Here is a 72,089-nt window from a genome sequence, read left to right as displayed (position 1 = left end):
ATAAAAAATATAAAGCTTTGAGATAAGGATGAAATGCGGGATTTTCTTTTGGAATGAGTGAATCATTCAGAATTCCCAAGTGGACAACTCGAGAGAGAAGGCTACGCGGTCACACGGAAAAAGATCCGGACACCCCGCGCATATGCCAACTCTCCTAAATTTTGGATTTGGAAAGAAATTTGCGGGTGCACAAAACACACCTCGCGTGTACATGTGATAGTGTGAGATTTCCAGAATTGGAGGAATTATGAACGGAATGACATTTTATATAAAGCAATAACAAATAAATAATTTATATAAAGCAGTAACAAATAATCAGTTTATACCACGTAAGCATGATAAGTAAAACATTTAGGCATTTAAAATAAAACAAATAACAAAACGAAACCAGCAAATGTTAAAAATTTAATTATTAACCTAAGACTGTTATGGTTTAGAACCTAAATTCCGCAGTGAAGTCGTCAAGCTGTTATACCCCATTTTAACCAAGGTCAAATTAGTATACAACATATTGGTGATTTCCAAATTAATTAACTTAAGAAGTCGCCACCTAATTATTTTTAAGGTAAATTAGGATACCTAAATTATTAACTAAGTAATACTAAAATGACTTCAATTAAATGGTCTACTAACTTAAGATTCTAGGTAAGGGTTCTAATTATCCTAAAGAAAAGGGGTAAGGCATCCTTTAAGATCCGTTAAAGACAGTTACCGGCCAAACTTAGGTTAATTAGAGAGAAAATAAAATAACCATTAAAAGCTAAGAAAAAACTAGTATTAATTAAATCATGGCAAAGTAACCTAAAAAAGTTAAAAGTATAAAAACCTTAAAATATACTAACTTCATATAGAAAGATCTAAAAAAAATGAAATGAAACAACCATTAGTTTAAACTTGATTTTTTAGCGAGAAAAAGGAGTTTGAATGAAATATGCATAATTTGTTATCTTCAAAATAGCTGGCCAAGTCAAATGCTTTTTGTTTAAGAAAGAATTTTTTTTTTATGAAATTGAATTAACAAGGAAATCTTGAAGCTAAAGATAATGAAATATATTTTGCCTTGATAAAAAAAATAAAAGTTTTTATCCAATTGAAAGCCTTTTATCTTCAAATTCGCCTACTCATAATTCCCAAAAAGAGTTGTGTTTTAAAGCTCTAGACATATCAACATTTTATAAAGTTAACATTTTTAAAATATAAACAAAAGACATACAAATCTCCCCTTTTACATTCTCAAAATAACTCACTTTAGAGTTCAAATATTTACACTTTTGTTTTTAATTTTAACAAAGGTTTGTGGAAAGTGTTAGAAAAGTTGTATTTAAGACCTTAATTTATGAAAAAGTACAGTTTAAGGCAACATACATATTCATTAAAAAAAAAGGGTCCAACTTTTTTGCAAAACAAAACTTTCTCAAACTAACAAGCTAGTTAAGCAACAAAAGAACTTAATTTATAGGTCATTATTCTAAGCCAAAGTAATATATTAAACCCAATATCTAGAGGAGGGGAAGGTGAGCTACTAGGTTTGCTTAAGTTCTTAGTTAATTAGTTTGCATAAGTTCAAATATAAATTGAAACGAAACATAAATATAGGTGCCAAAAGAAAGTATAAAATGTTAGTCAAAGATAACAACATATATGTATGCATAAAAAATATAAAGCTTTGAGATAAGGAGGAAATGCGGGATTTTCTTTTGGAATGAGTGAATCATTCTAGACACGAGCTAAATGCAAGATAGGTCGCTTCTCTAATTTGGATAGAGGTGGAGTCATATTGCAACTCCATACGCGCCCCCGAGTGTACATGTAAATAAAAAAAAAGTAAAGAGGAGATTAGTGAGACGATTCAATTTTAAACGATAGTGAAAATCAAATGTAGAACTAAGCAAAATTATACAATGTATATGTTATTACAAACACAAGATATGCAAGCGTCAAATAAAATACTCATTAGCTATTGAAGACTTCTGAACCAACTAAAAAAAATAGCTAAATCATAAAATATATATATTGAACATAAGCTAAACCTCAAATTCTGCATATTCAACTAGGAAGAAATAATTCATAGCCTTCATGATATCAAACAGGCTTCCATGCATATCTCTAATAGAATATAAAAGAATAAAAACTTATACTCATATAACGTGAACAATGAGGCTACAACCATGACTCTTTTGATATTGATTTCTTTATACATAGCCAACACATAATATTTTTTAAAAATAAAATAAAAGAAGAAACGAAACAAAAAAAGATTATACACTAACAGAGAGTTAAAAGAAGGCTTAATCTCAAGTTTTACATATAGCTACATGAGGGAAATCATATGCAGTGTGAGATAATGACATGCTAACATTTATCACTTAATTTCTAATTATGCCAAAATAGAAGCTATATCCTTTAGATATACTTTTACATAACAATATACGAGCTGTAATTTTATAATATAAAGACACCAAATGAAAAATTAACTAATAACCAAAACTGATTTCATGTGAAACTAAAACGGAACCATTCTTTCATTCACAACATCTAAAACGTATAACATTTGAATGTCGAACAAGAAGGGTCTAGCAACTGACAACTTTGAAACCAACTAGAAATAGATTAAAACAATAACATCTTTCTCAAGCTTAAGATAAACTAAAAAAAAAGCAAAAAAAGAAAAGTTGTAAAACTTGAAACAAAACAAAAATAAACTGATTTCCACATTATAAACTCTACCTAAATTAGAACAAGTCCAAATCTGTACATGTCTCAAAAAAATACAAAATACTCTCCATATAACTTTGATCACAGCCAAATTAAGCAAGAATCACTCTGGGGATATAGATTTCTTAGAATGTATATTTAATCACGATGATAAAACAGAGATAAAAAGGGGAGTATTACCTGGTGCAGGGCAGTGAACAAGGTGCTTCGATCACAGGTCTACACTCGAACAAAGGCGAGCTTGAACACACTCAAAACAAGAATCCCGACAGAGAGCAAAAAGATGAAATGTATTAGAGCAAATATTAATACTTATGAGAGTATGAGCTGCCCCAAAATTCTTCCCAAATGCGAGTATTTATAGGCGATTTAGAGCTAGGGTTGTGTTTTGGGCGGGATTTTTGATTTTCGAATCTTTTCATTACTTTAAATCCGAACGTTGACAAATATTGGACGACTTACTGATCCTTCACGTGATTTGGATGAAGAAAACAACACTTGCTTCAGATGATACTTGAAATGGAAGAGCTTTAACTATGCTTTTGATATGGGTATTCTACAATCATGAAAAAGGGAAGAGGAGATGGAGACGTATCTGATAAAGCATTCTTTGCACGGGAATGGTGCGGCCAACGTCTGTCAAATGGTGAAAGTACTCAAATGTTTGCTGGAAGAGGAAAGAGTGACCAGCTGCGCAGCACCAAAGGAAAACCCTAGCTTCTAATCGTATTGGGTTTATTTGGGAGATGGGGTTTAGGCTGCTGAAATTGGGCGAAAATGGGCCATTCAAAGGCTAGACTTCGAACCAAATTTTAAAAGAAAATGGGCTGATTACTTGGTGTGAATATATTGGGCTTTTTTCTTTTTTCTTTTGAATTGTTTTGGACTTTTAACTTAATAACCAATACTTAAAATGTTATAAGATGACAACTAATAATTTACGTGAATAAAAAACATCAATATTTCGATTTTACGCTAATATAAATTACAAATGCAAAATATTGACGTGAAATATAATGACGACAAACAACTTTTAAAGAAAAGGTGAAAAAGTGATAATGGTAATTTCGATAATAAATATATAATTTTAGTAGATAAATAAATGTAGTAGTAAAAATAGTTGTGAAAAATGATAATTTGATACGTTATTGAATTAGAAGCTCGAAACAATGAAATAGAAGAAAGAAGGGTTAAAATTGGGTGTCAACAGGGTGATCTTAGGCATATAAATATGCCTAAATTGTCAATATGTTCCCATGAATCGATTAGATTGATGAATGATCTCTAGTCAATAGCTTAATTCTTGGTGTGACTTATGATGAATACGCACTTACACACATGATTAGTTGTTTCAGGAACTCTCAAGGGAATTGGAGTCAACTTGAAGAAAAGAGATGCAAACGAGCATGTAAAACGGCTAATGATGAAGGCCCCAGGGTCAGGCGCGACGCGCCAAGACCCAACATTCAGAGGCCTTTCTTAGGGGCCTTGAAAGGCGCAACGGGCCAACACTGATGCAGCTGGATCATGTTCGTGGGGAGATAGGAGGCGTGACACGTCCCTATTTTGCCGACTTTTCCAAGTTTTAAACATTAAATAGGATTCCTAATTTGAGTAGGATTTGTTTCCAACTTTTCCTACTATTATAAATAGATCTTTATGACCCATAATCGTCGTTCGACTTTTGATTTAAGTGTGCAAGAGCAAGAATTCAAGTTTGTAATAGGTTTTTATCCTTTAACTCTTCTATTTTTCGGAAATTGCATGAACTATTGTATTTTCTTGTTTTCTAATAGCGTGAGTGGCTAAACTCCCTAATTCTGGGGTTGTAGCTACGAATGAATTGTTGATTATTAAAGGCTTGTTGAATTAAATCTTGGTTGTCATTATATGTTACTTCTATATTCTTGTTTTAGTATTTTATGCTTGCGCACCATAAGATAAATTTACTGTCTAATCTTAAAATCGAGAGAGGAGAGATTAGATAGACCAGAGAATATAGAGAGCTCGGTCCACCCATTAGATTGAAGTGATTAGTGTTCAGGAGTGACGCCCAGACGAACACCTTGCTTGGTTATTAAATAAGATGAAATATAAATGCTCACCAGTTAGTCTATTTATCCCCGCTCAACGATGTAGTTAGATAGCTAACTAAGGTAGGCGACGAGAGGTGTATAACCCGAATCATACCATCAACCCTATAAACCAGTAACTTGACAACTGAAATTAATTCTAAGCTAATAATATGGTACATGATATTCAGTATATGCTGCAGCCCTAGAATTGCTTTTAACTTGCTTGAAACATTATATCAAAGTTGTTCACAATTAGTTACTTTCAATTAGTGCATAATTATTAGTAGATCAACAATAAATCATCAACTCTTGAAAAGGTTACCTTTCTACTTTTAGTTGTAGAAGTAAGTGAATATAAGTTGATCATAAGTCCTTGGGAACGATAACTCATTTCTTTAAGAATCTATATTACTTGTGCCACCACGTACACTTGCGTGTATATTGGGGAGCAACAAGTTTTTGGCGCCGCTGCCGGGGACTTAGAAATTGATTTATATTCAATCTTCTTAAGTCTACAATTAGAATATTCAGGTATTAATTACTTGATCTTAGCTTGTTTATTGCAGGCACTTGATTTTCAGGTCTGGCCCAGAAGGGAGAACTTGTCGAACCTTACAATGAACCCGAAAGAGTTTTACGTCAGCGCAGAAAAATGAATCAGGGACGACAAGGAGAATTGGGGTTAGGTCTTCCGGGAATCTTCGATGATGATAATCAAGACAACATAAATAACCCAGAAAACGTGAATAATCCAAGAAACCCGAATAACCAAGGAGTACCGCCTGTCGTACCCGCAAGACTAGTCCGTGATGTGGCAGTCCCACTCACAGCCAACTTGGCATCTAGTATTAGGAAACCTCCACTGGGAGGTAGATTTGAACTAAAGTAGAGCATGGTACAGATCCTCTATACTAATGGGCAATTCACTAGTCTCCCCTATGAGGATCCTCAAATCTATCTTAGGACTTTCATAGAAATTACCAACACATACATTTCAATTGGAGTCTCATCAGACTATCTAAGGTTGACTTTGTTCCCATACTCATTGTTAGGAGCTGCAAGACATTGGTTAGACTCTGAGCCACCAAACTCCATCACTACTTGGGATGATCTAGTGTAAAAGTTCCTGAGTCGATTTTTTCCATCCAAGAAAACCGCGAAGCTGAGGGGTGAGATAATAAACTTTGTTCAAAAGCAGGGGGAGGACATGTACCAAGCATGGGCACGTTTCAAACAAATGTTGATTGCTTGCCCACACCACATGCAAACCAATGAGGTACTTGCTCACACTTTCTTTAAATGTTTAGACTATAATGCTCGTTCTCTTCTTAATAGTGCAACAGAAGGACATGCCCTATCCATAATGAATGAAGAGTTCTTCGCGTTACTCGATAAACTTTCTGAAGGGAACCAAGGGTATGAGGGGGAAATGTCTAGAACCCCAACCCGAAAGGCTGCAGGGATCTTAGATGTAGACCAAGCTGCTGTCATAAATGCCAAATTAGATGCAATGCAACATAACATGACCTTACATTTTAAACAAATGGCTCTAAATCAGGCATCGGTAAATGCGGTAAATTAGGCAGCAAATTAGTGTGAGGTATGTGGTAGTGGAACTCATGAAACCGAGCAATGTGAGGCAATCCCGGATTCCGTAAATTATGTGGGTAAGGCGCAAAGGGGTGAAATGCAACAAAATTATGGTAGTACTTACAACCCTAGTTGGAAGAACCACCCTAACTTCTCATGAGGTGGTAACCAAAACCAAAATCAGGCACAAGGGGTTAACCAATACCATTCTCAAGGGGCTGGGCAACAATACTACAATCCTAACCAAGGCTTAAATCCTAGTGCACTAAAAGGGGGGATGACCAATGAAGAGCTACTCCAAAAGCTCATGACTGAAATAGGGACCAAATTAAATGCTAGAGTAGATAAGCAGGATGAGAATATTAGAAACATCCAGATGTCCCAGATGAGTTTAGAGAAACAAGTTGCGCAAGTGGCTAATTCTTTGAACTTGCATCCCCAAGGTGGGTTGCCCGGTGATACTGAGCCCAACCCAAAGCAATTGTATGCGGTAAGTACTAGAAGTGGGCTGCAATTAGAGGAACTAGCTCCAAAAAAGAGAGACACTGAGGTAAGTAACAAAGACAAGAAGGTGGAAGAGGTAGTAAAACGTTTCAATGTTAAGGTACCCGTTCCTCAAAAGAAATTACCACCTCTATTTCCGCAAAGGTTAAAAAATTAGAATGAAGATGAATGCTTCGGTAAGTTTCTCTCTCTCCTTAAACAAGTTTACATTAATCTATCTTTGGTTGACATATCGCAAGGTATCCCAAAGTATGCTAAATATGTGAAGGACGTTGTGGCTAGCAAGAGGAGGCTCACGAAATATGAAATTGTAGCAATTACGGAGGAGTGCAGCTCAAGGATCCAAAACAGACTGCCCAAAAAGTTAAAAGATTCGGGTAGTTTTACTGTGCAGATTACAATTGGGCAAAGTGTTCATGCCCGGGGGTTATGTGATTTGGGGGCAAGTATAAATTTGATGCCCTTATCTTTGTATCAAAAGCTTGGGTTAGGTAGTCCAAAATGAACCACTGTTATTCTCCAACTTGCAGATTGATCCATTTCTAGGCCAGAGGGGGTGGTAGAAGATGTGTTAGTGCAAGTAGGTTCATTGATTTTTTTGGTAGATTTTGTGGTCTTAGACTTTGAACCCGATTCTGAAGTTCCATTCATTTTGGGACGACCTTTCTTGGCCACGGGTAGGGCATTGATTGATGTAGCAGTTGGTCAACTTACCATGAGGGCACATGATAAGGTTGAGGTATTTGATGTTTACCGTGCATTAAAATTACCTTCTATTTATGAAGAGTTGTCTGCTATTACTGTGGTTGATCGCATAGTAGAATCACAAGTAGTTGTGCCTGAAGATCCTTTAGAAAGAGTGTTAGTGGGTCATGAGATAGAGGAAGACACTGAAGCTCAAGAGATTGAATCATGCTTAAATCTAGCACTAGTACACATTCGTAGGAATCAAGTGGAGTCACTAGATCGCGAGTTGGGGACCCCACCAAAGCCATCAATAGAAGAAGCCCCTACGATGGAATTAAAAACTCTGTCGGCTCACCTAAGGTATGCTTATTTGGGTACTAATGAAACCTTGCATGTTATACTTTCTGCAGAATTGTCTGACTTACAGGTTGGTGCGGTATTGAGGATCTTAAAGCGGAGGAGGAAAGCAATTGAATGGAAATGGCTGATATTCATGGGATTAGTTTGGTGTTATGCATGCATAGAATTTACATGGAAGAGGATCACAAACCCAAAGCACAACATCAACGTCGACTAAATCTTGTAATGAAAGAAGTGGTAAGAAAGGAAGTCATAAATTGGCTAGATGTTGGAATTGTGTACCCAATCTCTGATAGTAAGTGGGTAAGTCCAGTAAAATGTGTACCCAAGAAGGGAGGTATGACAGTGGTAAGGAACGAAAAGAATGAGTTGATTCTTACTAGAACAGTGACCGGGTGGAGAATTTGCATGGATTACCAAAAACTAAATGATGCTACCCGAAAAGATCACTACCCCGTTCCCTTCATTGATCAAATGCTTGACCGACTAGCAGGGCAGGAGTACTATTGTTTCTTAGATGGATATTCCGGTTACAACCAGATCTTGATTGCACCCGAGGATCAGGAAAAAACCACGCTCACTTGTCCTTATGGCACATATGCTTTCAAGCGCATGCCATTTGGACTTTGCAATGCACTGACGACTTTTCAAAGGTGTATGATGGCCATTTTTCATGATATGGTGGAAGACTTTGTTGAGGTGTTCATAGATGATTTTTCTTTCTTTGGGAAGTCTTTTGAGGTATGTCTCCGAAATCTTAATAAAATACTTGCTAGATGTGAAGATACTAACTTAGTTCTAAACTGGGAAAAGTGTAATTTTTTGGTAAGAGAGGGAATAGTATTAGGACACAAGGTGTCTAAATCTGGTTTGGAGGTTGATAAGGCTAAAGTAGAAGTCATTGAGAAATTGCCCCCTCCCATTTCTGTAAAAGGTGTGCGTAGTTTTCTTGGTCATGCAGGTTTTTACAAGCTATTCATCAAGGATTTTTCCAAGATTTCCAGACCTATGTGCAGTCTTTTGGAGAAGGAGGTGAAGTTTGACTTTGATGAGATGTGTTTGAAATCTTTTGAGATGTTGAAGAGGAACTTAATTGAGGCTCCTATCTTAATTGCTCCTGATTGGGAATTACCATTTGAACTCATGTGTGATGCAAGCGACGTAGCAGTGGGTGCAGTGTTGGGACAAAGAAAGAATAAAGTGTTCCATTCGATCTATTATGCAAGCAAGACCCTTGACTCTACACAAGATAATTACACAGTGACTGAGAAGGAAATGCTAGCTCTAGTGTTCGCCTTCGACAAGTTCAGATCGTATTTGGTAGATACTAAAGTGATTGTTTTTACTGACCATGTAGCTATTAGGTACCTATTCAACAAGAAAGATGCCAAACCAAGGTTGATTCGATGGATGTTGCTTCTCCAAGAATTTGACCTTGAGATCAAAGATAGGAAAGGTACTGAGAATCAAATAGCAGATCACTTATTTAGGTTGGAGGATTTTTCACATGTAAATGAAGGTGAGCAAATTCGGGAAGAGTTTTCAGATGAACAATTGATGGCATTAGATATCTCTCAAGTGTCATGGTATGCAGACATTTTGAATTTGATAGTAAGTGGGTAGTATCCTCCGGGTGCAACCACCCAACAAAAGAAAAAGCTCAATCATGATGCTAAGCTCTATATCTGGGATGAACCATTTTTGTTCAAGCAAGGTGTAGACCGGGTTGTGAGAAGGTGCATTCCGGAGTCTAAGGTTCACAAAGTGCTCGAGAGTTGTCATGCTAGCCCATATGGAGGTCACCATAAAGGAGAGCGCACTGCTCATAAGGTACTACAATCTGGTTTCTTTTGGCCCTCGTTATTTAAAGATTCTATTGCTTTTGTGAAGGGCTGTGATAAATGCCAAAGGTTGGGTACTGTTTCAAAAAGACATGAGATACCGCTAAGTAACATTTTGGAGGTGGAAATCTTTGATGTGTGGGGTATTGACTTCATGGGTCCATTCCCACCATCTAGTGGAAACCAATACATTCTTGTGGCTGTGGATTATGTTAGTAAATGGGTTGAGGCGGTCGCTCTTCCTTCCAATGATTTAAGGGTGGTGATAAAGTTCATAAAGAAGCACATCTTTACTCGCTTTGGTACTCCAAGGGAAATTATAAGTGATGGAGGTAAGCATTTCATTAACCATCTTGTTAAAAACCTTCTTGCTAAGTATGGTATTCGTCATAAGGTTGCTACATCTTACCATCCTCAAACGAGTGGCCAAGTGGAGGTCTCGAATAGAGGTGTGAAGCAAATTTTGTAGAAAACGGTGAATGCGCAACAGAAAGATTGGTCTGAGAAATTAGATGATGCGTTGTGGGCATATAGTACTGCGTATAAGACATCAATAGGGACTTCTTCCTATCACATAGTGTTTGGTAAAGCATGTCATCTTCCGACAAAATTAGAACATCAAGCTTATTGGGCAATTAAGAGGTTGAACTTGGACCCTGTGCTAAAGAGAGTGAATCAGCTACATGAACTTGAGGAGTTTAGGCTTCACGTGTATGAGAATATCAAGCTTTACAAAGAAAAGACGAAGTGGTGGCATAACAAGCACATAGTAGCTCGTACTTTCAATCTAGGAGATAAGGTACTACTCTTTAACTCTAGACTAAGGTTATTCCCTGGAAAACTAAGGTCGAAGTGGAGTGGTCCTTTCGAAATGTTCAGAATGACATAACATGGGGCTGTTGAACTCAAAGATAAGACTGGCCTTACATTCTTGGTCAATGGGCAAATGGTGAAACACTATTTCGATGAAGATTCAGATCGTGATCGGGAAGCTCTTGAGCTAAATGATGAATGATCCAAGTTGCGTCTTGCCACGACGTTAAATCAAGCGCTACATGGGAGGCAACCCATGAACAATATGTAATAGATATGTAGTTCGTGTTTGAAATTTTGATTTTTATTGTTTTAGCTTAGTGTAAATTTGTAGAATCTAGGAAGTTCTTTTAGTTTTAGTTAAATAGGAATTTTCATTATTTGTAACTTAGTTTGTACAAAAAAAAATCTGGAACCAGGCGCACTGGTTGGCGCGCCACGCCTGGCATCGAACGTCAGAGCGCCCTCTCAGGCGCGCTGAGAGGCGCGTCGCACCATGGGTCGCATGTCAGAGCGCCTTCTCAGGCGCGCTGAGAAGCGCGTCGCCCCTCTCATCGCCCCACTGCCCAGAAAATTTTTTAACCAGGTTTTAACCCGGTTCAAACCGACCCACTCCCCTTAAAACCCCAAATACCAAATTCTTCCCCCATTCTCCTAAATCCTAACCGATCCAACCCCTCAAATCCCTCAAACTTTTCTCCATTCTTCTTCCCTAACTCTTTTCATTCTTCCATTAAACTCCCAATTCCTCCATTAAAACTCCCAAAACTTTTCTTCTTCTCCACCACCAACTATATATCCTCCACTCCCCCACTTCTTTTTCACTTTTACACCATCATTCCCCAAAAAAAAAAATCTTTCTCCTTCTCCTTCACCGACTACCTAATTCGACCCCCTCCCTAATTTTTCTAATTTTTTTTCCTTTTCTCTAGTTTTCTTTTCTTCACAGGTTACAATGGCACCAAAAGCTAAGAAGGTGGCGGGTTCCAAGCGGAGTATACATGGAAAAATGTCTAGGTCCTCTAGTGGTCGGGAATCGGTACAAAAATTTGGCAAAAAGGCTGTCCAAAGGTATGGCTGGGAATGGTTCGCATGTCAACAAGAGGCGAAGTATATGGGTGACGAATTTGTGAATGAGGTAAGATTGCAGTCGCAATTTCCTGTTATATATCAGACTGTGCTTGAGTTAGGGCTAAACTTTATATTTGACAATCCGGGAGATTGCAATTTGACATTAGTGAGGGAATTTTATGCTAACTGGCTTACTAAAATGAAGTATAAAACGGTGTCGGTTAGGGGGAAAGATGTCAAGTTTTCTGCCTGAATTCTGAATGAATTTCTAGGAACCCCAAATTATGACCCTACTAAGTTTAATAGTTTGAAGGATAAACCGCCTTATAGGGATATCCGACATACCTTGTGTGGGGTGGATTCAACCGCTAGGTGGGAGCGCAGTAAGGATACTGGAAGGCATAATACCCTCCATTTTGCTAACTTTAATCAAGTTGCTCGGGTGTGGCTGAAGATAGTGTGTAGTATGTTGTTGCCTACAAAACATTTGACTGAGGTGACAAGGGATATGGTGGTGTTAGTTTATATGTTGATGAAGGGAATGCCCATTAATGTGGGGGTAATCCTGAGAAAAAATATGATGAAATTTAGGAACAATTTGAGGTGGAGATTCTGTTACGGGAGGTTGATCCCCCGTTTTCTGAGGGCTGAGGGTATCAAAGAGGAAACGATCGACATGACTGTTGCTTATCACCCGGATCTTACGGGTAAGCTAGTTGATGTGATGAGGACTAAGACATTTGACTCATCTCATGGATCGGTTCTATCTGCCCTAGAGAGGCAAGCCTGTGACGATAGTGTTATGGCTAGGATGTTTGGGATGGCTGAGTTGCAATTGCGGATTGGTGGACGTCTGGTTACTGATGTTGAGATGGAAACAATGGCAGAACGTTATCCTTTGTCTGAGAGTGCAGCGTTTTTGTGCAAGACTGGTCCTGCCTTTTTGGAGCCTATGGATGATGATGAAGCTATTGCTGATGAGGCTACGGATGATGAGAAGGATGATGATGTGGATGAAGAGACGAATGCCTTGATGGTGTTCGATGGCGGTGATGACGAGGCCTAGAGGCCCCAGGGTGTATTCCTAACCTTATACTTTGTTTAAATTGTGCACTGAGGATAGTGCTTATTTTTAAAGTGTGGGGTGGGGTAATATTCTCTGTTTTATATATTTGTTTACTGCTTTATCGAGTCTAGTGTTAGTTTTTAGTTAAATATTTATTTTTTTATTTTGGGTTCCTCAACGTTTGTTTTCGGTACTTTTACTGAGGATTGTCCCTTTAAACCGTATAGGATTAGTTTATTGCTTTATTGAGTCTTAGAGTCGTCTTAGGAGTGACAATTCCCAATGGTAGATGGATGACGACCGTCTTAAGGGAATATTAGTCACATAAAGGAGTAGGATTGAAGCACCAACCTTGATCTTTTGAAGCTATTTCCGAAAAAGTCAGCCAAACGTCATGGGTATTCACAAGTGAAAAACTGCAATAGAGTGTTAAACTTGTAACAAGCATGTGTCCTTAGTTTTGACTCAAAATAAAAATAAATGGGCATAATTGTGTAATGATACCGTAATGTAAATTGTATGAGCATGTTAGTTGATATATCCTTATATGTGTCATGATGACATGAGTGGTGAGAATTGATTTGTTTTTGCTTAACTTGATGTCTAGAACTTGTCTTGTGTGTGTTGAATTAGTAGCTTGTATGACTTAGGGAATGTGATTGAGGCGTTTCTTTGAAATAGTCAATTCTTAAATCTACTTGTATGCCTACCATTGAAATTATCCCTAGTGAAACCCCATTGAGCCTTTAGCCTTGTTTATTGATAAATCACATGATAAGCCGAAATCCGTTTGTTGATACCAAGTCTTTTGATCCTATGAAAATCATAAATGCACTATGTTTAAGAATAAGGATTGAAAATTGTTGGTTGATATAGCCAAGGGTGAAATGCTACATTGTGTGGAAAAGAAAATTCTATTTTGGCCCTTGTCCTTAGTGACAATGTGCACCTCGACTAAAATTGAGGGTGGCTAATTTAGAACTCTGCTTGAAACATTGGCCCTGATCCTTTCAAGGATAATGTGTATCATATTCGGATGTTAAAATCTAGAGTTTGGATGGCTAGTGCAAAGGCATGAAAAAAAATTATGAAAAAGAAATAAAAGGCAAATATGGAGCAACAAAAGGGGTAAATAGTCATGAAATGTGTACTAGGAGGAAAGAAAAGCTATAATGGAGATTGTTGGCAACATAATGACATGTGCATTAGGGAGGTGTAATCACTAAGATGATTCCTAAATATTTCCTCCCTTACCTTAAGCCGAAATTACAACCAAATGAAAGTCCTCTTGATTCCTTGAGAAATATGTGCGAAAGTAATAATACACTATTGGCAAGCTTATGGTATGTTGAGAAAAGCAAGAACTTCTTTTGTAAGGGTGAGTTGATTTTTTGAAAAATAGGCCTTATTGATATTGCAAATTGCTTGAGTGAAAGGCTTTACTAAACATAAACAAGTGAAGGCATTCATGGCATGTGTAGGATTATCTAATTGGTGTGGTTGTATAAGTTTACATTAGCCCGGAAAAATAATAAAAGGGTCATTCTTTGAGCATGTGTTTTACTTGGTGTAAATGTTGTGAATTGTTGCATCCATTGTGAACTACAAGATCATGATTAAAAATGTTTGGTTGATTTTAAGGTGGGTTGATAAGTCCAAGGGTTGTGAAAAAGAGTTGATAGTCAAGAGATTGTTTGAGGATAAACAAAATTCTAAGTGTGGGGTGGTGATCTTAGGCACGGGGCATGATCTGAACCCTGTCTAATTAGATGATGAACTTCACTGGTTGGAAATTCCTCCGCAAAAGACGCATTCACAAGAATTCTATCCAATCTCCTTCTATTCGTCCATTCCACCAAGTGTATTTACTCCCAAAATATTTTACCTCTGATTATGCACAATTGCTAATACAATGTGCAAAATCAGTAGCCATCTCTCTCTAGACCTCACTTGTGAGATTACACTAGATATTATGTCATAGTTTGAATCTCATGAAATGAAAAGTTACAAATAATTTGAGACGGTTTGGAGCAACAAGATGCTAATTAAAAACTTAAAACATTAATAAGACTTCATAATCAAGATTCTTTCCAACTTGCAAAAAGGAAACTACCTAGCAAGTACACTTTATTAGTTAAATAAACCTACTTCATTCATATATAGCTTGCATAAGGTGAGGGAAAAAAAGTTGGGCTTGTAAGTGAATGTAACTTCTTGATAATTAACTTGCATATGGAAGTGATAGGGCTAAAGAGATGAACCATCAAACCATAATGGCCTGTGCCTTGGAAATTCTGAGGCCCAAATGCTATAATTTGCCTGGTCCATATTAGAATAAAGCCCAGATCCCATGTGATTGAGGCCCAGTCTGCAATCACATTTATGTGCATACATTTGCCCATTGCCCTGATAAGGGGCATACTGAGTACCAACTTGTGACACTTCTGACCTCGAGCTACAACCATTGAACCTTGATCTTGCATTATTGTAATGGTCATGTTGAAGGGGTCCAAAATCGAAATCTAAATTAGGACCAACACGTGGATTTTTCATCGTTGTCTTTGGAATGGCCATTTCACAAGTCAAATTGTGTCCATCAACACACTTGTTAGGTTCATAAATTGCTGTTTTTGCACCTACAGGTGTTTTGTACACGAAAATCACATAGCCTCTTGATTTTCTTGTTTCCTTATCGAAACCAAATGGACCCTTTTCTATGACACCATAAGATGAAAAGTACTCCAACAATTTACTTGGACACATGTCATGTGGCACGTTGGACACGTAAATAGTACGTAGAGACTCGTCATTTACGTCTCTAATTCTCGATCTAGCAACTTTTGTAATCGTCATTTTACCATCAATAGTCTTGTATGGCTCTTTCAATGCCATTAACATGCTCCTTACATTCTTGAAAATCACAAAGCCATACTCTTTGCTCACACCAAATTTATCTCTAACCACCAACGCGTCTTTGATTTCTCCATAGGCAGAGAAAATTTGACGTAGAGTCTGAGACGTAGTACGAATCCCAAGACTTCCAATGAAGAGCTTATGATGCGTAAATCCATCGTGGGACGACGTAGTTTTAGTCCCAAGAAGTACATTTTCTAGTACCCCGGGAAGTAAAATAGTGATGCCTTCAACAATTTTATTGATTTGGTCATGAGAAAGAGTTTGACTAACGTTTTGTAGGCTCATTTCTTGCTTATTATTTTTGTTCAAATGAAAATTTAGCAATAACTCTGTTGCATTATTTAGGAAATGCAAACATTTTAGTAGGAATATTCTTGAAAGTTCTTTGAGTTTTGAAGTGAAAACAAATCCAAGATTTTGACTCATTTTTTTGCAAAGTCAAAAAGGAAGTAGTAATGAAGAGAGAAAGATGATTTACTTCTTGTTTTACGAAGGTTTATATAGAGGGCCGAATGTCAACCTATGTACGATGTTGATTGGATAATTTTTGTAGCTTCCTATTATCTGGTAAAGAATAATATTTTTTTCTATCATTTTGTAGGTACAAACTAATAACTTTTGATATGTTTGGTCGAGTGGGGAAACAATTGATGAAAATATATTATTCTAGAATGTTTGGTAAAATTGAATGTCCTGACCTAACACGATCTATAACAATCACTTAATTGTAAGAATAATAGTTTTTATACGAAATAGAAACTTTTTAATATATAATCATGTGCTATGATTTTGAACAAAATAGAAACTTTTTAATATATAATCATGCATGTGCTATGATTTTGAGTAAAATAGAATTATTTTTAATATATAATCATGCATGTGCTATGATTTTGAGTAAAATAGAAAATTTTAATTATTTTTTTGCCTTTTGAAATTCACAATGCAAACAATATATGAATGCTTACCTTATTAAGATGTAGTAAAATCATATAGGGCATTTTAATTGACATCATTATTTCAATCATTAATTTTTTACATTTTAGAAAGAAGGAAACAAACTTTTTTAAAAAAGAAAACAAGAAAATGAGAGGAAAAGGCAAAAAATGAGAAAAAAAAATATTACTTTTCTCGTAGAGACACACCATAAATAAGTAATATATTTATTTTTGTTTTCTCTTTTTAATACATGTCAATAAAAAAATATTTATCTAAGCCCTATATCTACTAATAATATTCATATTAATGATTTAAAAATTATATATAAAAAAATTCTTTCACATGAAAATTGTCACTTACTCACTTATGCCATCTCCACTAAAGTTAAAGTTACTAATTGTGTGTTAATGATTTGCACATGATTTGCTTCAACATAAACGGCCCAACCCAAACCTCAGTACCCTTAAATATCCTATTTTGAGAGGCATCATAAGTTTCTTTAAGAAATAATATGTTATAAGTATTTATTTAAAAAATATTGAGTATTATTTGTCAAAAAAAATGGAAAAATTGCAGAAATCCCACCTTTTAGTTTACTTATTACCATTATCCCCTATAAGTTTTACAAATCTCCAAAATCCCTCATTTTCGCACATCAGATTAGTGTATCTCGCGCATCAATTTAGTGTATCTCGCGCATCAGATTAGTGTATCTCGATAGTGTGTCATGTATAATGTATCATGTATAGAATGTAATGTATATAACTTAACGATTAATGTATCTCGCGCATCATATTAATGTATCAACGCTTATATTATTGTATCCGTTTTAAGGGATTTCTGTAATTATAAACTTTTAAGGGATAGATTGTAATTTTGCCTTAAAAGTATGTGATTTCTGTAATTTCCCCACTTTTTGTATAAGAGAACAAAATTATTAAAAGTTTTACTAATTTAGAATACTATGTCTTAACTCTTAAGTAGGTGCGGGCGTTTGGTATTTGATTTGAGTTTTCCAAATTTCGGGTTTGGTAATTCGGTAATTGATAATTAAAAGTAGATATAAAATATCAAAATTTTAAATTTCGGTTCGGTAATTCGATAAACAGTAAATTAAACTTCAGTTTGGTATGGTATCGGTAATATCATATTGAAGTTATAGCCAATTGTATTACAAAGTTACTATCATTTCTCTAATCGTTTTTATTTTTTTATATGGAGGCACGATATTATAGAAGATCAACAAGTAAGAAGACATCAGGAAAAACAAATCGATACAACTGAAAGACATGTATTTGGATTGTTTATGCTTATTCATTAACTTTCTCTTAGAACTTGTACTATGAGTGTTTTATTAACTAACAATGATTTTAATTGATAAAGAGAGTCGCCACTTAATTTTTAAAGAAAAATTAAGAAAACTAATTTTTAAAAAATTAAAACAGTAAATCAATTGAAAATATTGAAAAAAGGGGTTAGGGGGTTCATATTAACGTTTTAGTCCTAAACCACTAGACGATGAGGGCCCGCTTGACCAACGGGAAGGGTTTGAAAGCACCTAAAACATCCGCTAACTTGCGGTTATCCGGTAATTAAAGTATTTGGCTAATTAATTAAAAAGACATGCTTAATTAGATTTAGAAAATAAACAAACTCAGAATTTTTTTTTTTTAAAAAAAAACATTAAGGGGAAAGGGAAAAAGAAAATATTACTAAGTAAACTCTCTTTTGCAAATATTCTAAAGTCAAATAGAAAAAGAAACAAACATTTATTTAAATTTAGATAGTTGACTCAAAATAGTTATCCTTTGGGGAATTGATTTTTTTTTTTTGAAACCTTAAAATCAATTTAACAAATAAACACATAATAACAATTAAATAGATAAGAAAAGAAAGATTTGGACCCAAATCTGGTTTTGTCCGCTTGGGCCAACACTTCTTCCGCATATCTTGCTCATCCGACATGACATGAATCACCGAACCTGCACTCAAGAATAGTAATGCTTTGAAATAGGTCTTAGTTTGTAGCTGTCAAAGTGTAGCATTGAGGTGAGGAGCGTGCTAGCTAGGTGGAGTCTCCTTTTGGAACTACTTCTTTTCCTTTCTCTCTCTGCTATCCCCTAAAGTGTCAGTATCGAGACAAGTTTGGAATGGGGCCTAATTTCTACTTTGGGCATTTGGCCCATTAATATCTGTCCTAATAACTAACAAAGTGAACTGATTTCCTTCTTTGGGCTTTTGGCCCAATTTTTGCCCTTTGTACCTCTCCTAATAAAATCAACACAATAATAGATTTTTTCATTGGGCTTTAGGCCCAATCTTGACCTGTCCCAGACTAGCAGAAAAATAACCAAATAAAGTGAAAATTTCTAATATGACATATATTATACTAATATTTTCGAGTTATAGCAGTAGATTTAGACTTTCAAGTCATAACATTAAAAATTTCAGGCTGTAACAGATTATTAAAAAAAAAAGTTATTTTTAATAATTAAAAACATTTGATTTGAAAAGAATAAAAAGATTTTAAAAAAAAAAAAAAACGTTTCTGAAGGAAAAAATGAAAAAAACGAAAATAGGGGTGACAATTAAATTTGAATTAATTTAAGATAATTATTAATTAGCATGAATTAAGGAATTTCAAACTAATTAAGAATATTCAGTTTCCTTAATTCACTCCAATTTGTTAAAATTAATTTTAAAATATGATTTTATCCATTTTTCTTTCACGTTTCTCTCTCTTCGATTTTCTTCCAGAAATTGTCACTAGCGACGAATTGAATTTTTTTTTTGGTTTGAAAAAACCTGTTTTTTTTTTTTGTGATAGACAACTACGTAAATAAAATTTGAATTGATTGATGATAATTATTAATTAGCGTAAATTTAGGAGATTCAAACTAATTAGGAATATTTAGTTTCCTTAATTCACTCTAATCTGTTAAAATTAATTAAAAAGTCTGATTTTATCCATTTTCTTCTACGTTACTCTCTCTTAGTTTTTTTTCCCCAGAATTGTTGTCACTGACGAGTAAATCAAGTTTTTTTTTTGTTTGAAAAATCTTGATTTTGTTGTGATGGACGACTGCTTATCTATATTAATTAAATATGGTGGTAGATGGGATCCTTCAGGTTGAATAAATGTTGGTATGAATAATTGGATGTTAACTATATATAGTTTGGATACCAATTATATGGTGTTCATTTTGATCTCCAATTAAATAGCAAAACTAAACTGTTTATGTATCCAATTGTTATGTAGTTTGTATATAACTGATATCCAAAAATTTGTATCCAATTGATATGCAGTCTGTATATAACTAGTATCCTGAAATTATGAGAGTCAATATGTAATTCATATGTAGTTGGATAACTGACTTGAAGAAAACAATGCATATTCTATATCATACAATACTTAAAACTGTATCAAAAACAAATATATATCGTTCAAAAGTTAAAAAGACATGAAATACTAAAGAGTCTAAGCTGCAATCAACTATCTCAAATTTGATCTTTGTAGTCTTGGTGTAGGATAATTGCTGGTATCTGGAGCATGTTCTTTTGCTATGCGGATCCATCAAATTTGCTAGCAACAGTCCCAGTTACTTCACTCTCACTGATCGCGCCATCATCATTCTTTGTTTTTCCGCATTGCCATCAACCTAGTTGGAGAAATTGAAAAGGAAACCTTCTTATTATAAAAAATAGGCATTATAAGAAAATACCAATTTCATACCAACATTAGTCATAATTTATACAAAAAAAATTTGGATGATTTAACAAACTACAATCAATTCACATAATTGGACCATTGATATCACACCATTTTCTAATAAAAATAATACACAACTTAAGTCAATTTTCATACCAACAATAAATCAATTTCATACCAATGTTAAAACACATTTCATACCATATTCATAAATCGTATATTAAGTCAGCTTTCATACCAATATTATTCATGTTTCATGCCAGTTTAGTAGACAGAATGAGAATAACTTGAAAAAAAAATAGATTTCCTCTAAACTGTGTACCAACTTCATACCAGATTTAAACAAGTTTCACACCAAATATAAGTAATACATCATACCATTTTTATACCAAATTTTATACCAATTCATGCCAACATTAGACAAAATTCATACTATATTCATAAATCGTATATTAAGTCAGCTTTCATACCAATAATATGCATAATATAACAATTTTAACAAAAAAAAATCTACTAAATTGATTTAACCATATCCCATGTAGTAAAAAACCCAATTAACTTTTGGAGGAAACAACACACACTCAACAATACTTTCCAAGAGTACAAACAACATAAGGTTTCAAGAACATCTTTACCTCCTATAATAAACTCCAATCTACACTACACATGGCCATATATCTCCCAAAAACATTAGCAAAATCAATAAAGATTCGATTTTTGACCATTCCCCACGTAGTAAGAACTCAAATCAGCAAAACCCAGAAAGGATCAACCCCAAAACACTTCTGATTCACCTCCATGAAAATGGTAAAATAAACTTTCTTGCAATACAATTATCAAACGAAATTTCTCCAAAATACTAAAATTATTGAAAATTACAACTTAGAGATCTGTCCTTTTGTTTTGATTGTATGGAGAATATATTTCTCCTAATCAGTTTTTAGATGTTGAAAAATCGGCTTCAATGGAGTATGGATGAAAGAGATGAAAGATGAATTTCTATTTTTTTTTTAACATGGAATTGACGTGGGGTGAGAGATTTAGATGGGGTGGGGTGTGACTTGTAGCTGTAAAAAAGGAACTATAATCAATGTAAATCTCTATAATTGTGTAAGAGATAATTATGGGTTATTCTTTATTTAAATAATTTAATAATAATATAAAATTATAAAAAATAACTTATTTAATAAAGTAAAATTTAATTAATTTATAAATAATTAGTGATATGTTATAACCCGTAATTAAACTGTTATAAGCAAGAATTTTTTAAAAGTAGATTTAAAACTTGTAATATTGACTCTTAAATGTGTAGAGCTTAGAAGACTATTTATATATATATTTTTCTCATTTATTATAGCTTTTCTCCTTTATTCATCTATTTATTTTATTTTTAGTAGCCAAAAAGAATAATTAAATTCAATTAATCAACCTCCCATCTTGCAGTATAATTGTTCTTTTTTAATCAACTCCTCATCTCCCACTATAATTACATCTTTTTTTATCCTTCTAATAATTCTGTTCCCTTATACATAATCAAGAATAATAGTATATAATCATGTGCTATGATTTTGAGTAAAATAGAAACTTTTTAATATATAATCATGCATGTGCTATGATTTTGAGTAAAATAGAATTGTTTTTAATATATAATCATGCATGTGCTATGATTTAGAGTAAAAAGGAAAATCTTAATTATTTTTTTGCCTTTTGAAATTCACAATGCAAACAATATATGAATGCTTACCTTATTCAGATGTAGTAAAATTATATAGGGCATTTTAATTGACATCATTATTGCAATCATTAATTTTTTACATTTTAGTAAGAAGGAAACAAACTTTTTAAAAAAAGAAAAACAAGAAAATGAGAAAAAAAAATATTACTTTCTCATAGAGTCACGCCATAAATAAGTAATATATTTATTTTTGTTTTGTCTCTTTTTAATATATGTCAATAGAAAAAAATATTTATCTAAGTTCTATATCTAATAATAATATTCATATTGATGATTTAACAAATTATATATATATAAATTATTTAGCATATGAATGCACATGAAAATTGTCACTTATTCTATCTCCCTTATAGTTAAAGTTAATAATTGTGTGTTAGTGATCATTGATCACACGATGGCCTAATTCATCCGTATGCAAATGATTTGCTTCAACATTAACGGCCCAACCCAAACCTCGGTAGCCTTAAATCTCCTAATTTGAGGCGTTCATATATTTTTTAAGAAATAATATGTAATAAATATTTTTTAAAAAAATACTGAGTATTATTTGTAAGAAAATATAATTTTTTTTTATATAACAACATGTTTAGTGAAATCTCGCAAATGAGGTCTGGAGAAAGTAATCTCACGAATAAGATCTGAAAGAGATAAAATATAGGTAGACTTTATCATCACGAATATCGAGAAGTCGAGCATTTTTCTTCTAAAAGTGATTATGTACAATAAACTTTAAAAAAAATAAAAATTTAAGGCATCAATTTGAATTTGGCTTTAGGACAATGATATGTTTGAGCCATCCTGTGACAACCCCATTCATCTTGGGTCGACTTGATGCTATAAGAAAATGGGGAACTTACATAAATCCCACTGGTTTATGAGCTAATTACTTAGATGTATTTTAGTTTGCAAAATTATGTATCTTACCATATGTTTGTGCGTCTAGATACATTCATATACATCTAAATACATGTATCTCATGATGCATAGGGTCAAATTTGTTCTAGATACATTGTATCCAAACTGATTCGCATGTATTTGGGATTACATAACAACTCTCGCTCGCCACTCTCACATGTATCTGGTATTTCATATACATGCAAATATACATATATCTAGTGTGTATCTAATATGATTTACATGTATCTGAGATACATACGAATCTCGCTCGCCTCCCTCCCCATTCTCGCTCATGTCTCTCCCTATTTTAGTGTATCTGGTAGCAAAAATACATGTATATAAGTGTATCTTCCTCAATATATGGTTGAAAATTCCTAATTAGTGGAAAGATACGTAATATTTTGAAAGTATAGGTAATAATAGTAAATATGGTATTGAAGTATGTGTAATTATGTAGTTTTTCCTAAAATATAAGGCATATGCCTCAAAGTTTTACCAAAAATAAATTATATGTTAATTTTTTATAGAAAAAATTAGTTATTTATAATAAAAAGTATAAAAAAGTTTTTAAAAAATTATATTATTTTATTTTCTTTAACCCCATCCAAACAGAAGAAATCAAGAAAATAATATTTTGCCTTCTTATATTCTTTGAGCTAATATTGATACTTTTTTACTTTTTTGTACTCTTTTTCTTCAATTTTTTTTATAAGTTAAAGTAATATTTTGTCAAAAATATGAATCAATTGTTGAAAAATGATGAACATTGTGAATTATTTTGAAATCATTTTATTCTTTTTAACTCCTTTAGTAATCTCCTTTTTAATTTTTTTGATATGTTAGAATAACACTCTGTCAAAAATATGAATCAATAACCAAAAAGTGTTGAACAAAGTGAATTGCAAATTATTTTCTTAGATCTTCTTAAACTTTCAAGTATTACAACAAGCATATTAAAGTGTGGACCAACTTATCAACTTCTCGAATCATATTTTATGGTTCTAACACTCTTATCTTTATTTAAAATTTGTCAATTAATTACTTATAGAGTCATCTTAACAATTCATATAATGATTGTCTTAGTAAAATGAATGGTTCTAACACTCCTATTTTTACTTAAAATTTGTCAATTAATTACTTATAGAATCATCTTAACAATTCATATAATGATTGTCTTAGTAAAATGATATTTTTCGACATTGAATGGATAAAATCTTACCTAAAACTAATGGTTGGAATAATTTTTTTCCAAGGAAATCATTTATTAATTTTTTTTTATTAATTGCTTACATCTAAAAAGTCTAAGAAAATAAATTTTAAATAAATACATATGAAGTTTATTTAGATTTTAGGTCTTTATTTAAAATCTTGCTGTAGGCCTCCATATATATTGAGCCACCCCTGCATCCATCTGCCCAAAAAAAAATTAAAAATACTCCATATATTTTAATGAGTAAATTTTAGGTTTAGCAAATATAAAAATTATATTAGCGCTCTATAGCTACAATTTTGTATTTGCGCTTCATAGCAATGTTTGCTATGGAACATCAGATTTGTATAAATCGCATGCATGCATCTCGTTTGTATAAAAGTGCAGCGATTGTATATGTATATCGGTTGGATAATTGTATATATGTAACTAATATGCATATGTATCAATGATTGTGTTTGTATATCTGCATAAAATTTGAATTTGTATACAATTGAATCGAAATAAAATATTTGTATATCAAATCTCTCTCTCTCACTTTATACAACACAAATTATAAATTGTAATTTATATAATTTGTGTTTGTATAAAGAGAGAAAGAGAGAAAGGCAAAAGAGATTTGGTAGGGAAAGATCTGTATTTGTATAATTATAAGTGTATAGGACGAAAATATATGTATTTGTATATACCGTTTTCTCTCGCTTTATACAAACACAAACACAATTTATACATTTGTGTTTGTATAGAGTGAGAGAGACGAGGGAGAGTGGCGAGCGAGATTTCTGGAGGGTGGTGAGCGAGATTTCTGGGGAGAGAGGCTAATGACAAAGTGTTTGCTATGGATCAGATTAGAATTAAATGAAACTGTGGTTATAACATTTATTTTGAATTAATAGTTTGTTATTTCATACGATTTTTCCTATTTTAATTTATGTGACACAATTTGAACTCCGAGAGTCAAACAATTTACATTTGATTGTGAATTTGAGTATGAAATCTTCATGTTTTTTTAATATAAAATTTATATATTTAAAACTACGTAAAAATTGTTATAAGTCACAATAATTGACAATTCATAATGATAAAATTGTGGTTATATCATTTTCGTCATGATAAATAATTATAGCTTTAAGCCAACTAGTACCAAGAGTAAAACGATAACTAGTCGCTCGTTTTTTCCTCTGAATATAAGGTGAATTAAAGTGACATGGGGTCAACCAAATGTGAGGCAAAACCAAATGAAACCAAAGATGTGATTTGAGAGTGTATACTTTGTGAAAATTAATTTGAAATATAATCTCTATACTCAAAATTTTAAATGGGATAGAAATCAAGATTTTGAGAAAAGCATGAGTTAAATCTAGTTTGTTTAAGCATACAAACATAAAAAGTGAAATAATTCTTGTTCAATTTATTGAGAGGTACATTATATTTTGACTAGATTGGGCTAAACATGAATGGTAATGTGCTTAGTATCGACACCATGGCCTAGTGAGAAGGTAGAATTAACGATTGTGCGATTGTAAAGGATTGAAACCTTGAATTCGCCTAAGAAACCTCGAAAATTGTAGGAACCAAACTCATTTGTTTTGCCACGTTTAGTCCCCGTTGTCCATTCGTTTAGTAAAAGTTGGTCAATAACATCCCCTGTTGGCAAGTTTTGGAATTTCTCATCTGTAAGGCATGTTTGGTAGCAACCTCCTGGGCTACGAGCTGTCCAAAGCATGATCCCATTCACACTTGGATGTGAGAATGCCTCTCGCAAAATTTGCTCGAGGAATACAGCTTGTTCTTCCAGTCCATACATACTGCTAACGTCCACTTCTGTGAGCCAAATAGGAAGCTTTAGGGTTGCCAATTTATCAAGAACAGCTCTCATGAAAGCGGGGTTTGGTGCAGAAAAATGACTCTCTAGCCCAATACCAGCCACTTTCACTCCGCCCTTCTTGAGTTCCTTGAACGTATCAATGTACCTGTCCACATTGGCTTTCGAGTCACAACGTTCAACAATGTTGTATTCGTTGAGAAACAGAGTTGCTAGTGGATCTTCGCGCTGCATACTCTTGAACATATCCAAAGTAGCTTTAGGTCCTAGTTTTTTCTCATAAAAATCAAAGTGGAGGAGTTCATTGTTCACATCCCAGTGAAAAAACTCATTTCTATATTTACTCATCACACTTTTAATTCTAGATTTCATCGCTCTTTGTAGTTGAGGAACCGTCATGTTTTCCAACCAATCTTGTACATACACAGGGTCGTCCCAAAACATGTTATGTCCTCTGGCTATAAGTTTGTTTTTTCGGACGAATTTCATCATCTGATCCACTACAGTATAGTTAAATTGCCCAGGTAGTGGCTCTGTCTTGTACCACTTGAGCTCATTTTCAAAAACTGTTGCTTTGAATCGCTTGAGGAACCATTCCTGAAATAACATTATTCTCTCTCTTTAATGTAACAAATTTTTCCCTCATTTCAAATGTCACTCATCAAGAAATAAAAGCAAAAAAACAGACCTGATAAGGCAAATTTCCCAGAATGGTTCTCGATATCATAGTTCCAATTGGAAAATCCGTTGAGATTTGGCTTAATTTAACTGCTGCTCCTGGCACCCTTAATCCATTTTTATCAACAACATGTATTGTAACACCGCGCTTCCTTTCCTGAAATACAGACAGCTACATAATTACTACTCCTATAACTTAATTGAGTCAAATAAGTTATAAATGTTGTGCTTAGTTATTCTTGCCGTTTTTATCCCTTCAAATTGATTTAATTTCCATTCTCTCTCGGTGAATGGCTGTAAGGAATAATTAATAATCTCTATCTCCACAAACTTTTTAGTCCGATCTGAACTCTGCAAAAGATTAAAAAGAATACGTAATTTTTCACTTGGAAAGGTAAAAACATGACTTAATATAAATAAATACCTGAAAATCTATCTCAGAAGAATTGGAAGTTGAATCCCAAAGGAAACCACCTTTGAGAAAAGACCAACATCCTTTCTTGGCTATAACACTTCCTATACATTTTGCATATTTATTGTCTGGCTTTACTGTAGCTGTTACTAAAGCAGAATTTACATTTTTCACTCTCACCCAACCTGCGCAAATACCAATTTTAGCAAAGTTGACAAATAAAAGTGGACAAAGAAAGGGAGTAAATTGTTCCTAGTATAACATTCTTTTGAATTAGACTAAAAAAATGATACGGATGGAGTAATATGTTAGCAACAAAACTATAATAAGATCATAAAAACAACACAATAACGATGAGAGTAATAATAATAATAATAATAATAATAATAATACCGATCGATATTTATGAAACTTAACTAGAGAAGGAATAAATTGATCCTTGAGACAGATTTTCCAAGGATAAAGTAGGTGAATCAACCATGTCTCCATTGATATCTTTGACCGGTTGATATATAGGAAATTTATTTCTTAATATTCCTCCATTGTAAAGTTGTGCCACTGGCTCTGCTTGACACTATCAACAAATCAAGACATGATTAAGTTTTAATATCATAATTCATGTAAAGAATATTTTATTTTTTTTGTATTATAACTTCTTAGAAATATACATAATATCTATTATAGTACTTTTTTTAAATATAGATTGAGATAAATTTAAATGAAAAAATATGATCACTGATGATTCATAAACATAGTTGATTCCAACTTATTTGGACTTTAATACCTCTGTCCAAGCCGAATGATCATAAACATTCCTGACTGAAAGAAAAATAGAAGAATAAGAGACGAATTCAAGATGTAAAAAACATATCGAAACAAGAAAAGGACAAACAAAATACCACGGTGTTTAGCGAGGGAAGAGGTAGCAAAGAAGAGGAACAAAAAAAAGGTCCAAAATAATGGACTCTTTCTCCACATTAACATCAACATATTGTTTAACGGTTTGTTCAACAACTCTCAACAATTTCTATAAAATTTATGCATAAATACGATTTAATTTTAATGTTAAATTTGCAACGTAAGCCAAGAGTAATTAATGCATTAATTGAACTAAGATAATTTTCATTTTCCTACTTCTGTACAGGCTTCCTTAATTATCATCATTATTTTTTGAAGGAGAGAAACAATAGTTAGGTTTCTTACTTGTATTTATGTCCCATTAATAGCTTGTTAATTAATGATGTTAGGAAGGAAGCACCACATGAGGATATAAACATTATCAACCCGTCCTGTTATTTTTTTGTCACATATTTTGTCATGTAATCCGAATTAAATATTGATCTAATTCTCTTGAGGTATATATTAAAAATATTGATAAATTTGTCATATGCATATATTTTCTAATTAAAAAGATGTTTTGAAAAAAGATTATTTATTAAATTAGAGGCGTCACTTGGAATTGAGTTTTAGTGTTCCAAGTTACCTTATTTAATCTCTAATAAAAAAAAAGTTGACGCTTTATTTTATTGGTCTACAAACTAAAAATCCGAGTAATGAATTATGTTGAAGGAAAGGTATTAGGTACCCCTCGAGTCCCGTGATTATGTTGAAGGAAAGGTATTATGCATATGAACCTATAAATTGTCTATTTTCCGCCTTCTTTGATTTATTTAAAACTGATTCAAAATTGTCTTGTTTCAATAATTTGTGGTAAGACTGGAAAGCACTTGAAGGAATTTTAAAGGCAAAACAACAACAAGATGTGTACCTTGTAACTTGCAGCGGAAGTCGTTGATTTTGCTACTTTGACAGGATTGCACTTCAAGTCCCTCATTGAATCACACTAGGAAACAAAGTTTGATTTACAAACTAAATGTCCTTTTGTTGGATGTCTTTGATCTAAGAGTGATATTGTTTACTGTTTTTGTTTTTGTTCTTTCTATCTTCTCCTTTCACGTTCTCACCCTTTCCAATGTGACTCCCACTAAGAGTCTTTTAAGGGGAGGTTGAATAGTTATAGTGTAACTGTTCTCCTTTATCCTTTTAAAAGGATTATGCAATTAATTAATTAATCAATTAATTAAATTGGATAGGGCAAAACATATTGGGTCGGGTTGGTCCACATGGGCGACCCATGACCCAAAAACATACATCTCCCACTTCGCACATGGTGGATAAGACCCAAGCCAACACAACATCATTTTGACACACAATTCATACGACAAATAGTTCGTCTGACCTTTGAGCATGAAGAGCTTACCTTTAAGGTTTTACAAGCCCTACATAGGAATCCAATTACATGTGGAAAGAATTCACTACTATTTTAAGGACATTATTACTCACAATACCCCAGACGTCATTCACTACTTCAATAGTTACCTATTCGATCCCTCAAACTCTTAAAGAGGTGAACTCGAGTTCATGTTTAATGTTATACACACAATTACACTCGAGTGTAATAGCCGGCTTATGTATACAAGTTGAATTGTTCATTTTAATCATTTTCCCTTTCTACTCGAATCTATTTGTTCCATATCAACTGTTTTCTTAGACATGTATTGCATTGCCGAATCTCTCATGGCTATTAGTAACATGCTAAAGTAGCAACACTTATCGAACCTTCAAGAAACAGTAAAAGGTCAAAGGTCATTTCATTGAAAAGTCATTTTAACCTTTCGGGGTCTCACACAATGAACAAGCAAACAACCATTCTTTCATTTACCCATTGATCATTTGACACATGTGCTACGATGTTTACACCTTATATTGGTGTATGTGTCTCATTCTTTCAATTATTCAACATCATACAGACCTTGGTCTAAACACCTCCAAATGTTTAACCTTAGTTTCTCACTTCAGTAATCCTTAAACTCATTTTTTTGGAGAAACTTCTGTCTGGATCGTAAAACAAGGCATAATATGGTGGTGAAACTCATCTCTTCACGTTCCTCAACGTGAGACGATTGCTCGTGTGAGAGAGACAATCTCGTTACTTGTTCGACACATTATTTCTTACAAATTATCACATGCATATCATATTTGAATATAAATCCAATAGTATTATACAGAAGAGAAATATTATAACAATCAAGTTATTTTACAATACTGAAGTATCATCATATTCTAAGCAAACTTAGAGCCTTAACATGTTTTTCAAACAGGTCTCTAGAAATGACCTTTGTAAAAGGATCAGCTATCATTTCACGTGTAGGAATCTATTGTAAAATTATTTTTCCACTTGCCACTACGTCTCACACAAAGTCATACTTGATGTCAATGTGTTTAGTCTTGCTTTGATATTTAGAATCCTTCGCATATGCAATAGCCACTTGACTATCACAATATAGAATCAAGGGACCCTTAGAATCCTTTTCAATACTCAAATGCTCAAAGAATTACTTTAACCAAACAACTTCTTGTACCGCAGACGCACAAGCCACAAATTCAAGTCCATGGTTGAAAGAGTTGTGCAAGTTTGCTTCTTACTTTTTCATGAAATAGCACCACCATTTAGTAAGAAAGCATAACCGGATGTTGATTTCTATCATTCCGGTCACCAACCCAATCAACATCTGTATAACCTCTTATGAACAAATCAGATCCACTATAACAAAGTGTATGATCGGTCGTTCCCTTCAAGTATAGAAATATTCTCTTTACAACATTTGAATCATCTCTTCCAGGATTGGATGATACCTGCTAACTAGACTCGCAACATAACAAACGTCGGGGAGAGTACACATCATAGCATACATCAAACTCCCCACAACACTAGAATAAGGAACTCGAGACATGTCTTCCTTTTCTTTTCAATATTTGGACACATTTCAAGGCTGAAAGTTTCACCCGTTGCTACATGTGTATCCATGGATTTGCAACTATTCATTGAAAACGTTCCAATATTTTCTTTATATAAGTTTCAAACTCAAAAATTTCTTGGAACGATTTTTTTGCGTCTTAACGCCCAATATATAGTCTGATAAACCCATATCTTTCATATCAAATGATTTTGAAAGCCATGACTTGATAATTTTCACATACTTCAAATTATTTCCAGCTAATAAAACATCATCTAGTAAAGAGAAAAAGAATTACAAATTTTTCATTGGACTTTTTCACATAGATGCAATGGTCTTCATCGATCATGGTGAAATCAAATGACATCACCTCCTTATGAAATCTTACGTACCACTGCCTTGAAAATTGCTTTAGGCCATAAATTGGTCTTTTCAATTTACAAAATTCTTTTCTTGACCTTTAACAACGAAACCTATTGTTGGTCCATGTAGATTTCCTCATTTAATTCTCCATTGAAAAAAACCGTCTTCACATCCATTTTGTGTAATTTTAGATCTAAACGTGCAACAATAGCTAAAAGTAATTGTATGGAGGTAAACTTCACAACGGGTGAAAAAGTTTCCTCATAGTACATTCCAACTTCTTGAGTAAAACCTTCTGCCAGCAATCGTGCTTTGTGTTTTTTTGTTGACCTATCCGATTTGCATTTAACTTTGAGAATCCATTTATTCCCAATAACTTTACGTTCCAAAAGAAGGTCAACTAGATCTCGGACTTTATTTGTTTTCATGGACTCTAATTTTTCTTTCATCACTTTTAACCATTCATCCCTTTTAGGGCTCGATAAGGCCTCAGTTACATAATTAGGTTCATCCAATTATGTAGGAGATACCAAGAAAACATAGTCCTCAATCTCATAAGATCGTTTAGGTACCCCTTTTCTTGTACTCTTAATTTGAAGTTCAGATTCCTCTATAGGATTTTGAGATTCATAACTCCCACTTGGACCAGGAATCATTTCTTGATCCATTGAATTATCAAGTATGTTTGACAACTTTACCAGATCTTTCAAATTCAACATTTCGTAGAGAGGCTCTAATTCATCTATTTCACCCTTTTTGAGAAAATCATTTTCCAAAAAATATGACATCTTATGATGCAATTTCAATAATACTTTCATCCTCCAGTTCATCAATGAACACATACCCTTTGGAGCGTTCAGAGTACCTTATCAAGATACATTTCTTTTCTTTTGGACTTAGTTTACCAAACTCACCAAAGCAATCTTTAAATATATGTTGCACAACCCCACAGTCGTAGATCATTCAGGTTTGTTTTGTGACCGGTCCAAAGTTCATAAAGAGTGGAAGAAAATAATTTAGAAGGCACTTTGTTCAATATGTAATCCGTAGTCAATAATGGATCTTCCTAGAAAGAGATAGGCAATTTTTTCCACGAAACTCATCCCTTCACGTTTCTCGACGTGAGAGGCGATTGCTCGTGTGAGAGTGTCACGCCCCAAACTCAAAGGGCGCAACTGACTCCTAAAGCCAAAACTCAGGCCCGAGCCGACCCTGCTGAACCATTTGCTATTAGCGCATGGCAGTCAGATGCAATTAAGAAAACAAACAAGTATATCTCGGCTTAAAACTAAGCCCTCGACCGGCAAGGCCCATGTCAACAGATCTACAAAAGAACCAGCTACTCCCAAGAGTTCATATAAAGAAATATCCAACTAGCACAGAAGTCCTGATTAGGCCGTCGAGGCCACCATGATATCTATACCAAAACTAAAAACAGGTAAATATCAGTGCAATACATCAAACAGCTCACAAGCTTCAGCAAACCAACAACATAGGCCAACATGGCCATAACGTAGCTATAAACCCCACACACTAGTCTGCAAGCCTCTAAGAGTAGTAAAAATTGGTGGGACAGGGCCCCAGCCTACCCATGAGAATATATACAACAAAAGGTAACAAACCTCCCAACTCTGGCAGCTCCGGAGGAAAGAGGCTGACCAATCGGATAAAAGTCAATCCTGCTGATATGGAGGTCTACTCGGTCATCTGTCAGGACCTGCATGCATGAATGCAGCGCCCCCAAGGCAATGGGGCGTCAGTACAAAATAATGTACAGAGTATGAAAGGCAATAGACTATGATGAGGTATCCTGATATACTGGACTAATCTGATAAATAAATTAAGGATAAGATAATTGTACTGACCTGCTTCTAAATCTAAATTTATCAAAAATAATAAAAACAACAACCTAACCAAGCCCCCATAAGCTCGGTAGGTACAAACAGCACACAAGACCACCTACTCAGGCCCCCATAAGCCCGGAAGGTGCCAATCAACCTGTATACCCCTATCGGTAGTCCCCTAGCCCCGCAGGCAGTCACATAGCCCTCTTAGGCAACAACATAGCCCTCTTAGGCAACAACATGGTCCTGTAGGAAGCACATAACCTTCTTAGGCGTCAATATATATCCCTGTAGGCAACTCATAGCCCTTCTAGGCATCAATATAGCCCCGTAGGCAACTCATAGCCCTTCTAGGCATCAATATAGCCCCGTAGGCAACTCATAGCCCTTTTAGGCATCCATATAGCCCTGTAGGTAGAACATAACCCTGCTAGGCATAGATCACATTCCTGCAGCTAACAACAATAGCCCAAAGGCAGCAATAACAATCCAACAGCTAAAAGTGAGCAATTTAGTTATAGGCAACCTATACAAATAGCCTCTAAGTCGTGTCCTACATACGAATGTTACTACTGAATAAGAATCCCGATAAGAGAGGATTATACGCACTCGAGCAGCCAACAATCAACAATAATGGCTATAAGTATAACAACGATAACAACTCAATTACATTGCTCCTAAGCTTTAAGGAAACATGCCATAGGAAGAGAATAGCCTTAACATACCTTTTTCACTAAATTCACGTGGCCTAAAGAATTTAACTCATAACTCCCTCGATACTACAACAAGGTAGGACCATAATCAACACATAAAATAAAAAAATACCATGACAATACAATAAAAGATATGTATTTCCGTCGCAAATTGCTATTTGCTGCTTATAAAAGCTAGAGTCGATGAAAGAAGGGTCTTACCTCGATCTTAGGTTCGTAATTCACCTCAAAACCTTCAAATATATTCAAACCCCTGTTGTCCCAACTCTAAAATGTGATATGCTACGCAATCGATAAAACAAATTATACCACGATGATGAGCCCAACGCGTAGAACAACTTTCGTCAAGGACTTACGTCGAGAAAATCTATATTTCACTTGATCCTAAAAATGGGTTTCCATGTTTTCTCTGTATATTTAGCTTAAAATGAAGAAAAAACTCGAAGAAGAAGATATATACACTTTCCACCGACCTAGGGCCCCACCTCACGTGCCTGCTTGCGCAGTCCCACGAAAATGCGAATATCTCTCTATTCTGAAGTCATATGATGAATGGTTTGATGCGTTGGAAACTAGACTCGTAGACCTTCGATTCAATAGTTTGTGGGCCCCATAACTCTTTATAGATTGGGAGAAAACCTCCAAAACATTTGACCCAAATTTCAGAGAAATCTTTAAGAAGGAAATTACGATAACTTCCGCCAACTTTTATTTTGCCACTTACCTAACTTGAGATGCAACACTTGAACACTTAAAATAGGACATACCACATCATTCTTAATTTATTACTCACCCTCCTTGTCTTTCCACGAATATACGAGTTAATTTAGATGTTTTGAAAAGTCGGGGTGTTACAGAGAGAGCCAATCTCGTTACTTGTTCGACACACTTTATTTCTTACAAATTATCACATGCATATCATATTTGAATATAAATCCAATAGTATTATACAAAAGAGAATATTATAACAATCAAGTTATTTTACAATATTGAAGTATCATCATATTCTACGCAAACCTAGAGCCTTAACATGTTTTTCAAACAGGTCTCTAGAAATGACCTTTGTAAAAGGGTGCTATCATTTCACGTGTAGGAATCTATTGTATAGTTATTTTTCCAATTGCCACTACGTCTCTCATAAAGTCATACTTGATGTCAATGTGTTTGGTCTTGCTTTGATATTTAGAATCCTTCGTATATGTGATAGCCGCTTGACAATCACAATATAGAATCAAGGGACCCTTAGAATCCTTTGCAATACTCAAATGCTCAAAGAATTACTTTAACCAAACAACTTCTTGTACCGCAGACGCACAAGCCACAAATTCAAGTCCATGGTTGAAAGAGTTGTGCAAGTTTGCTTCTTACTTTTTCATGAAATAGCACCACCATTTAGTAAGAAAGCATAACCGGATGTTGATTTCTATCATTCCGGTCACCAACCCAATCAACATCTGTATAACCTCTTATGAACAAATCAGATCCACTATAACAAAGTGTATGATCGGTCGTTCCCTTCAAGTATAGAAATATTCTCTTTACAACATTTGAATCATCTCTTCCAGGATTGGATGATACCTGCTAACTAGACTCGCAACATAACAAACGTCGGGGAGAGTACACATCATAACATACATCAAACTCCCCACAACACTAGAATAAGGAACTCGAGACATGTCTTCCTTTTCTTTTCAATATTTGGACACATTTCAAGGCTGAAAGTTTCACCCGTTGCTACATGTGTATCCATGGATTTGCAACTATTCATTGAAAACGTTCCAATATTTTCTTTATATAAGTTTCAAACTCAAAAATTTCTTGGAACGATTTCTTTGCGTCTTAACGCCCAATATATAGTCTGATAAACCCATATCTTTCATATCAAATGATTTTGGAAGCCATGACTTGATAATTTTCACATACTTCAAATTATTTCCAGCTAATAAAACATCATCTAGTAAAGAGAAAAAGAATTACAAATTTTTCATTGGACTTTTTCACATAGATGCAATGGTCTTCATCGATCATGGTGAAATCAAATGACATCACCTCCTTATGAAATCTTACGTACCACTGCCTTGAAAATTGCTTTAGGCCATAAATTGGTCTTTTCAATTTACAAAATTCTTTTCTTGACCTTTAACAACGAAACCTATTGTTGGTCCATGTAGATTTCCTCATTTAATTCTCCATTGAAAAAAACCGTCTTCACATCCATTTTGTGTAATTTTAGATCTAAACGTGCAACAATAGCTAAAAGTAATTGTATGGAGGTAAACTTCACAACGGGTGAAAAAGTTTCCTCATAGTACATTCCAACTTCTTGAGTAAAACCTTCTGCCAGCAATCGTGCTTTGTGTTTTTTTGTTGACCTATCCGATTTGCATTTAACTTTGAGAATCCATTTATTCCCAATAACTTTACGTTCCAAAAGAAGGTCAACTAGATCTCGGACTTTATTTGTTTTCATGGACTCTAATTTTTCTTTCATCACTTTTAACCATTCATCCCTTTTAGGGCTCGATAAGGCCTCAGTTACATAATTAGGTTCATCCAATTATGTAGGAGATACCAAGAAAACATAGTCCTCAATCTCATAAGATCGTTTAGGTACCCCTTTTCTTGTACTCTTAATTTGAAGTTCAGATTCCTCTATAGGATTTTGAGATTCATAACTCCCACTTGGACCAGGAATCATTTCTTGATCCATTGAATTATCAAGTATGTTTGACAACTTTACCAGATCTTTCAAATTCAACATTTCGTAGAGAGGCTCTAATTCATCTATTTCACCCTTTTTGAGAAAATCATTTTCCAAAAAATATGACATCTTATGATGCAATTTCAATAATACTTTCATCCTCCAGTTCATCAATGAACACATACCCTTTGGAGCGTTCAGAGTACCTTATCAAGATACATTTCTTTTCTTTTGGACTTAGTTTACCAAACTCACCAAAGCAATCTTTAATATATGTTGCACAACCCCACAGTCGTAGATCATTCAGGTTTGTTTTGTGACCGGTCCAAAGTTCATAAAGAGTGGAAGAAAATAATTTAGAAGGCACTTTGTTCAATATGTAATCCGTAGTCAATAATGGATCTTCCTAGAAAGAGATAGGCAATTTTTTCCACGAAACTCATCCCTTCACGTTTCTCGACGTGAGAGGCGATTGCTCGTGTGAGAGTGTCACGCCCCAAACTCAAAGGGCGCAACTGACTCCTAAAGCCAAAACTCAGGCCCGAGCCGACCCTGCTGAACCATTTGCTATTAGCGCATGGCAGTCAGATGCAATTAAGAAAACAAACAAGTATATCTCGGCTTAAAACTAAGCCCTCGACCGGCAAGGCCCATGTCAACAGATCTACAAAAGAACCAGCTACTCCCAAGAGTTCATATAAAGAAATATCCAACTAGCACAGAAGTCCTGATTAGGCCGTCGAGGCCACCATGATATCTATACCAAAACTAAAAACAGGTAAATATCAGTGCAATACATCAAACAGCTCACAAGCTTCAGCAAACCAACAACATAGGCCAACATGGCCATAACGTAGCTATAAACCCCACACACTAGTCTGCAAGCCTCTAAGAGTAGTAAAAATTGGTGGGACAGGGCCCCAGCCTACCCATGAGAATATATACAACAAAAGGTAACAAACCTCCCAACTCTGGCAGCTCCGGAGGAAAGAGGCTGACCAATCGGATAAAAGTCAATCCTGCTGATATGGAGGTCTACTCGGTCATCTGTCAGGACCTGCATGCATGAATGCAGCGCCCCCAAGGCAATGGGGCGTCAGTACAAAATAATGTACAGAGTATGAAAGGCAATAGACTATGATGAGGTATCCTGATATACTGGACTAATCTGATAAATAAATTAAGGATAAGATAATTGTACTGACCTGCTTCTAAATCTAAATTTATCAAAAATAATAAAAACAACAACCTAACCAAGCCCCCATAAGCTCGGTAGGTACAAACAGCACACAAGACCACCTACTCAGGCCCCCATAAGCCCGGAAGGTGCCAATCAACCTGTATACCCCTATCGGTAGTCCCCTAGCCCCGCAGGCAGTCACATAGCCCTCTTAGGCAACAACATAGCCCTCTTAGGCAACAACATGGTCCTGTAGGAAGCACATAACCTTCTTAGGCGTCAATATATATCCCTGTAGGCAACTCATAGCCCTTCTAGGCATCAATATAGCCCCGTAGGCAACTCATAGCCCTTCTAGGCATCAATATAGCCCCGTAGGCAACTCATAGCCCTTTTAGGCATCCATATAGCCCTGTAGGTAGAACATAACCCTGCTAGGCATAGATCACATTCCTGCAGCTAACAACAATAGCCCAAAGGCAGCAATAACAATCCAACAGCTAAAAGTGAGCAATTTAGTTATAGGCAACCTATACAAATAGCCTCTAAGTCGTGTCCTACATACGAATGTTACTACTGAATAAGAATCCCGATAAGAGAGGATTATACGCACTCGAGCAGCCAACAATCAACAATAATGGCTATAAGTATAACAACGATAACAACTCAATTACATTGCTCCTAAGCTTTAAGGAAACATGCCATAGGAAGAGAATAGCCTTAACATACCTTTTTCACTAAATTCACGTGGCCTAAAGAATTTAACTCATAACTCCCTCGATACTACAACAAGGTAGGACCATAATCAACACATAAAATAAAAAAATACCATGACAATACAATAAAAGATATGTATTTCCGTCGCAAATTGCTATTTGCTGCTTATAAAAGCTAGAGTCGATGAAAGAAGGGTCTTACCTCGATCTTAGGTTCGTAATTCACCTCAAAACCTTCAAATATATTCAAACCCCTGTTGTCCCAACTCTAAAATGTGATATGCTACGCAATCGATAAAACAAATTATACCACGATGATGAGCCCAACGCGTAGAACAACTTTCGTCAAGGACTTACGTCGAGAAAATCTATATTTCACTTGATCCTAAAAATGGGTTTCCATGTTTTCTCTGTATATTTAGCTTAAAATGAAGAAAAAACTCGAAGAAGAAGATATATACACTTTCCACCGACCTAGGGCCCCACCTCACGTGCCTGCTTGCGCAGTCCCACGAAAATGCGAATATCTCTCTATTCTGAAGTCATATGATGAATGGTTTGATGCGTTGGAAACTAGACTCGTAGACCTTCGATTCAATAGTTTGTGGGCCCCATAACTCTTTATAGATTGGGAGAAAACCTCCAAAACATTTGACCCAAATTTCAGAGAAATCTTTAAGAAGGAAATTACGATAACTTCCGCCAACTTTTATTTTGCCACTTACCTAACTTGAGATGCAACACTTGAACACTTAAAATAGGACATACCACATCATTCTTAATTTATTACTCACCCTCCTTGTCTTTCCACGAATATACGAGTTAATTTAGATGTTTTGAAAAGTCGGGGTGTTACAGAGAGAGCCAATCTCGTTACTTGTTCGACACACTTTATTTCTTACAAATTATCACATGCATATCATATTTGAATATAAATCCAATAGTATTATACAAAAGAGAATATTATAACAATCAAGTTATTTTACAATATTGAAGTATCATCATATTCTACGCAAACCTAGAGCCTTAACATGTTTTTCAAACAGGTCTCTAGAAATGACCTTTGTAAAAGGGTGCTATCATTTCACGTGTAGGAATCTATTGTATAGTTATTTTTCCAATTGCCACTACGTCTCTCATAAAGTCATACTTGATGTCAATGTGTTTGGTCTTGCTTTGATATTTAGAATCCTTCGTATATGTGATAGCCGCTTGACAATCACAATATAGAATCAAGGGACCCTTAGAATCCTTTGCAATACTCAAATGCTCAAAGAATTACTTTAACCAAACAACTTCTTGTACCGCAGACGCACAAGCCACAAATTCAAGTCCATGGTTGAAAGAGTTGTGCAAGTTTGCTTCTTACTTTTTCATGAAATAGCACCACCATTTAGTAAGAAAGCATAACCGGATGTTGATTTCTATCATTCCGGTCACCAACCCAATCAACATCTGTATAACCTCTTATGAACAAATCAGATCCACTATAACAAAGTGTATGATCGGTCGTTCCCTTCAAGTATAGAAATATTCTCTTTACAACATTTGAATCATCTCTTCCAGGATTGGATGATACCTGCTAACTAGACTCGCAACATAACAAACGTCGGGGAGAGTACACATCATAACATACATCAAACTCCCCACAACACTAGAATAAGGAACTCGAGACATGTCTTCCTTTTCTTTTCAATATTTGGACACATTTCAAGGCTGAAAGTTTCACCCGTTGCTACATGTGTATCCATGGATTTGCAACTATTCATTGAAAACGTTCCAATATTTTCTTTATATAAGTTTCAAACTCAAAAATTTCTTGGAACGATTTCTTTGCGTCTTAACGCCCAATATATAGTCTGATAAACCCATATCTTTCATATCAAATGATTTTGGAAGCCATGACTTGATAATTTTCACATACTTCAAATTATTTCCAGCTAATAAAACATCATCTAGTAAAGAGAAAAAGAATTACAAATTTTTCATTGGACTTTTTCACATAGATGCAATGGTCTTCATCGATCATGGTGAAATCAAATGACATCACCTCCTTATGAAATCTTACGTACCACTGCCTTGAAAATTGCTTTAGGCCATAAATTGGTCTTTTCAATTTACAAAATTCTTTTCTTGACCTTTAACAACGAAACCTATTGTTGGTCCATGTAGATTTCCTCATTTAATTCTCCATTGAAAAAAACCGTCTTCACATCCATTTTGTGTAATTTTAGATCTAAACGTGCAACAATAGCTAAAAGTAATTGTATGGAGGTAAACTTCACAACGGGTGAAAAAGTTTCCTCATAGTACATTCCAACTTCTTGAGTAAAACCTTCTGCCAGCAATCGTGCTTTGTGTTTTTTTGTTGACCTATCCGATTTGCATTTAACTTTGAGAATCCATTTATTCCCAATAACTTTACGTTCCAAAAGAAGGTCAACTAGATCTCGGACTTTATTTGTTTTCATGGACTCTAATTTTTCTTTCATCACTTTTAACCATTCATCCCTTTTAGGGCTCGATAAGGCCTCAGTTACATAATTAGGTTCATCCAATTATGTAGGAGATACCAAGAAAACATAGTCCTCAATCTCATAAGATCGTTTAGGTACCCCTTTTCTTGTACTCTTAATTTGAAGTTCAGATTCCTCTATAGGATTTTGAGATTCATAACTCCCACTTGGACCAGGAATCATTTCTTGATCCATTGAATTATCAAGTATGTTTGACAACTTTACCAGATCTTTCAAATTCAACATTTCGTAGAGAGGCTCTAATTCATCTATTTCACCCTTTTTGAGAAAATCATTTTCCAAAAAATATGACATCTTATGATGCAATTTCAATAATACTTTCATCCTCCAGTTCATCAATGAACACATACCCTTTGGAGCGTTCAGAGTACCTTATCAAGATACATTTCTTTTCTTTTGGACTTAGTTTACCAAACTCACCAAAGCAATCTTTAATATATGTTGCACAACCCCACAGTCGTAGATCATTCAGGTTTGTTTTGTGACCGGTCCAAAGTTCATAAAGAGTGGAAGAAAATAATTTAGAAGGCACTTTGTTCAATATGTAATCCGTAGTCAATAATGGATCTTCCTAGAAAGAGATAGGCAATTTTTTCCACGAAACTCATCCCTTCACGTTTCTCGACGTGAGAGGCGATTGCTCGTGTGAGAGTGTCACGCCCCAAACTCAAAGGGCGCAACTGACTCCTAAAGCCAAAACTCAGGCCCGAGCCGACCCTGCTGAACCATTTGCTATTAGCGCATGGCAGTCAGATGCAATTAAGAAAACAAACAAGTATATCTCGGCTTAAAACTAAGCCCTCGACCGGCAAGGCCCATGTCAACAGATCTACAAAAGAACCAGCTACTCCCAAGAGTTCATATAAAGAAATATCCAACTAGCACAGAAGTCCTGATTAGGCCGTCGAGGCCACCATGATATCTATACCAAAACTAAAAACAGGTAAATATCAGTGCAATACATCAAACAGCTCACAAGCTTCAGCAAACCAACAACATAGGCCAACATGGCCATAACGTAGCTATAAACCCCACACACTAGTCTGCAAGCCTCTAAGAGTAGTAAAAATTGGTGGGACAGGGCCCCAGCCTACCCATGAGAATATATACAACAAAAGGTAACAAACCTCCCAACTCTGGCAGCTCCGGAGGAAAGAGGCTGACCAATCGGATAAAAGTCAATCCTGCTGATATGGAGGTCTACTCGGTCATCTGTCAGGACCTGCATGCATGAATGCAGCGCCCCCAAGGCAATGGGGCGTCAGTACAAAATAATGTACAGAGTATGAAAGGCAATAGACTATGATGAGGTATCCTGATATACTGGACTAATCTGATAAATAAATTAAGGATAAGATAATTGTACTGACCTGCTTCTAAATCTAAATTTATCAAAAATAATAAAAACAACAACCTAACCAAGCCCCCATAAGCTCGGTAGGTACAAACAGCACACAAGACCACCTACTCAGGCCCCCATAAGCCCGGAAGGTGCCAATCAACCTGTATACCCCTATCGGTAGTCCCCTAGCCCCGCAGGCAGTCACATAGCCCTCTTAGGCAACAACATAGCCCTCTTAGGCAACAACATGGTCCTGTAGGAAGCACATAACCTTCTTAGGCGTCAATATATATCCCTGTAGGCAACTCATAGCCCTTCTAGGCATCAATATAGCCCCGTAGGCAACTCATAGCCCTTCTAGGCATCAATATAGCCCCGTAGGCAACTCATAGCCCTTTTAGGCATCCATATAGCCCTGTAGGTAGAACATAACCCTGCTAGGCATAGATCACATTCCTGCAGCTAACAACAATAGCCCAAAGGCAGCAATAACAATCCAACAGCTAAAAGTGAGCAATTTAGTTATAGGCAACCTATACAAATAGCCTCTAAGTCGTGTCCTACATACGAATGTTACTACTGAATAAGAATCCCGATAAGAGAGGATTATACGCACTCGAGCAGCCAACAATCAACAATAATGGCTATAAGTATAACAACGATAACAACTCAATTACATTGCTCCTAAGCTTTAAGGAAACATGCCATAGGAAGAGAATAGCCTTAACATACCTTTTTCACTAAATTCACGTGGCCTAAAGAATTTAACTCATAACTCCCTCGATACTACAACAAGGTAGGACCATAATCAACACATAAAATAAAAAAATACCATGACAATACAATAAAAGATATGTATTTCCGTCGCAAATTGCTATTTGCTGCTTATAAAAGCTAGAGTCGATGAAAGAAGGGTCTTACCTCGATCTTAGGTTCGTAATTCACCTCAAAACCTTCAAATATATTCAAACCCCTGTTGTCCCAACTCTAAAATGTGATATGCTACGCAATCGATAAAACAAATTATACCACGATGATGAGCCCAACGCGTAGAACAACTTTCGTCAAGGACTTACGTCGAGAAAATCTATATTTCACTTGATCCTAAAAATGGGTTTCTATGTTTTCTCTGTATATTTAGCTTAAAATGAAGAAAAAACTCGAAGAAGAAGATATATACACTTTCCACCGACCTAGGGCCCCACCTCACGTGCCTGCTTGCGCAGTCCCACGAAAATGCGAATATCTCTCTATTCTGAAGTCATATGATGAATGGTTTGATGCGTTGGAAACTAGACTCGTAGACCTTCGATTCAATAGTTTGTGGGCCCCATAACTCTTTATAGATTGGGAGAAAACCTCCAAAACATTTGACCCAAATTTCAGAGAAATCTTTAAGAAGGAAATTACGATAACTTCCGCCAACTTTTATTTTGCCACTTACCTAACTTGAGATGCAACACTTGAACACTTAAAATAGGACATACCACATCATTCTTAATTTATTACTCACCCTCCTTGTCTTTCCACGAATATACGAGTTAATTTAGATGTTTTGAAAAGTCGGGGTGTTACAGAGAGAGCCAATCTCGTTACTTGTTCGACACACTTTATTTCTTACAAATTATCACATGCATATCATATTTGAATATAAATCCAATAGTATTATACAAAAGAGAATATTATAACAATCAAGTTATTTTACAATATTGAAGTATCATCATATTCTACGCAAACCTAGAGCCTTAACATGTTTTTCAAACAGGTCTCTAGAAATGACCTTTGTAAAAGGGTGCTATCATTTCACGTGTAGGAATCTATTGTATAGTTATTTTTCCAATTGCCACTACGTCTCTCATAAAGTCATACTTGATGTCAATGTGTTTGGTCTTGCTTTGATATTTAGAATCCTTCGTATATGTGATAGCCGCTTGACAATCACAATATAGAATCAAGGGACCCTTAGAATCCTTTGCAATACTCAAATGCTCAAAGAATCACTTTAACCAAACAACTTCTTGTACTGCAGAGGCACAAGCCACAAATTTTGGTTCCATGGTTGAAAGAGTTGTGCAAGTTTGCTTCTTACTTTTTCATGAAATAGCACCACCATTTAGTAAGAAAGCATAACCGGATGTTGATTTCTATCATTCCGGTCACCAACCCAATCAACATCTGTATAACCTCTTATGAACAAATCAGATCCACTATAACAAAGTGTATGATCTGTCGTTCCTTTCAAGTATAGAAATATTCTCTTTACAACATTTGAATCATCTCTTCCAGGATTGGATGATACCTGCTAACTAGACTCGCAACATAACAAACGTCGGGGAGAGTACACATCATAACATACATCAAACTCCCCACAACACTAGAATAAGGAACTCGAGACATGTCTTCCTTTTCTTTTCAATATTTGGACACATTTCAAGGCTGAAAGTTTCACCCGTTGCTACATGTGTATCCATGGATTTGCAACTATTCATTGAAAACGTTCCAATATTTTCTTTATATAAGTTTCAAACTCAAAAATTTCTTGGAACGATTTCTTTGCGTCTTAACGCCCAATATATAGTCTGATAAACCCATATCTTTCATATCAAATGATTTTGAAAGCCATGACTTGATAATTTTCACATACTTCAAATTATTTCCAGCTAATAAAACATCATCTAGTAAAGAGAAAAAGAATTACAAATTTTTCATTGGACTTTTTCACATAGATGCAATGGTCTTCATCGATCATGGTGAAATCAAATGACATCACCTCCTTATGAAATCTTACGTACCACTGCCTTGAAAATTGCTTTATGCCATAAATTGATCGTTTCAATTTACAAACTTTCTTTTCTTGACCTTTAACAACGAAACCTATTGTTGGTCTATGTAGATTTCCTCATTTAATTCTCCATTGAGAAAAATAGTCTTCACATCCATTTGGTATAATTTTAGATCTAAACGTGCAACTATAGCTAAAAGTAATCGTATGGAGGTAAACTTCACAACGGGTGAAAAAGTTTCCTCATAGTACATTCCAACTTCTTGAGTAAAACCTTCTGCCACCAATCGTGTTTTGTGTCTTTCTATCGACCCATCCGATTTGCATTTAACTTTGAGAATCCATTTATTCCCAATAGCTTTACGTTGCATAGGAAGGTCAACTAGATCCCGAGCTTTATTTGTTTTCATGGACTCCAATTTTTCTTTCATCGCTTTTAACCATTCATCCCTTTCAGGGCTCGATAAGGCCTCAGTTACATAATTAGGTTCATCCAATTATGTAGGATATACCAAGAAAACATAGTCCTTAATCTCATAAGATCGTTCAGGTACCCCTTTTCTTGTACTCTTACGTATTTGAAGTTCAGATTCCTCTATAGGATTTTGGGATTCATAACTCCCACTTGGACCAGGAATCATTTCTTGATCCATTGAATTATCAAGTATGTCTGACAACACTACCTGATCTTTTGAACTCAACATTTCGTAGAGAGGCTCTAATTCATCTATTTCACCCTTTTTGGGAAAATCATTTTCTAAAGAATATGACATCTAGTGATATAATTTCTATAATATTTCCATCGTCCAGTTCATCAATGAACACATACCCTTTGGAGCATTCAGAGTACCTTATAAAGATACATTTCTTTTCTTTTGGACTTAGTTTACCAAACTCACCAAAACAATCTTTAATATATGTTGCACAACCCCACGGTCGTAGATCATTCAGGTTTGTTTTGTGATCGGTCTAAAGTTCATAAAGAGTGGAAGAAAATAATTTAGAAGGCACTTTGTTCAATATGTAATCCGCAGTCAATAATGGATCTTCTTAGAAAGAGATAGGCAAATTTTTCCACGATACTCATCTCTTCACGTTCCCCAACGTGAGAGGCGATTTCTCGTGTGAGAGAGCTAATCTCGTTACTTGTTCGACATACTTTATTTCTTACAAATTATCACATGTATATCATATTTGAATATAAATCCAATAGTATTATACATAAGAGAATATTATAACAATCAAGTTATTTTACAATACTGAAGTATCATCATATTCTACGCAAACCTAGAGCCTTAACATGTTTTTCAAACAGGTCTCTAGAAATGACCTTTGTAAAAGGATCAACTATTATTTCGCGTGTAGGAATCTATTCTAAAGTTATTTTTCCACTTGCCACTACGTCTCTCACAAAGTTATACTTGATGTCAATGTGTTTGGTCTTGCTTTGATATTTAGAATCCTTCGTATATGCGATAACCGCTTGACTAGCACAATGTAGAATCAAGAGACCCTTAGAATCCTTTGCAATACTCAAATGCTCAAAGAATCACTTTTACCAAACATCTTCTTGTACTGCAGACGCACAAGCCACAAATTCAGGTTCCATGGTTGAAAGAGTTGTGCAAGTTTGCTTCTTACTTTTCCATGAAATAGCACCACCATTTAGTAAGAAAGCATAACCGGATGTTGATTTCTATCATTCCGGTCACCAACCCAATCAGCATCTGTATAACCTCTTATGAACAAATCAGATCCACTTTAACAAAGTGTATGATCTGTCGTTCTCTTCAAGTATCGAAATATTCTCTTTACTGCTTTTCAATCATCTCTTCCAAGATTGGATGATACCTGCTAACTAGACTCGCAAAATAACAAACGTCGGGGCGAGTACACATCATAGCTTACATCAAACTCCCCACAACATTAGAATAAGGAACTCGAGACATGTCTTCCTTTTCTTTTTCAGTATTTGGACACATTTCAAGGCTTAAACTTCCACCCCTTGCTACATGAGTAACCATGGATTTGCAACTATTCATTCGAAAACGTTCTAATATTTTCTTTATATAAGTTTCAAACTCAAAAATTTCTTGGAACAATTTCTTTGGATCTTAACACCCAATATATAGTCTGATTCACCCATATCTTTCATATCAAATGATTTTGAACGCCATGACTTTATAGTTTTCACATACTTCAAATTATTTCCAGCTAATTAAACATCATATACGTAAAGAGAAAAAGAATTACAAATTTTTCATTGGACTTTTTCACATAGATGCAATGGTCTTCATCGATCATGGTGAAATCAAATGACATCACCTCCTTATGAAATCTTACGTACCACTGCCTTGAAGATTGCTTTAGGCTATAAATTGATCTTTTCAATTTACAAACTTTCTTTTCTTGACCTTTAACAACGAAACCTATTGTTGGTCCATGTAGATTTCCTCATTTAATTCTCCATTGAAAAAAACCGTCTTCACATCCATTTGGTGTAATTTTAGATCTAAACGTGCAACAATAGCGAAAAGTAATCGTATGGAGGTAAACTTCACAATGGGTGAAAAAGTTTCCTCATAGTACATTCCAACTTCTTGAGTAAAACCTTTTGCCACCAATCGTGCTTTGTGTCTTTCTATCGACCCATCCGATTTGCATTTAACTTTGATAATCCATTTATTCCCAATAGCTTTACATTTCATAGGAAGGTCAACTATATTCGGGACTTTATTTGTTTTCATGGACTCTAATTTGTCTTTCATCGTTTTTAACCATTCATCCCTTTCAGGGCTCGATAAGGCCTCAGTTACATAATTAGGTTTATCCAATTATGTTGGAGATACCAAGAAAACATAGTCCTCAATCTCATAAGACCGTTTAGGTACCCCTTTTCTTGTACTCTTACGTATTTGAAGTTCAGATTCCTCTATAGGATTTTGGGATTTATAACTCCCACTTGGACCAGGAATCATTTCTTGATCCATTGAATTATCAAGTATGTCAGACAACATTACCTGATCTTTTGAATTCAACATTTCGTAGAGAGGCTCAACTTCATCTATTTCACCCTTTTTGGGAAAATCATTTTCCAAAAAATATCACATCTCGTGACACAATTTTTGTAATACTTCCATCCTCCAGTTCATCAATGAACACATACCCTTTGGAGCGTTCAGAGTACCTTATAAAGATACATTTTTTTTCTTTTGGACTTAGTTTACCAAACTCACCAAAGCAATCTTTAATATATGTTGCACAACCCCACGGTCGTAGATCATTCAGGTTTGTTTTTTGACCGTTCCAAAGTTCATAAGAAGTGGAAGAAAATAATTTAAAAGGCACTTTGTTCAATATGTAATCCGTAGTCAATAATGGATCTTCCTAGAAAGAGATAGGCAAATTTTTCCACGAAACTCATCTCTTCACGTTCCCCGACTTAGTGGCGATTTCTCATGTGAGAGAGCCAATCTCGTTACTTGTTCGACACACTTTATTTCTTACAAATTATCACATGCATATCATATTTGAATATAAATCCAATAGTATTATACATAAGAGAATACTATAATAATCAAGTTATTTTACAATACTGAAGTATCATCATATTCTACGCAAACCTAGAGCCTTAACATGTTTTTCAAACAGGTCTCTAGAAATGACCTTTGTAAAAGGATCAACTATCATTTCACGTGTAGGAATCTATTTTAAAGATATTTTTCCAATTGCCACTACGTCTCTCACAAAGTTATACTTGATGTCAATGTGTTTGGTCTTGCTTTGATATTTAGAATCCTTTGTATATGCGATAACCGCTTGACTATCACAATATAGAATCAAGGGACCCTTAGAATCCTTTGCAATACTCAAATGCTCAAAGAATCACTTTAACCAAACAACTTCTTGTACTGCAGACGCACAAGCCACAAATTCTGGTCCTATGGTTGAAAGAGTTGTGCAAATTTGCTTCTTACTTTTCCATGAAATAGCACCACCATTTAGTAAGAAAGCATAACCGGATGTTGATTTCTATCATTTCGGTCACCAACCCAATCAACATCTGTATAACCTCTTATGAACAAATCAGATCCACTATAACAAAGTGTATGATCTGTCGTTCCCTTCAAGTATTGAAATATTCTCTTTACTGCTTTTCAATCATCTCTTCCATGATTGGATGATACATGCTAACTAGACTCGCAACATAGCAAACGTCGGGGAGAGTACACATCATAGCATACATCAAACTCCCCACAACACTAGAATAAGGAACTCGAGATATGTCTTCCTTTTCTTTTTCAGTATTTGGACCTATTTCAAGGCTTAAAGTTTCACCCCTTGCTACATGAGTATCCATGGATTTGCAACTATTCATTCGAAAACGTTCCAATATTTTCGATGATTGAGAGTTACTCAAATAACAAGTTGTAGTATCCCATCTTTACTATTTGATAACATTGTGAAGGTGATTATACATTATGTAACATTTTTTTTAAAAATACGTAACGAAATTTTACTTTTTCACTTATCACTGGTATTATTTTTTGTTATAAATCTCAAAGTTATCATATTTTGTTTAGCTATTTAAAAGTAATTTTATTTTTATTCATGATGGAGTGATGTTTTTATTATAATATTAGTAAGTTTTATTGATTATTTTCCTTTAGGGGGTGAATAGTATAGTATGGTAAAAAAATACATTATTAGAAATAATGATTCTTTTATTATTAAAAATTTAAGATATTAGATAATTTATACTTGTATAATCATGTTAGAAGTTTTATTTTCTATGAGTTTCATTAATCATGTTTGTAATTATTTCAAACTTTGATGTATTTTTATAATTTTGTATTATTATACTATATTGTAAATTAAAAATTTAAAGTTCCATAGGGTTTACGCCCCACGTCTCAAAGCGTATGCCTCGCCCCCGCCTTTTAAAACACTGGTTTAGAGTTCTCAACTCATTACCACTTCACAAAAAGGTTTAAAATGGAAAAAGACAAAATAAATAAAACAAAAAGGTTAAAAATGAATAAGACAAAATAAATACCTTCTTTTTATATGTATAAAAAAAAAGAACAATAATTTGTCACCTCTTTAGACCTTTAAAAGATTTTTTTAGCAAAAAGATAAACTATATTTTCAAATTAGATGAACCACGAGAATTTTATATTAAAAACTAGATTTAATAATAAATAAATTTTCTTAAATAAATTTATAGATATAAATATAGATCTAACTAAAGACTATAATAGAGACCTAAATTAAAGACCTTAAACAGTGACTTAAATTGAGAGAAAGATCTGTCAGCAGAATTTTGCAAAATGAGAGAGGAAAATGTAATAACTTCTGTTACAAATTTACAGCTAAATTGTAAAATGTAATGTTGAGAACTCGCCACCAAGAAAAGTGAAATTATGTCTCCAAAATTTCGCCATCATAGTTAACCATAAAAACATATGAACAATCTTCATTTGTTTGGAGCAAAGTGAACAATACTGAACTTTGGAGATAGCTAACTTGTGCTCCCTTGTCCATTTCTATCAGCAAAATGAAGAGCCCTACTGTATCAAGAGTGGCTCTTCTGGAGGATTCGAGTCTCCAAAACGATCCAGCCATTGACATCCAATATTGCTAATGCACACTGAACAAGTCGAAAATTAACTCGTGGAAAGAACAAGCTAAAACGCAATCCAACAAAAGCAGTAGACATAATGCTTTGCATGTCAAGAAATAGAGAGAAACAAGTACAACATATAGTGTCAAGAAATGGAAGGAAACAAGACATAATGCTCTACATGTCAGTAATCATCCATTGCTTCGTTTCTGGTACAGATTTTACATACCACTTGTTGAATTTAAAATACTTTTATTAATTTCCACGAGATGCACGTGTGGTGCATCGGATACACGTGCAACGCATGAGATGCACGTGTGGTGCATCAGATGCACGTGTGGTGCATCAGATGCACGTGCAGTGCACGAGATGTACGTGTGGTGCATTGGATGCACATTGTTGCCACCCAATTTTGACCCTCCAAAATATATATTAATCGTTGAGCTTCTTTAGTTTCACACGATTTGAAATAATTGACTTTATAAATTTCAAAATATTTTCCAAAATATTTTAAAGTATTTTTTGTCATTCTTTAACAATTATTAAATAACATATATGTTTTATATAAATTAAGTATATATAGTTAGTACATTTTATGAATATTCATAAATCATCTCAAAAAAGTATATATAGTTAGTACATTTTATGAATATTCAAAAATCATCCCAAAAAGATTTTATGGCTGGTGTGGTTATACTAATGCCCATTGTGCTCCCGGCAATTGCCAGAGCCAGTGTTGTGACAGCCCCGGTCCTATTGGGGACCTTGGCGGTGTCATCTCAAATTCCATGTTTGACCAGATGCTTAATCATCGCAACGATAATGCTTGTCAAGGAAAGAATAATTTCTATAGTTATAATGCCTTTATCACTGCTCTTAAGTCTTTTCATGGCTTTGGCACTACTGGTGATGCCACTGCCCATAAAAGGGAAATTGCTGCTTTCTTTGCACAAACCTCCCATGAAACTACTGGTATATATGTCACTTTAAATTTAATGAATTCAATATTTAGATCGAACAATTATAATTTTATTGTGAACCTAAAAATTGGTAAAATTTGTTGAATTAAACCTTGTTAGGAGGATGGCCAACCGCACTAGATGGACCATATGCATGGGGTTACTGCTTCCTTAGAGAACAAGGTAGCCCGAGCAACTACTATACACCAAGTAGTCAATGGCCTTGTGCACCTGGAAGGAAATATTTCGGACGAGGCCCAATTCAAATTTTGCAGTAAGCTATATAAGTTTATTTGTCCTATGGTAAAATTTGATGAACTTTTAGGGTCTAATTACGTGTATTTTTTTTACATCAAACAACATAGCAACTACAACTATAGGCCATGTGGAAGAGCCATTTGAGTGGACCTTTTAAACAATCCTGATTTAATAGCCACAGATTCAATCATCTCATTCAAATCAGCTGGATGACCCCTCAATCACCAAAGCCTTCTTGTCATGATGTCATCACTAGAAGATGGCAACCATCCAATGCTGACCAAGCAGCTAATCGCCTCCCTGGATTCGGTGTCATCACTAACATCATCAATGGCCGCCTGGAATGTGGTCATGTGAATGATAACAGGATCTAAGATCGAATTAGTTTTTACAAGAGATATTGCGAAATTCTTGGAGTTAGTCTTGGTAACAATCTCAATTGTGGCAACCAACGGTCTTTTGGAAACGGACTCTTAGTTGATACTATGTAACAACTTCATCACCTATTTTGTTGTATTCTCTTGCAACATATGCCTCAAATAAATAAATTGTGATTGTAATCTGATGGGACCTGACTATAATTGTTTGTAATGATAAACAAAGACACTCAATAATCATCAATTGCTTCGTTTTTGGTACAAATTTTACATACCACTTGTTGAATTTAAAATACTTTTATTAAATTCCACGAGATGCGCGTGTGGTGCATCAGATACACGTGCAGCGCACGAGATGCACGTGTCGTGCATCAGATGCACGTGCAGTGCACGAGATGTACGTGTGGTGCACTGGATGCACGTTGTTGCCACCCAATTTATCATCTCAAGAAGATTTTAATTTTAGTTAAATATTTTATTAAATTAATTTAATTTTAAGGTAGTTTATCTCTTGAGTTAATTAGTTTATAATTAAGTTAATTATTTTATTTCGTTAAGATTAAGAAGCCCATTAATTAACTTATATTAACTCGTCTTATTTAAATTTTAGCCGAATTCACCAATTAAATTCAATTTGACTAAGTTTTAAACTTCAATTGGTTACAATTGCAACCCATTTGACCATTTTGTAATTGCAATTTTAACCACTCCTTACCTCAATTTTAAATTCATTATTTCACTTAAGGGTGTACATGGCCGGGTTGGTTCGGGTTTTTAAAATATCAAACCAAACCATTTGTGTCGGATTTTTAAATTTATAAACCAAACCAAACCAATAAAACTCGGGTTTTTCAACCTCGGGTTTTTTTGGTAAAGTATTCATACAAACATATAATTTACTTGTACTTCAAATATTTCTTTAGTCCTACCAAAATACAACTATCTAAGGTGTTTCATAAAAAAATAACACACTATGATATGATTAATGACACTAAAATATCCAACAAAAATAATAATAATGAAATCGCGTAAAACAAATATTGCAAATTAACAAGTCATAATGAAAATTATCATAATTTACAAGTACTAAATCATGCTAAAATAAGTTTAATAAGTATTAGTTACATGACTAAATATTAAAAGAAATTAAAATTAAATTATGTATTTTAATTGTCTAAACCAATGTAAAACTAAAGAGCAAATATTCAATATTATTGTCATTCTTAGTGTTGAATTGATTTTCTTTTTGCATTAGTATTAGTTTGATTTTGATTTAAGCTTTATTATAATTACCAACATCTGTGGACTATAATCTTTATTGGACCATTCATAATTCTAAGTTTCAAACTTGAAATAATATATTAAAAGATAAAAACTATGAAAAAGTATAAGAAATATTTAAAAATTATATCAAAGTAAATATTTTTATGTATAAAATAAAATTTTAAAATTATATATATAATGTCGGGTTGGTTTTTTTTAGTTAAAACCAAACCAACCCAAATATAGTTGGGTTTTTTTTTTCAATACCAAACCACTAGTCGGGTTTCTTTTTGGGTTGACTCGGTTTACGATTTGGTTCGGTTTTCGGTTTGATTTTGTACACCCCTAATTTCACTCTAATTTGAAACCAATTTTATTCAATTCCAACACCTAAAACTTTCAGCCCAAACCCACCTTTACATTCACTGACCCAGCCCACTAATACACTCTCAACAACGTTCAACACACAACTATAGTCAAAGAAAACAGAGAAAAAGGTTGGAGACAGTACCACTTAGATGGTTTTAAAACTTTCTTGTTGGTCCATTTTTGATTAAATTGATGGAAAAATGTAAAAATTAAGACCAAGATATTGAATATGGATTTGTTTTGTTTACTACAGATTATTGATAAGTCGACTATATCTTGATCACTGTGATCTATGAAATCATTGGGGTGTTAATATTAGCTAAACTCTATCCAACATTGATCTTATAATATTGTGGGCATTTATATTATAATAGTTTGTTTCTTGGCGTGGTTTATAGACAAAAAAATTGATTATTTTCTCTTAGATTGTGGTAGGTGTTGTCGTGTTTTTTAAATTGTGTAGGGTCATTGAAGATTAAGAGCATAGAGAAAGAAGTGTTATACAAATATCTACGACTTATTTTAGACCACAAGTCTCAAAAATCTAGTTACAAATATACAGCTAAATTGTAAAATGTAATGTTGAGAACTCGCCACCAGGAAAAGTGAAATTCTGTCTCCAAAATTTCGTCATCGTAGTTAACCATAAAAACATATGAACAATCTTCATTTGTTTGAACAATACTGAACTTTGGAGATAGCCAACTTGTGCTCCCTTGTTAAACTTGTCACTGCTGTCCATTTCCATCAGCAAAATGAGGAGCCCTACAGTATCAAGAATGGCTCTTATGGAGGATTCGAGTCTCCAAAATGATCCAGCCATTGACATCCATTGCTAATGCCCACGGAACAAGTTAAAAATTTACTCATGGAAATAACAAGTCATTTGATCATCCCAGATGGTATTTGTAATGCCTTCCATTTAAACGTGGCAAGAAACAATGCTTAATATATACATCTCAACGATCACATAAAACTATATTAACTCATGCAATATGCAGGCAGACAACAAATTCAAGCTAATCAAACACCGTGACTTTGCCAGTTTGCACAAGCTAGCAACAGAATATCATATCAGCAGGATACATTTCCCCATCCATCCTATCACTTGACCTCGCACTGCAAAGAATCCAGACCAATTAAGATAAAACAGCAGACTTCTTCGATTTCCTGCTCGCGTAAATCTTTGAATATAAGCTCCTGGTTCTGATCGATAACAAGACATCTAATCCAAATCCAACGATACATGCTATAGCCATAACTATGAACACAAGCCTGTAACAATGAGCACCTATACATGTGTTGCCACCACTCGCTGTCTTTGTTGCCTGAGCATCATAAAGTAAACCAGCAAGCAAACCAGAAAAGAGAAATGACCCGAGGGGAAGGTTGAGGATAAGGACATTGTAGATGAGACCATAGTACTTGAGACCAAATAGTTCAGAGGCAGTAGGAACAGTGACAGCAACACGAACTCCATAGCAAATTCCTACGACAATAGAGCCAATGTATAGTGATCCTGGCATAGCCATGGCCATTAGGATATATCCAATAGCCATTAGAATTTGTGAAGCTGCATTCCATACAGGCCTTGGTATTGCAGCTTTCCTTCAAACACAGAAACTAAGTTCAGTAAACGAATGCCACATATACAATTAAGAGGTAACAAGAAACAAATTACCCATAGATCTTTATTTAATTTTCTTTTCTAATCTTTGTTAATCTTGTTGACGACACTGGGTTCCAAGATGTCTATTAAACATAGCACTAACATTTATCAGAGAGAGCCAATGACATATATAAAGCACATAATTAAACGAATCAGCTAATTTGTATGACCCATCTTTTAAATGCTACTGTATAATTATCATCGGTGGCGAATCCAGAAAAATATACAAGAGGATTCCAAAAACAAAAACAGGAACATCATGCTTATAAGATTTGAAAACTTATGATCTTTTACCACAATTTTTGAATCGCTTTTGTCACCACCAACACTATCACCTTTTGTGTCAAGGGAATTCAACAGTTTATGCACAACCAAGAGAATTTGTTTTGCCCTATTTCCGCGATATAATTTTCAGCGAAGAAATTCAATTGAACCCCTCACTAACTCCTAGCTCCCCTCTGCCTACCACAAAGATAAACGGCTCTATGTTTAAAGTTTTATCATGCCTATTATAAATGTTATTCAATAGAATTAATCATAAAAGATATTTGATTAAATTACTCTTATGAGTTCTATCTCATGCTTAAATGAGTAAGAATAAATACTTTCAAAAAAGTGAACTAAAAATACACTGAGAAAAACAATATTGACAACAGAAATTTTAGTTTTACTTTACACTATTTCCTTAATTAGGTCAGTTTGTTCCAAAAAAAAGAGGGACATTTTTCTATATTTAGAACTAAATTGATTTTAAACCTCTCATTAACGTTAATCATGCACTTTCATTAGTATCAAAAGTTTTCTTCTTAATCTCCATATACAATGAAACAGATAAAATTAGTATTTAATGAACCAACAAAACAAGCTGTATAGGTGAACAGTTTAACTGTTAAAGTACTCCTTCCGTTTCAATTTATTTTGTCCTAATTTCTCTTTAGCGGGTTTTAAAAAAATATTATTTTTTTTTGTTTTAGGACAACTTTTTAATTTCACTTTCCATATAGCATGTACATAATTTTAGTTTAATATCATGAGATTCAGAAGTCTCAAAATGCATGCAAAGTCAAAACTAAACAAACAAAATAATACTCCTTCCGTCCCAATTTATCTAAAATAAGTCATATGACTATAAATCGTCTCATTAAAAATAGAATGATCAGTTAACTTACTTGATGAAGTATTCAGAAACAGATCCGGAAATAATACGCCCGAAAAATCCCCAAATGCTTGTGAATGACACCAAAATGGACACATCCACATAACCCATAGCCAACCCCATTTGCCCCAAGTTATTCATCACTGCCAAACCTGTTCCAACTCCACAAAGGAACGAGAAAAACAATACCCAAAAATCCACAGTCCTCATTGCCTCAAATATTGTGTGATCTTCTCCAATCAGTGGCACAGTCGCCATTTCCTTCTTCGTCACAACCCCAACATCCTTTTTCTCCACAATTTGTTCAGCCAAAAAAGGCACAGCTGCAATATTGTTACCTTCAAAATCTAGATTCACCGAATTGGAACGAATAAAATTCTTCACCATTAGATACATGGGAATGAACAGAGGCGACGCCAGTAAAATCAGTAATATAGCAGCAAATAATTGCGAAAAAACAGTGCCATGAGGGCCTGAAATATCGAATGCTAATAAATAAACAGCTATAAAAACTGCGACAACATTTATGATGCCGAAATATTTAACTTCATCTTTCTCTTCAGCAGAGGTAGAAGAAGGTGGAATTTCACGGAGAAATAAAACCGCCGTGAAACAAACAACAAAAGGGACTACAGCAAGCAAAAGTAAGAAAGATGAAGGGTCATTTGCAAATAGAGCAGAGCAAATGTCAGTGAATATAGCTGTACTTAAACCGACGTACCCTTTCAAAATTCCCGAAACAGGGCCTCTATTTTTCCTAAAATTACGAATACAAGTAACTAAAATGGCAGTATTCATCCAAGTCGTACTGTTCCCACCCATACACAAGAAAATACACATGACCCAGTACGGGAGTGGTTGAATTCGACCACTAACAACAAGCCACTGAACGCCATAGCCAATAAAGCCTTCTATTGAACCAATGAGGAGAATGGCGGGAGTAGGTAATCGGTCGGAAGCTAAGCCGGCGAAGATGCCGAAGGCTTTTCCGACGTCTTTAGCGACGGAGAGGTTGTTGAGCTGGAGCTGTGTGAGGGACATGAGCGATTTAAGAGCGTCGGAGTAGTTAGAGAAAGTGTAATTGTTACCGGAGATAGCTTGGACCCAGACGGCGGCGACGAAGCCAAGCCATTTTCTGGCAGGAGAAGTAGAAGGGATGTGGAAACCCATTGGAGTTTGTGTCAGTGAGAGAGTTCAGTCGTACTTTGGGTGTTGGGAAGTAGAAAGATATATATACTGTGAATTTGAAAAGGCAAATAGTTTGAAAATATCTAACAATTGATGAAATTTTATGTAGGTTGGATATAAATAATGTGATATTTTGAAGGAATAATTAGCTAGCGTTTGATCATAGATTTCTAAATATTATTGTCAAATATTATTTGGGTGAAAATTTGGATGAAATTTCACCATATGTTCCATAGTATTTGGGAAATATATTTCACTTTTTTAGAAAAATATGATTTATACCCATAAGTTTTTAAAAACTATCAAAACTAACCATAAGTTTGTATTACACGTTAATTGAATCTTCGTTGCAACAATAACAAATAGTGTCCATGACACTAAAGTAATGTGGTAGTTTGGAGTGAGTGCAACAAGAATCATTCCATACATCGTGAAGTAGACAAATCACATAACTTTGTTACCCTGAGTCGATTTTTCATCATTTTCATCAACAACCATATCATCATTTAATATTCACTGAATATTTCATCACTACTTTGGTGTTCACGTGAAAAATTATGTAATACGACACAAACAACTACTATAGAGAGTTTTTTGTAAAAGATAAAAATTTGGGGTAAAATTTCAATTTTCAAAAGATCCCAAATAATGAGATTTTGCCCAAATACTAGAAAAAACTAGTATTTGGGAATTTGGGATATTTGCCAAAAATATTTGTCAAATAATGGCAAATTGTATGGACAAACACTATTTGCCAAATTTTTTTCCAAATATTATTTGGGAAATCTATGGCCAAACGGGCCCTTAGAGTGCGGTGAAAACAAATATTTGAAATTTAAGTTGAGTTTGGAACATATAGCTGACTTTAAATTATTTTATTTTTTTGAGTAAATAAGATTTTTCACTTTGAAAAAGAAAATAAGTTTTTCTAAACTATATCATAATTGAAAAATTGAAATTGAGTAGGCATTATTGAATTGTGTTGTCTTCCTCTTTTCCTCTTCATTTTCTCGACAGCTAGTTTGTGCAACTTATAATTTTTAGCCACTAGTGCATATGTATAAAAGTGACCGTGAAATTTCGAAGAACAATCAACTACAATGATTTGCATCTTCCGTTAATATTATAAGTAATAACTTTTTTAGTGACTTAAATTTACTCACAATTTTCGAGTTAAAAGTAAAGGGTACTTATTATTTAAACAACTCGCTCTGATCATATACCTGCTACAATTTAAACAAAAATGGTACGATATTTAGACTCGCACAAGTCGGACAAAAAGACAGAAGAAGAGAATAACTAGGATTGCGAGTACGGAAAGTGCAAGGTAGCTAGCTAGTTTTGTTTCTTTTTGGAAGAATCCAAATAACAAATGCGTATCAATCAACCTACTTATCATCAATTAATTGCTTCCCCCCTCTAGATATGCGGTCTCCAATTTTTGCAATTAACTCACCTTGAACATGTACAGTAACGAAGTCAGAATTTTAATTAAGAAATATTAAAATATAAAAAAAGTTAGATTGTATTGAAGTCAAAGAATATCAATATATAACATATATTTGTTTAATAACGTTAGTGTAATTTTCTCACAAAGGAATATCGATTGATACCCGTCAAATGTATATAGCTCCGCCATTGGATATGCATGGTCAAGGGTGGACATGAACGGAATATGTATAAACATCAAAACTGTTAAAACAATTCATCTCAAATATCGATTGTATCATTTTAAAAACTCAAGATAAAATTAATACTTTTTTTTTCATCTTATCCTTGATATTAATTGTTTTTTACCATAGATAATCATAACCAGAAGAAACAAGCACACTCACGAAAAAGCACGGATTACGGGGACTACTTTTCAAACCCTAGGTCGGCAGGCAGCAGTCATGGTTGCTACGGCCACTGGACGGCCTCCTTTCGAGGTTGTCCAGCCCGCTCCATCACCCCAAACCACCACATACGCCACCCTTTTCAATTCCAATACTATAAATCCTAAATAATCTGCCCTAATTAACTTAAAACAATTGTAAATTCAATCGAAACAATTCATGGAGAACCTACTATCACGTTTTCAATGGAGGAAAGGCAAGACTTTATGATTGAAGAGGGATTACATCAAGCAGTAGTGTTTAAATTATCCCATGGTGTGCCAGATTTGAAGGTATTAAGGTCAATTTTACCGAAACATCTTGGTACCAAGGGCAATTGTTTAATTGGCTTACTTGCTCCAAGACAATTTTTGTTGAGGTTTGATCTATATGAAGATTATGTACTAGCTTTATCTCGTTCAGTTAATTATATTCTCAACAATGGAGAGGAGTACCAATGTAAGGTTTTTCCATGGTCCATTGGATATAACCCTAAGGAGGAAACGACGTTAGCTATGGTTTGAATTTCTTTACCGAACTTATCTCCATATTTGTTTACAAAGAAGTCTTTGTTGTCTATAGCATCAGCAGTTGGGAAACCAATAGCTATAGATAAAGCTACTCAAATCAAGTCAAGACCTAGCACAGCTAGGGTCAAGGTTATACTTGATCTAATGGAAAAGCTTCCAAATCGTATAAGGTTGCAGTTTGTGGATGGAAAATCTGGTAAGTTGATCGAGGTTTTTCAGGAGATTGTATATGATAATCTACCTTTGTATTGCAATTATTTGTAAGCACCAAGGTCATTATGAAGATAGTTGTCGTTTGATTTCGAAAAGAAATCAAAATAACAAACAAATTGATGATACCATTGAAGGTGCTTTAAAAGGTACTACCGATAGTGAAAAGTATCAAGGTGATGCGAGAGAGATATTAAATGAAAAAAGAAAGACTGTAAATGTCGATCAAAGTAAAGCTACTTCTTTTTATTGACAATTGGTTGCTTTCACTTTCGAGCAAAATCGTGTAAACTCAATGGATGTTGATACAAGTAATATTGTTGTTCAAACAACTACCAAAAATAAAGGTGATTGCAATAACCAACATGGATGAATTTGATGTCTGATGCAACTAAAAACGCAGGGGGAACACCAAGTGTTGGGGTTGATGCGCTGCGAATTGATTCAAGGCAAAAATTAATGGATTCAGGACAAAAAATAATGGATACATCTAATGTTGAAGATGCTGAAAATTCTGGGCAGCATGTTTTGCAAGTTGAAAACGAGAATCAACTAAAATTGGACACTGGTTGCACACAAAATATCAACTAGTAGTCGGAGCCTTTCCCCTACTAGTCAAAATAATTCTCCATGTAGTGAAAAGGGTCCGACTGGGAATTTTCATGACAGTGAGAAAAGGCAAGATACTAGTAATGCCTCAAGATACCTACTATGTTCGAATAGCTTTGATGTTTTATTGAAGACTACTAGAAAGCAAGTAAGGTTAACAGAGAATGACTACGATTTGATCCAAGAAAAACAAGTCTCACCATCTGCTTTAAATAGCAAATTAAGTCCAGAAGCTCCTATATTTGTGCCTAAATGTGTGCTTGCAAGGAAGAATGGGTCAAGTGCCTTAGTGTCAAATACAATTGATGTGGGTGAGGATTCTCTTGATGAAGATGGAGTGGATTTGGGTGAGGATTCTTTTGATGAAGATGAGGAAGACAATATGTTGGACATTTTCTTTGATAGAGTGGCTAGGGAAGGGGATATATCACCTGGGCAACAAAGAAGTGGAAGCAAAAAAAGCAAAAAGAAGACATATGGAAGGCAACATAGTTGGGACGGTAAAATGACTGAGGAGTTTGTTCCAAGGCACCTACCGATGCGACAGACAAAGCAAAACCATTTGACAATATCAATAGGTTCAACTAGATCCAATAAATCCATAAAGAATGTATGAATCATCAAGTGTTGTTGGATAGGTTGAAGAAGAAGACAAAAGAAAAATACTTCAAGTTACTTTTGATGGACAATCAATCTTTTTTAATTCATGCTTTAGTAATAGAAAGTTTGAGGCTGATAACTCAACTTTCTTCTTGATTGACATATTTTTACATTATTTAAGCATCCTTATTTGTAATATCATCATGGAGTGTATTACAAACTCTGTGATGATAAAAAAATACTTAGTTCTCTCTAGCTCTTATTTTCTTCATGTTTGTTAGGTAGCAGAAGTTAGGTACTTTATTAGGATTAGTAAGGTAAGACTTAGCCCCCATTGCTTGTACTTGTCCTTATTAATATTTTTTATGTTTAATAAAAGACCGATAGACACTGTCTAGTGATAAAATTGTTTTAAAAAAAATTGTTTTTTTACCACTACAAACACTTCAATAAAATAAATATTCAATAAAAAGGAGATGCAAAGAAAATTGACAAATCAAATCTTGTCCGATCACTAATTTATCTCTTAAAAGTAGCAATGACACGAATTTTGAGGAATCGTGATTAGTTCTGATATTGAGTTTTCTATATATCTCAAATTGAATGAGAATTCATATATATCACATATAATTCAAGATACGCTTGATTCACGCACTATTCAAAAACTCTTCATGAAATTATACTACGTGGTCTGCGATATATATATGTACGAGTGGCCACCAAATATATATTATCCTTTCTTTGTTATCTATAAATGAAATTAAAATCAAGGAAAATAGGATAGTCCTTAATTAGCAAAGGCCGTCCAAAAAAATATTTCCCAAGTCTGAAGACAAAAAAATAATTGTCAACATTCAATGTGATTTGACCTGTAAATTTGTGAATTTTCTATGTACTCATTTTCTATGCAACACATCAGCTTAGCTCATTGTAGATATGAAGAGCCAACCAAATTATCCTAAATTCTGAGAGTTAGTTCTATCTCGTGCTTCTTAATTGGTTCATATTTATGTCCTTTAATTTTGAGTGCATAAGTAGATACTTAGATTTGTATTAAATTGAATAAATATATACACACATTCTACATGACATCATACATAATAATTTTTGTCATACATGATATCTTACATGTATTATATCGTATAAGACTCATTACAGATCCTAGAGAAAGAATATTCTATCATTTCCAAATCTTATTTTGTGGAATTAATTATTGTTGTTGTTTCGATAGAGAAAGAACACGTATTACACTTTTGATTTTATTACCAGCTAGAGAAGGAACGTGCAGGCCAGGTAAAGCTTGGGATGGATAGTTTAATTATCACTCCCACAGACATATTCTATTGAATATATATATATATATATATTGTCTGACATTTTAGAAATTAGAAAACTTAAATATGAATGCATTTCTCATCATTATGCCTAGGAGGGCCAACAACTTCATATATATTAGAAGTTCTGGATATTTTCTAATTAATGTTAGCCTTTTTTCCCTCAATTTATCACATTTATTTATCTTCTTCTTAATTGAGGATTGTTAATTCATTTCATCTATCTCTTGTTTTTATGTCTTACTGTTAATTAACCAAATTAAGTAGAATTGTGAACTAGTAAGTGACTGACCAAGTGACTAATTTAGTGATGACATAATAGGGAGGTAGTGGTCCTTGCTGCCCCTATGTGTATATTGTATCAAGGCTGGCAAAATGAAACTCAATTTGTCCAATACATTTAAGTTTGGGCGAATTATTGACCCGTTTATTCATTAGCTCAATCCATTTCGACCCAATAAAAATTGGATTCAACCAGAATCAATACATCATTCTGTTGAGGGAAAATACTTACTCAAGTCTCACACAAGTTGTGTGTGGCCTTTTCTTTGATAAACATGTGGAATGTAGGTCCAAACTAATAACAATTTGAGAACTTTTATTAACTCAACAATCTTACATTGGGCATAATATATAAAAATGTCCTTTTGATTTGGTCTCAATTGGCATCTATAGTTTATGCCCTTCAATTTTGGGTGTGTACAAGTAGACACTTAAATTTGTATATAATTGAGCAAGTAGACATGCATGTCCTATGTGGCATTCTACATGATAATTCTCCATCCTACATGACGTCCTACGTGTATTATGTCACGTAAGACATGTGTGTTTACTTATTTAATTTTATACAAATTTAAGTGTCTACTTATGCACATCCAAAATTGGAAGACATAAATACAAGATGAGGTCAATTTAAAAGGTACGTTTATGTATCATATCTAAACATTGATATGTCAAAAGTAGCAAAACAAAACACTTACTTTCCATAGATGAAGAAATATAATATAATCCTCCCCTTTTTTCTCAATCAATTTCTAAAATAATGCTAATAGATAACTGGAAAATATGTTTAACTTCAAGTCATATTTGAAAATTTCATGATCAAAATAGTGATTTTTCATTAAAATAAAATAAAAATCCTAAAACTGAGAATAATTATCATGATCAAACAAATCCTTAATCTTGCCATAGCAAAGAAGTGGGATGGTATTACTAAAAGAAAGTACTTTACTAAGTCATAGCGGATATACTACTGGATTATTTGTTAATTTAGTAATTAATAAAGTTTTTTTTGTTTGTTTTTGAAATGGCTCTTTCATCATGTATTATTTAAATCGAAAATAAGTACATCAGTAATGAGAGATAGAGGGTTAGTATCCCACTCCATCGAACTAGAAATAGAAACAGAGGCTCTAGCAAGATAATGAGCAACCTGATTTGCTAATTTCTTAACAATCGACAAAGAGAGAAAAGGTAACTCTTTGATAAGAGTTTTACAATAAAAAACTAAAGAATCAAAATAAGTGTAATTCACCAAGTTTTCTTCTAGAGCTTGCCTCACAAGTAAATTATTAGTTTCCACAACCAACCTCGTTCTACTGAATCGGTCCTTCAACCAACTAAGAGCCTACGCACCCCTATGATCTTGGCCAACAACGGGCTAGCCACACGGTCAAGAAATAATTTTTTTCCAACAATAAATTGACTCAAGTGATCACGTAGCACCATGCATATCCCCGCCAAATCGATATTGATATCATAAGAGGCATCGGTACATGTTACATTTAATTGTGTCAAGCAGAGGTCGCTCCCATTTAGTTATCATTTTTGTAGCAGCAACAGTCATCTCGGCTCCTGAATTGGCGCTCCTTCATTCCTCTAGCTCCATCTTCGCACGATACAAAGTGGCTGCGGACACATTTTATTTATTATTCCAACATAAATTATTTCTGGCTTCCCATAAGCTCCACAAAATCATGATTGTTTCCTCTATTTTTATTTTTGCATTGCACTTTCTTTGCTCTTCAAACAACGCCACAAAATCTCCTAGTACATCATGCCAACCAAAATTTGATTGAATCCAACATTGTTTTGCAAATTGACAATCTACCAAGCAATGTTTCACAATTTCCTACGCTTTCAACCATCGAGGGAAAATTGAACTTGTTGACACCCAATTTTGACCTTCCTCGATAGGAAATAATTCACGAGCTTCTTAATTTCCGGAGCAATTTAGAACAATTAGTTTTATAAAATTTAATTATTTTCCAAAGTCATTTTAAGTGATCTAGTCAATTTTTATAATTTATAAATAGAAAATATACTTCATATAATTTTATAGATATAATTGTTATGTTTCATAAATATTCGAAAATCATCTCAAAAGGATTTATTTTAAATATTCTATTAAAATTAGTTTAGTCTAAATTATTGTTAATTTTATAAATTAATTGGTTTATAATTGAATTAATTATTTTATTTTGTTAAGATTGAGAAGTTCATTAATTAATTTGTATTAATTCATTTTGTTTAAATTTCGACCAAATTCATCGATTAATTCCGATTTGGTTACCTTTGAACTTTATTTAGGCCATTATCTAATTACAATTTTAGCCTAATCTAACATTTTGCTCAAACCCATTTTAAGACTAAATTTTGGGCCTTTCTTTAAATTTCTAGCAGCCCTTCCATTCCCAGCGGCCCATTTTCTCTTCCCTCAGCCCATTCCGTTTTCAATTCCAACTTTCCTCCTAATTACAGCCGACCCAGGCCCAGCAGCAGTGCAATTTCCAGCAACTGCATAAGCACAACAATTCCTCAACCCACCCGCTTCCTTTTACCCAATACTCGATCGACTCCACCACGTTTTTTCTTCTTCTCCAACGTTAACAACGATCGAAATGACAGCCCAAATAGCAGCAAACGACACCAAATCAACCAACTATACGCATCAAGATACACGACGTCAATATGCGTGAGCACGCATAAATCAGTACGCGCATAGACGGTACTCTGTTTCTCCTTGTCTCCTTCCTCAACATCTCTCAAACCAGTGCAGTCGCAATAACAGGAAATAAAGGCACACGTTTCCATCCTTTTGACTCGATATCGAGCAACGTGGCATAGTAAGGACGAGGAATGCAAATCAATCGTCGATTCGCCCTTTGCTCTTTTGGAATTGGGCAAAATTGTAAGAAAATGTCGTCTCCCTAAATTAGTGAAAGGTTTTGGAGTTTTGAATTTCGAATTGGGCCCTAGAATCCGACTTTTGATCCCTTTCCCTCCAAGGTCAGAATCCTAGCATCCATCTATATAACCCACTACTATTTCGATATGAGAGGGGGGGATTTTTTTTTGGAGATATATTTTGGAGCAGAGAGTCTAGTTTATGTTTTTTTTTTTAAGTTGAGAGATATTTTGAAAGATTTTCCAAAGAAAAGAACTTCAAAAACAACAAAAATTCCCTTTAGAAACACATCGGAGATACTCGTTTCTTTCCTTGTTTGTGGGTCGTCGGAAAAAGAAAGTTCGTTGAGTTTTCTTTTGAGATCGTGGAAGCTCGTCCCTGCTCATCCTCGTCCCAACTCGCTGCCTGAAAAGAGGTAAAATCCTCTTCGCTTGCTGTTATAGTTCGCAATTCCTTCTTTGATTTGGTTTATGTTCTTAACAAGAGTATTGTTGAGGAGGCAATGTTAGAATGATGATGTTGACACATCTCTTTGCCTAATGAATGCTAGATCCCTGGTGTGGAATTAGTTGCTGATTGATTCTTTTACTGGCCGTGGAATGTTGTTAATGTTAAAAATGGAATGGTGTCTTTAGTTATATGTCTAGACTTCCTTAGATTCTTGTGCTTCTATCTTTGAGTAATCGTGTTTGTTTGAATGTTGTTATTTATGGATAATAAGTAAAGCCTCATATGTGAGATGTTGATTCATAGGTCGATTGTTGTTCTTTCCTTTGCTTTGGGTATAGTCTCCAAGTCTATTTCTTAATCATTTGCATCCTAAAAAAAAAATTATAAGGAGGATGAAATGATCGTGTCTAGTATTGTTGGTGACGTATATTTTTGTCTATATTCTGGTATACCCATAACTTATTTATTTAGGTGTTCGTAGTTGTATGTTCATGATTGTGTTTTAAGATGTATTAGATCGATAGAAGAAGGTTTCTAGTTTCCTCATTCAGTCCAATTTAGCTAATGTTCCGTTTAAAATCATGAGAGTACTTGTCCCCTCCTTTACCTTTTCAATTTGAATTCCTGATTAGTGGTTGTCCTATTTATTTCCATGTGTTGAAAGCAATATGCTTGCATGTGTTGATTTCCCCATTTATAGTCATGATTCTTTGAATCGTAAATATGTCTCTTTAAAAGATCTGGTCATGTTATAAATTTTGACTTCTAGTGGGCTGCTCTCTTTGCGATTAAGTTGTATTAATATACATATTATTAGCATACACTAATTCATTCTTTCCTCTTGCTTCATGTGAATATCCCGAGTGAATCCATTTGGATTCGGTTTACCCGTTTGCATTTTTCGTTGGGCCATAAAGGCCTAATTCTCTATTTTTATCGAGTCAACCGAGTCCCAAAATGACGAACATGGCTGGAGAGTGATACATGGGTTGAAACATTGAATTATAGGTGTCCGGAAAGCCCAAAGAAGGGGTTGTATACACTGATATACCCGTTGTATACATTGGTATACAATCAAAAAATAACATTATACAGGTTCAAAAATACGGGAAAGCAGGTGAAAATGCAAAAAATACAAAGTCCAAATAAAATAGAGGTTCGGGAGTTCAAGAATCAGTTGTATACATTATGTATACATCGAATATACACCTACTGTATATCAAGACAAATGAGAATGAAAAAGGGGGGGGGGGGAGGTCCAAGGAAATTTCAGCAGAGTCCAAGATTTGTGAAATTTGGGTCAAAGGCCCAAATTTGATTATTTCCTTTCCCTATCTTATTTATTTTAGTGTATTTGACTAACTTTATTTATTTTATGGTGTGATCTAATTAAATTTCCATAGATAGCTATTTCACTTTTGTATTCAAAAATATAAACATTTATTTTATACATATTTTATTTACCTACCTTCCATTTCAATTTTGGTATTATCAACACTTAAGTTATTTCCCTTTAGAATGACCCCCCCCCCCCCCCCCTTTGTTTTTATATATATTTCCACTTAAAATAATTAATAAAAAAAATAATAGTAATAAGTATAAAGAATAAAAATAAATGAAAATGAGTTCTTTACTTAATTAAAAATATTTTTTTTAAAATGAAAAAATAAAAATAAAATTATAATAATAAAAGATGTAATAAATAAATAATAAATAAAAAGCGAATTTCTTTTCACTTAGTTAATATTTTCTCAAAAAATTAGTCAAAGTCATTTTTAGTCAAATCGCCGGTCAATCGTAAGTTAGCGGACATTAAGAGGGCCTAACACCTTATCGGAATGTACATTGAACTTCAGACCTTTTTTTTCAATAGATTTTATTTGTTTGAGTCTTTTGAAAACCTTAAATTTTTCTTGATTTTTACTAAATATTAAGTGGCGACTCTGTTCTTTTGGAAATTTGATTTCTCTTAAATCATAAGTTTCGTCGATTTTTTGAAAACTCAGTCATTTTTTTTATTTATATTTTCGAGTAAAACAGAAATGACAATTCTGCTGGGGATTTGAATGGTTCTAACCTTCAGATTAATTTATTTGGCTATGTGTTTTTAGCTGTCTACTTGTTTTATTTATCGTATTTATTGAACTGTCGCATTAATGGCATGACATACTCCGTCAAACGACATTTATTTTAATTTTCCATTTAAAAGACGATTATGCGGGCCACAATCGTTGGTTAACCAAATTGTATACGGGGCACCCTAACAAATATAGTTGGCTACTGAATAGTCAGCGGTCGTTAACTGTTCCAGCCCAAGTAGTCCATTTGGGTCACCTCTCCACTATAAACAAAGTCACTCTTAGTCAAAACTAGTGTAGAGCGAAACTAAATCACAAAATTTAGCGCATTGGCTTAAGATGACCCAACACCCAAAGCGTGTTGGGCCCATTAAAAGGACCACCTTGAGTCCAAAGGGACTACGGCCCGAACGATCGTTCATACTTACGTGTTTGAAGGATGTATGCACTGTTTGACAAATTATTATGTCATGGGTTTGGGGGTATCTAATTGTATGTTTTTGTAGATGGCCAAGCAATACTTGAGTTTTAAAATGGTCATCGAGACGCCTAACCTCCTTCGTGTATGGTGGTACAATCTCAATGCATATTTGAAAAGTGAACTTTCCATTCACTTGAGTCACCTCCCGTCGATAATGAATCTCAAAGTTTGGCCTAAGTTTTTTGAGGTGGTCACTCGATTTTGGGATGATAAGAGGATGGTGTTTCACTTCAGAGATGTTGAAATGACACCAACTGTTGAAGAAATCAAAGATTGCTTAGACAATGTCGGAATGTGCCAGAAAAGGAAAAAATCATCCAGATCATCACGTTTTGCTACCAGATAAGCCAACCAGCAAAGAACTGAAGAACATGTTATTGCTGGTAAATGCATACTGGCTAGACACTCTGAACATTCCGTTTGTGAGATTCTAAGAACGATGGAGACACGAGAACTATTATAAGAATTTTTTAAATGAGTTTCTCAGTCGCAGTAGTTGGAGTCAAACCTCAAACCCTAGCGTTTGCCGTATGTCTCTTAGGAACAATGGTATTCCCTCAGGACGAAGGGAATGAAATTAATACTCGGATTGTCATGGTAACTCACGCCATCTTTAAGGTGTTAGTAAAAAGGGACAAGTCAAGAAGTGCTTCAATCTGGCCCCGATCATTGTGGCTGACATCTACCGATCTTTGGGTCAATGCAAAAATGGATCTTCATTTTTTCAAGGATGTAATATCTTACTGCACTGATGGCTGTCTAAACACCTCAGAAATTGGCCGAACCACAAAAAGAAAGACACCTCGACCACTATGAGTTCTATTTGAGCATCAACAAGTTCAAGATTCACAGCACGAGGGAAACATGGGCTAAAGTCTTCCACGACATAAAAGATGGAACATACAATGGATGTTTCAAGATTTCATGTCAGAAAAAATAGTTGTTCAGGGGGCTAAGTGTCTTTTCCTAATCCTTCCTGGCATTAAAGGGGTACAACCCTACAACCCTATCACCCTAGTAGGGTATTGCGACAATTCGGCAGAAGGCAAATTCTACCTTTCAAATGAGACACTAGCCGCTACGTCTTTAACTACAACGGGTGCGACAAGATACCTCATGCCAAGGAAATTCTCGATGAGTGGGACGAGCGGGTCAATCTAAAAGAAAGCATGGCCGAAGACAGATATGAAGCTGGGTATGTTGACGAATACAAAAAATGGTTGCAAGATGATCTATGTGGTACACTTGACCCGACGTCACACACGGGCCAACAGATTGAAGATGTCCGAGTAAGGCTCCAAATCCAAGCCTACCACTTTCAGCAGGAATGGGACCGAAGGGAGCAAGAGTTTCAACATAGGGAGCAAGAATACATGCGTGGGGAATAAGAGTTCCAACATCGAGAATATGAAAGCCAAAGGGCCTTAGCCTTTGCCACACAAGAGTTAGCTAACGCAAGAGCCTGCCTGGTACATTTGGACTCAAACTTGGATGATCAGCTTAACACTCTCCAGGGCGTATCGATGTCTTCCAAAGCTGTGTTCACTGAGTCACATGTGATGATTAGCAAGTTCCTTATTCGCGAAGAAGTGGAAAAAGCAAGAGGAGGAGTTGGACTTTCAGCCTTTTAGTGATCTTATTCCCGTGCATGAGATTGATGTTATTGTATTTGCAGTTTATCCCTTCCCTACAAGATGTATTCCTTTGCTTAACTTTGTGATGAATTCTCTATTGTTTATGAATCTTATTTTGGGGGGTGCAACAATTTGTTTCAAATGGCTCAATACATCATTCAAAATCGCAAGGCCTACCCTTGGCACAAAAGGGTCACATATATATTTAGGACGCGATATATGCATGTGTGCTTTAACTATTTATATGATATGTTGCTTTGAATGAGGACGTTTTTTAGCCCACTCCTTTTCGAAAGTTTTCTGAAAATCTCCACAATTCTAAATACAAGTCACTACCAAAATGTTCGACCAAAATTCCACGAGTCTTGAGTTTCTTAGCCAGAAATAAAATCTTATTGCCAAATCCTAAAACATTACTCTATCATCTCAAGAAAGGTAAAATTGCTGCTAAGATAGAAAAAGGTAAGAATGTCGAGGTGAAAACGACTGAAGAGGATTTAAGGATGAAACTGCATCGACTCAGACAGGAGATCCAACAAACTAGAGAAAGGAGAATAGAAGTGGAGATCGCCACCGCTATCGCATGAGCCGCAAATGCGGCACTAGATGAGGAGTTGGCAGCTAAGATGACAAGATATGCTATCATAAACGAGAAGACGGTTGCTATACGGAAGGAACATGATGTTTTCAACAATGATATAACCATGAGGCTTCAGAAAGTACGCAGAAAATGCTCTTTCTTCGGTCAAGAAGCCAATAGTGGCCCCGAAGACACTTACCCTGGAGCTACTGAAGAAGATATTGAGGAGGAAATTGTCTATAGGGCTTCTCTCCCGAGACGGTGGAAATAAGGGAATGAGAAAATCACCCCCGAAGCATATGAGTTTATCCTCCGTGATTAATGTGACAATCGAAAGAAGAAGCTTTGATAAAGGCACCATCTATCTTTTAGGAGCTTTATTATCTGTTTTCCACTTTCCTTGTAATCACCATAAATGAATAAATGAAAATGAAAATTTCTTTTGTATTCGAATTACGTAGGACCTGAATTCTCCTTCAGAGATACATAGGTAGCCTTTCAAGGCCCGGCCCCTATCTTTTTAAAATTTTCTTTTCCCCTTCATTCTACAAGGAAATGTTGAATTCACATCAACAGATGCCGAGAGATGCAGTAAGAAGACCCTAGCTCAATGCAATTTAGCATTTCTGAGTCACTAGCCTCAAA

The 72,089-nt window shown here is 34.7% G+C and overlaps 3 protein-coding genes and 3 pseudogenes across 3 annotated transcripts; 2 read left to right on the top strand and 4 right to left on the bottom strand.

Annotated features, from left to right (window-relative positions):
• Positions 1-14,969: 14,969 nt before the first annotated feature.
• On the bottom strand, positions 14,970-15,923 carry LOC125839929 (UBP1-associated protein 2C-like). The gene has a single exon (XM_049518893.1). It carries the CDS (start codon positions 15,921-15,923, stop codon positions 14,970-14,972), a length of 954 nt encoding a protein of 317 aa, XP_049374850.1.
• A 9,615-nt stretch (positions 15,924-25,538) lies between these two features.
• Positions 25,539-45,719, bottom strand: LOC125839928 (endo-1,4-beta-xylanase 5-like). The gene is made up of 7 exons (XM_049518892.1): positions 45,590-45,719; positions 27,825-27,859; positions 27,458-27,614; positions 27,053-27,225; positions 26,872-26,979; positions 26,639-26,785; positions 25,539-26,547 (listed from the first exon to the last, which is right to left on the bottom strand). The coding sequence occupies exons 1-7, from the start codon at positions 45,717-45,719 to the stop codon at positions 25,573-25,575; spliced, it is 1,725 nt and encodes a 574-aa protein (XP_049374849.1). The 3' UTR covers positions 25,539-25,572.
• A 5,228-nt stretch (positions 45,720-50,947) lies between these two features.
• On the top strand, positions 50,948-52,346 carry LOC125839927 (endochitinase 1-like; annotated as a pseudogene).
• Positions 52,347-54,674: 2,328 nt separating this feature from the next.
• LOC125840015 (protein NUCLEAR FUSION DEFECTIVE 4-like) lies at positions 54,675-57,923 on the bottom strand. The gene is made up of 2 exons (XM_049518993.1): positions 56,703-57,923; positions 54,675-55,472 (listed from the first exon to the last, which is right to left on the bottom strand). The coding sequence occupies exons 1-2, from the start codon at positions 57,857-57,859 to the stop codon at positions 55,004-55,006; spliced, it is 1,626 nt and encodes a 541-aa protein (XP_049374950.1). The 5' UTR covers positions 57,860-57,923; the 3' UTR covers positions 54,675-55,003.
• Positions 57,924-60,425: 2,502 nt separating this feature from the next.
• Positions 60,426-61,995, top strand: LOC125839926 (uncharacterized; annotated as a pseudogene).
• Positions 61,996-64,645: 2,650 nt separating this feature from the next.
• Positions 64,646-65,181, bottom strand: LOC125839925 (uncharacterized; annotated as a pseudogene).
• Between the last annotated feature and the right edge of the window lie 6,908 nt (positions 65,182-72,089).

This window comes from Solanum verrucosum, unplaced genomic scaffold, assembly GCF_900185275.1.
Source record: "Solanum verrucosum unplaced genomic scaffold, falcon-dt-bn FXZP01000177.1, whole genome shotgun sequence".
NCBI classification, from domain to species: domain Eukaryota; kingdom Viridiplantae; phylum Streptophyta; class Magnoliopsida; order Solanales; family Solanaceae; genus Solanum; species Solanum verrucosum.
This window is presented reverse-complemented; position numbering and strand designations above follow the sequence as displayed.

Excerpts from the sequence above, each read along its gene's own strand:
- LOC125839929 (XM_049518893.1), bottom strand. The coding sequence starts at position 15,923 with ATGAGCCTACAAAACGTTAGTCAAACTCTTTCTCATGACCAAATCAAT.
- LOC125839928 (XM_049518892.1), bottom strand. The coding sequence starts at position 45,719 with ATGTTGAGTTCAAAAGATCAGGTAGTGTTGTCAGACATACTTGATAAT. Across the intron at positions 27,860-45,589 it reads GGAATCTGAACTTCAAATAC|TCAGGAATGTTTATGATCAT; the intron begins GTAAGAGTACAA and ends TTTTTCTTTCAG. Across the intron at positions 27,226-27,457 it reads ATCAATTTATTCCTTCTCTA|GTTGGGTGAGAGTGAAAAAT; the intron begins GTTAAGTTTCAT and ends GTATTTGCGCAG.
- LOC125840015 (XM_049518993.1), bottom strand. The coding sequence starts at position 57,859 with ATGGGTTTCCACATCCCTTCTACTTCTCCTGCCAGAAAATGGCTTGGC. Across the intron at positions 55,473-56,702 it reads GTTTCTGAATACTTCATCAA|GAAAGCTGCAATACCAAGGC; the intron begins GTAAGTTAACTG and ends CTGTGTTTGAAG.